This window comes from Carcharhinus amblyrhynchos, chromosome 9, assembly GCF_965287045.1.
Source record: "Carcharhinus amblyrhynchos chromosome 9, sCarAmb.v2.hapA, whole genome shotgun sequence".
NCBI classification, from domain to species: Eukaryota; Metazoa; Chordata; class Chondrichthyes; order Carcharhiniformes; family Carcharhinidae; genus Carcharhinus; species Carcharhinus amblyrhynchos.
This window is the reverse complement of record NC_137332.1, coordinates 52,604,979-52,677,067: the sequence shown is the minus strand read 5'-3', so window position 1 is coordinate 52,677,067 and position 72,089 is coordinate 52,604,979.

The window sequence follows — 72,089 nt, the reverse complement described above, 5'->3', positions numbered from 1 at the left end:
GACCAAAATCCCCAATCTCCTCCTCCCAGCTGAAGGAAGATGCAAGGGACCAATTAACCTAGCAGGAAAGAAAATCATACATCTTTTTAAAAAAATCAGGTGCATTTCTGGCTCAGTTGATCAATGCACCACGTAATCTAAGCACTGAGCCAAACAGAGAATGATATGGCCAGATTCAAACACCAATCAGTATTCAGTCTGGTGATTTTACCTAACCTGGTGGTAGAAGCATTAAAATGGAGTCAAAGCCCTAGACTTAAGGGAATGGGAATTTAGACAGGGTTCCTATTACTATCGCTGTAAAGTGCAAATATAAAAGTCAGGACTGGTGACTTCTCTTAACCTAATTAACTCTAAAATTATTAACAAGACAGACAAAAGAACAAATTTATTTAATGTAGTCCTGCCATATTCTGAACAATGTAACACAGTGCAAAATGCTCCAAACTATTTAATCACTTGGCATACATTTGTTCCTATAATTTTCAATCTCATTCTCTTCCAGATAACCATCCAACTTCTTTTTAAAGGAGCTCAGTGTATTAGTGCTGTTTAGTCTACAAGGGACTTGGGAGTTATGGGGTGGGGTGAGTGCGGTGGACAGGCAGAAAAGTGCAGTTAATGCCACAGTCAAAGCAGCCATTAATTTAGTGAATGGTGAAGAGGGCTCAGTAGGCTGAAGGTGTACATCTGCTCCCATTTCTTATGATCACTACCTCTGATGGAAGTCCATTCTGCATGTCACTCATTCTGAGAACACAATCTCGAGACTCTCTCGCCTTGCTATTGTTTAACTATGCTCAGTCGCTGCCCTTTACTTCTGAAACCACACTGGAAGTTGCAGAATGACTTAGATCTATATCAGCCACTCATGTTTTTTTAAGACTTCATTCATATCACCTCGCCATTCACAATTCTTGAATGAAAACAATTCCTTCAGTTTTAAATCCTCAGCTCATCCTTATTGTTTGTCAATATGTTGTGTTCCATATGATATGAAATTAAATACACAACTTTATTTTTTGCCTTTTTAGAAAACAACTTTTTATGGAGTCTAACAAAGATGGCTGCCACAAGTCACATGATCATAGGGTTGGACCATTGTTTTGGGAACCGAGTTGCAGGAACAGAATAATTATTTTTTGAACTGGTGGAATCTCATACCTCATTGTACCAATCCCATGTAATCATGACGTCAGGAGGGTCTCATATCAAAATGCAAAAGCCTGCAGAGCTGATAATAGACTCATCTCACACCTGGGAATGTCCAGGTATATTTCAAAAGGGAACCAAAGGAGCATAATTTGCATCTGATATGCTCACCTTGCTAGTGGTATCAGCAGACTTAGACAATGACTTTTCAACACCAGATCCTCAATATGGGAGTAATTATTTCAGAACTAATTATTGAGACATTATCAATTCTCAAATCAAAGTGTATTCTAGATATTGGATAAATATCTCTTTGGAAGTCATTGTGGAGAAATCCCTACATGCCTTTGAGAACTGAGAAATCTTCAGTCTGCTATTTTAGCAACAACCCGATAGGACTCCAGCCACCCCGTTGAATAAGCAATCTGAATCATCTCTCAGCTCCTCCAAGCCTGCCTCAGATGGAACATTTCCTATAAAACTGACTCCATTTCTGAGTGCCTACCTCCTCTGTGGTATCCATGCCAACTTCAATCACAAAGGGTCTCGGGCTCAAGGTGAGAGGAGCGAGGTATAACTGCAATATCAGAGGGACGTTTTTTACGTAGATGGTGATGGGGGCCTGGATTGCGCTGCCAGGTAGGGTGGTGGAGGCAGACATGCTGGCATCGTTTAAGAATTACCTGGATAGTCACATGAGCAGCCTGGGAATGGAGGGATACAAATGAATGGCCTAGCAGCACAGGCTTGGAGGGCCGAAGGGCTTGTTTCCTGTGCTGTACTGTTCTTTGTTCAAAGTGAACCCTACAACTCCTTGACTTGAACACTTACGTGAAATAATTCCTCATTGCACTCTGACTCTGAATATCGTATGTACTAATATTCATTTCTGTGATCCTTATACTATCATTGTAAAACACTTTTTTCTACCATCCCCCTCTTTTATGGTATGTGCCTGTACATGGGTATAGAATCATAGAATCCTTACAATGCAGAAGAAGGCCATTCGATCCTTCGAGTCTGCACCAACTCTCCAACAGAGTACCTTTACCAAGACCCTATCCTTGTAACTCCACATACTTACTCTGCACATCCCCCTAACCTATACATCTTGGGAAACTAAGGGGCAATTTATCATGACCAATTATAAATAGGAGCAGGAGCAGGCCATCTAGCTCTTTGAGCCTGCCCCGCCATTCAATAAGATCATGGCTGATCTGTAGCGGCTCAGTTCCACTTTCCCGCTTTCTCCCCATAACCCTTAATTCCCTTGTCTACCAAAAACCTATCTACCCATGTCTTAAATACATTTAGCAAGGTAGCCTCCACCACTTCAACGGGCAGAGAATTCCAGAGATTCACCACCCTTTGAGTGAAGAAGTTCCTCCTCAACTCTGTTCTAAACTGCTCCCCCCTTATCTTGAGGCTGTGCCCTCTAGTCCTGTTGTCCTTTCTGAGCGGGAAGAATCTCTCTACCTCTACCCTACCCATCCCCTTCATTATCTTATACATCTCTATAAGATCCCCCCTCATCCTCCTAAACTCCAATGAGTACTGACCCAGTCTATTCAGCCTCTCTTCATAGTCCAACCCCCTCATCTCCGGTATCAGCCTAGTGAACCTCCTCTGCACTCCCTCCAAGGCCAAAATATCCTTGCGCAAGTGCGGTGACCAAAACTGCACACAGTACTCCAACTGCGGCCTCACCAGTGCCCTGTACAGTCGCAGCAAGACCTCCCTGCTTTTATATTCTATCCCCCTCGCTATAAAGGCCAACATCCCATTCACCTTCTTGATCACCTGCTGCACCTGCAGACTGGGTTTTTGTGACTCATGCACAAGGACCCCCAGGTCCCTCTGCACCGTAGCATGCTGCAGCTTTTCGCCCTTTAAATAGTAATCCCTCCTACTATTATTCCTGCCAAAGTGGATAACCTCACACTTGCTAGCATTGTACTCCATCTGCCAGGTCCTCGCCCACTCATTCAGCCTATCTAGGTCCCTCTGCAGACTTTCCACACCCTCCGCACAATTTGTTTTTCCACTTATCTTTGTGAAGATAATCCACCTAACCTGCACACCTTTGGACTGTGGGAGGAAACTGGAGCACTCAGAAGGACCCCACACAGACATGGGGAGAATGAGCAAACTCCACACAGTCACCATAGGTTGGTATCGAATCTGGATCTGTGGCACTGTGAGGCAGCAGTGCTAACCATTGTGCTGCTGTAGTGGAGTGGGAAGTTCTTCTTCCCTGGGTTTTGAATGTGAATAAACTTTTAAGTTAATCATAAAGCAAGTTTGCTGTGCGTTATTAGCAACTTGGATCATACAAACAAAGGGTTTAGGAAAACACAACATCCCCTATCATAAAAATAACTCAAAACACGTTCTGCTTACAGATAGGTGGTGAAGAGAAAGCCTATCTCTCTCCTGTTTGTAACAAATGTAAGGGAGAAAATAATTGATCAGAATTATAGCTGGAAATGATCAATGATAGGAAGTGATGATTAGGCTCTTCCAGAAAAGGAAAGCTCATTAAGGTCAAGAAAATATATTCATTTTTGAAATGTTAGCATTATCTATCCATTCTTCAATCCTTCCTCCTGAATCACACTTCATTGTCTCTCAAAAACCGGCAATACAAACACAAAGGCTGGAATCTCAGCAGGTGTGGTAGCACCTGTGGAGTGAGAAACACATTTAATGTTTCACATCGCTGACCTTTCAACAGAATGACATTCCTTGATAACTTTGCCCTTTGTTTTGAAAAGTTTTGCCTGCTGAGGCGAATCCATTCTTAGCCCTCTGTCCCTAGTACATTGATGCATCACATTTCCCATGGTCTAACCTTACATTTGTGATTCTTGATTCTCACATCTGATTGAATGGATGTTATTATAACTGGGACACACCCTACAGATGTGAAACATCAGTGTCATGGTAAAGGAGCCTGTCATTTATCTGAGCTCTTTACAGATAGAAATATTGATGGAGAATGTGTACCTTTTTAGTCTTTATTTTTGGCTGGGGGACAACTTTACAACCACTAATTGCCTTCTGGTAGCTTGCTGAAGTGCTCACTGTTCAGTATGCATGCAGATTTTGGGGATGAAATTGGGCTCAGTCTGTGCTCAAAATGGACATTAACAAATTATCTGCCTGTTTTACATGATTCTCTTTCCCGTTGCCTTCAAGGGATTTGTACCCAGGTAAGTTTTGGGTGACTATAGGCCAGAGTATCATTGCAGCACAACCACTCCCATTTATTTGATTCAATCCTATTCTAAGTAGTCCATTCACTAAAATAATCATTCAAAGAATGTAAATCTTCCAATTCTATATCTGCAATAAGAAAGGAAAACCTCAAATGTCTTTCCAGTGTGAGCAAAGTCGTCGGAATTTTGTTAAAGCATTCTTGATGTGATTCTATACATTCAGAAATAAGGTGCGAGATAAATCTCCCGCCATTTCTTTACAGCATGTCATAAATGTCAGTACAACAGCACTTTAAACTTTCCAAACGCACTGATGTTTCTGATTTTGTTTCAGTACAATGTGGCTGAATTGCAGACACAAGGTTACTCGACCCTCCCATACAACTAGTAATATTTTCTTCTCACAGCGGGATTCCCATGGGTCTGGTGAAAAGATTGCATTGGGAGTGCTTGTTTACACCCTCAAAGTCCAACAGTTCGGCAGCCACATTACAGAATACAGAAATGCCTTCTCGAGATCAAAAGTCTAAAAGGCTTCTAAAAAAATGCCTTTAGGTTTTTAATCTCACTGTTGAGTTGTACAGGGAGGCGTGCCACGATCACTTAAAGATTAATGTGCTCTTGAGGTGCACTGAAATGTACAAGAATTCTCTTTTACTTTGTTTGGCTATGAGATTGAACCTTTGATAGATTCGCTGGTTTGCATACGATTGGAGTGAAATTAAAGTGCAAGACCATGTCCGTTTTTTCAAACAGAGTTAACCATTATCTTGACAATCAGAATTGGACAATGAGAATATATTGCCTTTACTGCTGACTTAAGTATCGGCACTAGAACATTTTTTAAAAATGTTGCAATGTTAAGTTTAGCATATGCAGGTTTAAGCTTCCTTTTTGAAACTTGTAGGATATGGTCGAAAATTACTTTAACTATTCAACGAACTAGGTTAAAATATAATTGAAATGAGGTTAAGCACCATGGTTGGTTAGATTAAGAAAAGATAGCATCGGCCAATCCAGGAGCCTGCTAGACCGCAAGAACTGGCCATCTTTCTCTGTGTGTGTCAGTGAAAATAGACTGATGGATCACTTTGCTGTGTCAAAAGCTGCGACTGGTGACAATCAGGGAAATGATTGTGTCTGCCTCTACACATATTTGTAATTGATTGCCCAAACCCTAAGACTCTCTTTTGCTGTTGATATGATGGAACATTGTAGCACAATCACTCCAGATGAGGAGGAGCTGAGGCCATTTGTTATTTACTTGTGTGAGTTGCTCCTCTCTCACTCTTTTCGAATTGTGCCGCAAGAACGCGTTATGGTAATAGGAGGAAATGTGTGTACAGGAATCAATCAAAGAATGAGCCTTCGCAAGAGTTATGACGTTGCAAAGTCTGTTTGTAACTTTTGATTTATGGAAGGGTCTCAATTTTATAAATTGAGCAAGATGCATGGTGGGAAAACTTTAACCCCTTGTGGCTCTCAGCGCTAACTCAGTCCATTACCGCAAATGTTTTATTTTGGTGTTACTTTTAAACATTTTCGGTGCGAACTGCTTAAACCGCTAATTACACTCTAAGTTTGCATTGGAACTGTGGTGCAATGTTGTTAAACAACAACAATCATAGCTTGTTATCATTCATGAATAATTAATATTAAACAAAACCTCTCGGAAAAAAATAACAATTGCTCAATGCAAAGTTGCATCAACAGCGGTAGGGTTGATCAGGGGTGCAAATAAATGTGGATGTGGTGTGATTAACGAGGGGGAACTGGGGATGGAAATGGACGTTCCCCTTCCCCCCCTCCCGAGGATACATTTTAACCAGGATTTCTTTCCGTAAGCATTCCCGCTCAGTTTGGGGGACTGAGGATGTTAACCTGTATCGATAATCTGCAGTTGTTTTAATAAAAAGGTTGTTTTAATTAAAAAAGGTTTGGATTCCATTGGACTGGAATGGAACCAGTTTCCTCCTCCTCCCAACGTGCACATAGAGTGATATATTACATGTGGCAAGAACAACTTTTAAGATATAGTTGTAAAATGCAAGCTACATCTTTTATTCAGAAAGGTTGTCAATGATTTCTGACAGCATTGAAACAACTCAGATTCCGGCTGGAATCCCCTGCCAGTTTATATATCAGGACTGAGGCTGCTTTTAGTTGGAATTAGTATCTACCGAGACCGAGACACTGTGGTCAACAATCTTTTTGTTAAATTGAATGAATGGTTCCGTTCATCCGCATTGAAAAATTCAAAAGAGTAATTGTACATCCCAAAATGCCCAATATTTTTTAAAAACAATTACAGAAAGGGTAGAATCAAAAGTCTGATCTAAATAAAGCAAAATCATCTGAGTTACATTTCAGAAATAGCACACAGATTATAGCTACAGAGTAAACGCTAATGTTTCGTCAAAATAAAATTTTCCAATTGCAGAATGTTCAAAATTCACTAAATACGCAGACAAGAAGCAGATAATGTGAAGGGAAGGATTGTTCTTTTTATTGGCTATTTAGGATTTTTCATTTCAATTCAAATTAGAAAGTGAGTCAATTCAGTGGGTAAATGTGTCACCTGGTGCAATACTGAGCCATACTGGTCAGGAAGGTTCTATGTTCAATGTATTAACTATTAAATTAGATAACATTGGTGTGATAGCACCCACGAGGTCATTGGGGAATTACTGATTGATCCCCCAGTGGAGCTTACTGAGTATGAGTTAAGAATATAAGAAATAGGAGCAGGAGTAGGCCATCTAGCCCTTCGAGCCTGCCCCGCCATTCAATAAGATCATGGCTGATCTGTCGTGGCTCAGTTCCACATTCCCGCCCTCTCCCCATAACCCTTAATCCCCTTGCTTATCAAAAACCCATCAACCCGCGTCTTAAAAATATTTAGCGAGATAGCCTCCACCACTTCAACGGGCAGAGAATTCCAGAGATTCACCACCATTTGAGTGAAGAAGTTCCTCCTCAACTCCGTTCTAAACCGCCCCCCCTTTATCTTGAGGCTGTGCCCCCTAGTCCTACTATCCTTTCTGAGTGGGAAGAGTCTCTCCACCTCTATCCTATCCATCCCATTCATCATCTTATATGTCTCAATGAGATCTCCCCTCATTCTTCTAAACTCTAACGAGTACAAGCCTAATTTATTCAGCCTCTCCCCATAGCTCAACCCCCTCAACTCCGGTATCAGCCTAGTAAACCTCCTCTGCACTCCCTCCAAGGCCAAAATATCCTTGCGTAAGTACGGCGCCCAAAACTGCACACAGTACTCCAGCTGCGGCCTCACCAATGCCCTATACAGCCGCAGCAAGACCTCCCTACTTTTATATTCAATCCCCCTCGCGATGAAGGCCAGCATCCCATTCGCCTTCCTGACCACCTGCTGCACCTGCAAGCTGGGTTTTTGCGACTCATGCACAAGGACCCCGAGGTCCCTCTGCACCGTCGCCTGCTGCAGTTTTTCGCCACGTAAGTAATAATCCTTCCTACCATTATTCCTACCAAAGTGGACCACCTCACACTTGCCAACATTAAATTCCATTTGCCATTTCCTGGCCCATTAGCCCAGCCTACCTAGATCCTTCTGCAGACTCTCCACACCCTCCGCACAATTTGCCGTTCCACCAATCTTGGTGTCATCAGCAAATTTCGACACCCTGCACTCGGTTCCCTCCTCCAGATCATCTATATAAATGGTAAATAGCTGAGGCCCCAGCACCGACCCCTGGGGCACTCCACTAGTCACCATCCGCCAATCCGAATAGCACCCATTGACCCCCACTCTCTGCCTCCTATTTGACAACCAATCCTCTATCCACGCTAACACCCTACCCCCAACTCCATGTCCCCTGACCTTCTGCAATAACCTCTTGTGAGGTACCTTGTCAAACGCCTTCTGAAAATCCAGAAAGACCACATCCACCGGCTCTCCTCTATCCACCGCCCTAGACACATCCTCATAGAACTCCAGTAAATTTGTCAGACACAACTTCCCCTTAACGAAACCGTGCTGCGTCTGCTCTATCAAGCAATTCCCCTCAAGATGCCTCGCTATTTCCTCCTTGATGACGGATTCTAACATATTACCTACAACAGACGTTAAACTAACCGGCCTATAATTCCCTGCCTTTTGCCTGGCACGCTGGTAACAGGCAGTAGCATGCCCAGCTGGAGCTAATTACTTAAGCCTTTAATAAGGGAGGCCCAGGACTGGAATTGCTGAACTATAGCCCCAGAGACTAATCTGTGTGTACACCATGTAGTGGTTTTACTTTACATTTGGTAATAAACTATATTCCTTTCCAGTCAGGCTTCCTGAGTTACTACCTTAGGCAAGTCAACATGCAGAGAGAGGAGGCCTTAGAAGTGACACTGTTCCTCGGCCATGGAAGACAGACATTTCTTGCTACTGATTGATGTCCTTTGAGTGTTGTTGTAAAGTGTGATTGCATGGTTATCGAATGAGGGCAGCATTGGGTTCAGCCATGCCGTACCCACAATTAAACCATTTGCCCACATTAAATTGTGAACAATGGTTGGTTGGTCAAGGCAGTCTATGGTGGACAGTGCCCATAGTAGAATGTTTCAGCACCTTCAATGGAAAAGGATGGGAAAAGTTAGCATCTTACATGCCACTATTTGTTTATTGTATGAGAACTTAGAGAGATGAATCTTCAGAAATATTTTGAGTTCTGGGGACTTTATTCATCATTTTCTGTTTTATTATTATGAAATGCAAATGGTTGGCATGTATGAGACAGCCAGAGAAGCTTATATAAAAGTATTGTCTTGATGAACCTTATGGGTTTTCCTGTCTCAAACATTGCTACTAGCTAAATGCAACATTTGCATACTTAGGATAACACTGTCATTTGCTCAGGATAATACCAGCTATATGAAACTGTCGTGATAAAAATAACTTTTATTTTACTGAAAAACTTAGTGAAAGGTCCAGCAGGCAGGGACCTGCCCAAAATGAAAAGGATAGGAGTGGGGACAACACAGATGAAACGAAGTAGCAATTAATGATGCTAAACTTGATTTTAAAATGCTAAAATTCTGTAGAATGTAAGAAGGAAGAAGTTTCAATTTTGGAAGTCTTAGAAAATAATCAGTTAGATTCAGGGGCAAAATGATGAGTATTAATTTTAATACATCAATATATAGGTAGAAGGGGGAGCTCGTAGGGCAGTTTACATAGAGAATAATTTAGAAGTTCAGGAGAGGAAACTTCAGAATGGCAATGTGCATAATTATATAGAAAAATGGAGAAAGAGAAGAGAATTGCACTGACGAATATAAAGAGAGTTTGGATGTTAGAGCCAAAAGAAAAATCACAATCAGACACAGGCTTCTTCCTGAATACAGCAAATCAGATGGATGAAACCAAACCTTTACCCCAGAGAGGAAAGTAGATTGGACTGCATTCCTAAAGTGTGGTGTCAGCAGCCTTGGGAACTTCGGAAGATATTAGGTCTGTAAATCCATGGTGCAAATTGTTTGTGGGATCTTCATTAAGCTCCTTATAATATTGTCATTTGCAATCAGCTCAGTAGGAAAACAGAGCACTGAAAGGGGAGGAAAATCGTTTGATCCACTGAACCACCTTGGGTCTGAATATGCAGATAAGGTCAGCGGTCAGGTTACGGGTGAAACTTTGGGTCAGAACACAGGACCAGAGAGACAGAACCTTTTTTATATCCCTACAAATGACCTGATGAAACAAAGCTCTCAAGAGGAACATTTTTTTTATATATAAAGTCAGCTGCTTTCTTTTCAGAATGCTACCTTGGCCTGTAGATCCTGCTGACAGCACTAGTAACCGTGCCTCCAGGTCAGAGACTGGGCACTTGGCTTGATGACAATTGATATATTAGAGGAAACATTTTGAGCAAACATCTATTGCTGGACTTCTGCAGCCAATGTCCAACTAACTAAATATATATATAGAAAATATTTTTTACTTCTTGACATGTTACAAAGAGAAACATCCAACAGCACAAATACAAGGTTTGACAGACAATTAGATGTATTTCTAAAGAGAAAAAGGATTGAGGGATGTGGTAGGAAGATGTCGATGGTGTCAATTTATCAAGACTTAAAGGCACTTCCCTGTTATTGACAATTCTTTGCGTTCTTTTGAAGCCCAGTCCAAGCTCCAAACAAATTGTAGACAAATGTTCCAATTTAATTCTAACTATCCCAATTATTATTTATTTTGTGTAACCCAATTAATGGAGAAAAGATTTTAAAAAGGTGCTTGGTGTTTTCTTCCAATCCCTGGCAGAAAAGGAGGATTCAATCTGAAATTAGGAAACAAGCTGAAGTTTCCTCCCCCAGTGAAAATTCTCATTCATGATACACTAGTCTGCGGTGACTACATTTGCTTAAATGGACCAGCTTAGTGCAGTTATTTGATCTCATTCATGGTCACCAAGCAGATGATGGCATAAAAATGTGACAGGATTTACTTGATGGAATGAGTGGATATTCTGTGGGAGTGAATAGGTTGAGATAATGCCAGGCAGTAAGGTTATAAGTGAAGAAGACTTGGTGAAGGACATAATGTAGATGGTAGAGTTCTGGATGAGGGAGTGAGGCTGTGTAACTACACACCATTTCTGTTCCCTGCACAAGGGACACGAGACAAATCTTTGCAACACAGTGAATTCTGTCATTGTAACTGAGGGTTTAGCAAATATTTTTGTTTGTTTGACAGTTGATTTTAAATTGTTCTCTGAGAAATGCAGAATTAGGTTGCACTAAAATATAATATACAAACTATAAATCTAGTTATCTTGATGCAATTTCTTAAAATCATCTCATTGTATAAAATGTTTCTCCTTACCATACCATTTTGAAAAATCATTTTGTCTGATATTCAGAATTTGTACTAACAATGGATCACTAACAATTTATACAAACCCTGGTATGGCATACAGGGCTGCATTACACAGGGGCACATTTTAGTTTTTTTATTATTTATTAGTGTCTTAAGTAGTTTTACATTAGCAGTGTAATGAAGTTACTGTGAAAATCCCCTAGTTGCCACACTCCGGCGCCTGCCTGGGTACACTGAGGGAGAATTTAGCATGGCCAATGCATCTAAACAGCACATCTTTCAGACTGTGGGAGAAAACTGGAGAACTTGGAAGACACGGGGAGGACTTGCAGACTCCACACAGACAGCGACCCAAGCCGGAATGCTAACCATCGTGCAGCCCCATGGAGTGTGTGCATATAAAGAGTAAAATGACTTTGTTAAGACAGCTGTGTAAAAATGATTTTTTAAAAAATAGAAAGTAATTATTGGAAGAAACTTGTGCTACTCAAGAAACATCAAGAATTGTATGTGCTGGGGAATGGGATGTATTCCCAATTTTGCAACCACCTACATGTCAGGATAGTGCAGATTAGACAGACGATAAAGCTCCTTCTACATGGCCCATCTAGCACTCTTCCTGTCACAGCTTTGATGCAGAGTAAATCTCTGTCCCAGCAATATCACTTAATTACAATCTCAGAAAAAACATCAGATGAACACCTCCTGCTTGGGTTGCCTACCTTTCCCCCATACAGAATCATATTGCTGGAATATTAAAGTATTTTGTTGGGACAGAGTTGTGAATGATTAGTCAAGAGCAAACAAAAAAATAGGGAGTTGAGAAGAAGAAAGGATGGAGTGAGCAAAGAAATTGAAAGCAGAAAATAAGAGTTTTATTTTTATTTTAAATAGTTATTTTAAAGTCTTATTCTAGTTACCAGAGCTTAATGGTAAAACAAAAAAAACTGCAGCCATCTGTGTAGCTTTATTTTGTAATCAATGCCGCATTGAGAATTCTTCCAGCATCAGGGATCGAGAAAAATATTCCCTGCCCTGCACAATTCCTCCCACTCATTAAAGCACAATTGTATAATAAAATGCCCAAGGATTAAACATCTGACCTTGCGAAGAGCTGCAAAAACTTCTACAAGTTCTTCCATCAAGTCATCTCAGCCACCCTGCTCTGAAGTTTCAGCGGCATCTTTTTCCCTCAGTCGGTAGATTTGTTTGACCTGTATATGACATCACATGGGGGCAGGTGTGATCTTTTGGGTAAATAATGCTCCCCATCACTCCAATACTCAAGCCTGTGAGCATTGTAATTATTGCAACTGGCAAGCAATGCTGTTCAATTTTATGGTGAGCTGTGCTTACAATGTCTCTGTCAGAACATTTGACCAGGATTCATAGGCTTGGTCTCCATCTGTCCCTGTATAATGCAGCCCTGTATGCCATATCAAAATTTGTTTAAATGATTGGGAAACAGGAACATGGACAGCAGAGAGAAATTGGAATTCCCTTTCCCATTCACAGTTGACAAAAGTCTTGCAGAGATGAATGATGGTAGTAATATGAGAAAGTGGTGTTATTGCAAATATCAAAATGTAATTACAATTCAGAAAATGGGTCTAACAGGTAATTACATTAAATGTTACTTTGCTTAACATACTGAAGATGCACTAAATTCCAGTTATGCCTGTATTTCAGACACCATCTGGCTTGCTGGAAATCTCAGAACTCAAAAGTTGAAATAATGGCAATGTCATGACTTGCATCATAGTATGACTGCCCTAATTCTCTAGTGCATTAAGTCCCAAAATTAGCATTTGTATCTTCACCAAGGCCTAAGAGTTTCCTTGGAGTTGCTCCCACTGTAACTTTGCTGGGTGTGTGGTAGGGACACGGTTTACATGACTAGACAGGAGTTCCAACACACACCTGATGGTGTTACGGCAGTAGAACAGGGGCAGGTCAGAGGAAATTCTTAGCTGATGTCTCTGCCTCTTTGTTTCCTGCTGCTAATGTCATTAACATTCAGGTTTTCATTTTGAACTTTATTTACTGATGTGATTTAAAAATAACATATTCAACAGAAGGTAACAATGCTGCAATACAGATAGGTATAAGTAGCATTCAAGAACTTAAATGCATTGAAGGGTTTTTCCCATTTTCAAATTTCTCCTTCATCTGAAAGTGCTCACTGGTGCAAAGGTATTACTCCAAGTGATAACTGATACCTCTTCATCAGCCCCATGAAAGGCTGATGAAGACTGGCTTCAGATGTGGATTTTCCAAAGTCAAAACAGAAAATGTTGGAAATACACAGCGTTAAAAAAAAGAAGTAAGATTACGTTTTGGGTGTGGCCTTCCTTAGAACTCAGTTTAAATGGCTGATCATCACTTAGATTGCTGTTCAGCACAACAGTATTTGACTGAACAAAGCAGAAAAAAGTGAATCTATTTATCGATTGGTCACTGACTTTTTCAAATGCTCCTGATCAATGAAACAAAAAAAGGGGAAATCGCCTTTGCTTACATGTAATGTTTTTCTCTGATGACACAGGGAGCTATAAAAATGATTTCTCAGAGGAAATCCAGCCATATGAACAACAACTTTGTAATTTCTTTTTTTCTATTATAGCACCTTCATCTTTAATATCTTAGGCTTCTGAGAGTGAACACTACATGTTTCAATCTTATATTTTAATCACCTTTGGTAATCCTTCATCACCTGTACCACATCATAAGAACATAAGAACATAAGAAATAGGAGCAGGAGTAGGCCATCTAGCCCTTCGAGCCTGCCCCGCCATTCAATAAGATCATGGCTGATCTGTCGTGGCTCAGTTCCACTTTCCCGCCCTCTCCCCATAACCCTTAATCCCCTCTCTTATCAAGAACCCATCAACCTGCTTCTTAAAAATATTTAGCGAGGCAGCCTCCACCACTTCAACGGGCAGAGAATTCCAGAGATTCACCACCCTTTGAGTGAAGAAGTTCCTCCTCAACTCCGTTCTAAACCGCCTCCCCTTTATCTTGAGGCTGTGCCCCCTAGTCCTACTGTCTTTTTTGAGCGGGAAGAGTCTCTCCACCTCTATCCTATCCATCCCATTCATCATCTTATACGTCTCAATGAGATCTCCCCTCATTCTTCTAAACTCTAACGAGTACAAGCCTAGTTTATTCAGCCTCTCCTCATAGCTCAATCCCCTCAACTCCGGTATCAGCCTAGTAAACCTCCTCTGCACTCCCTCCAGGGCCAAAATATCCTTGCGCAGGTGCGGCGCCCAAAACTGCACACAGTACTCCAGCTGCGGCCTCACCAATGCCCTATACAGCTGCAGCAAGACCTCCCTACTTTTATATTCAATCCCCCTCGCTATGAAGGCCAGCATCCCATTCGCCTTCCTGACCACCTGCTGCACCTGCAAGCTGGGTTTTTGCGACTCATGCACAAGGACCCCGAGGTCCCTCTGCACCGTTGCCTGCTGCAGTTTTTCGCCACGTAAGTAATAGTCCTTCCTACCATTCTTCCTACCAAAGTGGACCACCTCACACTTGCCAACATTAAATTCCATTTGCCATTTCCTGGCCCATTCGCCCAGCCTATCTAGATCCTTCTGCAGACTCTCCACACCCTCCGCACAATATGCCTTTCCCCCAATCTTGGTGTCATCAGCAAATTTCGACACCCTGCACTCGGTTCCCTCCTCCAGATCATCTATATAAATGGTAAATAGCTGAGGCCCCAGCACCGACCCCTGGGGCACCCCACTAGTCACCAACCGCCAATCCGAATAGCACCCATTGACCCCCACTCTCTGCCTCCTATTTGACAACCAATCCTCTATCCACGCTAACACCCTACCCCCAACTCCATGTCCCCTGACCTTCTGCAATAACCCCTTGTGAGGTACCTTGTCAAACGCCTTCTGAAAATCCAGAAAGACCACATCCACCGGCTCTCCTCTATCCACTGCCCTAGACACATCCTCATAGAACTCCAGTAAATTTGTCAGACACGACTTCCCTTTAATGAAACCTACAATTGGAGAATTAAACATCAGCTTAGTGCACTTTATGTGAAATGCAGATAATGCTGGGAGACACACAGACAACACACATGAACTTACTTTTGCTGAGAAATGACATTGATCAGATGCCATCTGGAATTACCATGTGCAGTCCTGATCACCGAACCATAGGAAGGATATTATTGCTCTTGTGAGTGCTTGGGGTGAGCAACCTATATGATTGCAGCAACTGAACCTTTGAGAAAGGGTAAGAGAATTCGAGTTCATTCCATTTTGGAAAAGAGGGGACTTCAACATTAAATGAATGAAATTTTCAAAATTTTAAAGGATACCTGATCAAATTATTGAAGGTCTCCCATATCAAGGGACTGAAAAAAAGTGGGCAGTTGGGGATAAGATGCTAACTTAGAGAGAATGTTTTCTTTTACAAGTGCAGTAAGTTACCAGATAAATCATGAAGGGGGCATTACAAGTGGATTTGAAGTGAACTACATGAGTTTTGGGGGGAGTAAAGGATTGAGGGGCATAGAGAAAAGATGAGTAGGTGGACTCCCATTAAGGTTGAAAGGGCTTGCTGTTGTAGTGGCTTTTTCCAAATCCTCCAAACAATCTCTTTTAACAGATGTCCTCTCAGGATGACATATGCTCATGCCCGTTGCCCTGAAATACCTTCATCCAGTTTGACACTAGTGCCGAAAAGTACCCAGACTCGACTGTCCTTGCACCAAATAGGTACCACAGTCTACAGTTAGGCCCAAGCTCCTGGATGACACTGACCATGGGCATCTGATGTACCCTTATTGAAAGCCCAGTGGCCTTCTATCTCCCAAACTGAAGCCAATTCGGGAGCATCTTGTGGGAGCATTGGACTAATTAGAAAAGCATTTAGGACAATGGCAAATGGTAAAATAGATTATTTTTCAAAATTCTTGTTGCTCTGAACTTGTTGCTTTCTTCTCAGAAAGTCTATGCTTGTGTTTGTGGCTGTCCTAAGGCGGATAAAATAACTGGGGCTGATGTTGGGAGACAGCTGGGTGCAGAGTATTAAACTTTCAGCTGACACATTCCTCAAAGAAATGTGGATGAAGACTTTTTGTGTGCCTTACTCTTCCCGATCACTCTCAGTGTTTGTCTACCACTCATGCTCCTATAATGGAGTATGACAAATGAGCTTGAACATGATGGAACAGATCAATTCTCTACTTCAGATGGAGAGCACTCATCATAAAGCATTCCCCCTCTTTCAGATACCATGCCCTAAGAGGGTGTTGGTGACCGTGGGCTTCCATTGGATTAGGCCATGATTATGTTTGGCAAAGTGCTGCACTGATTTGCTGTTTCCTTCTGCAGTATGGCTGACCATTGAACTCTCCACTCTTAGTGGAGAGTTCAATATGCCTGCCAGCGTATTGATTAGATTTACAGGTTGGTAATCATCTTTACAAAGTCATAAAGATGAGGGGAAAAGAGACCAAAAATTGGAAGGAGGGGATGAAAAATTGTGCCTTGTCTTGGAAGCTAATACAGAATCCTCAGACTGAAATTATACTCACCCAACATTCCACTCTCATTTCCTATTGAAGTGAGTTTTATCAGTCTGAACTGACCACTGACAGAGAGAAAGGCAAATAAAAGCAACACACACACTGGTGTGATTCTTAGATAAATTTTCCCGATTGTATCGCATCCTGCCCCTCTAACTCAGGGAAACTAAAGGAACTGAAAGAGAGATAAAGGGGAAAAATACTCACAAATAATACTTATATCATTTTGAGACTAATTTCAGGAATTCAATTCCAGAACATTATATCTTCCTACAAAGGGACATCACAATCATTAGAAGAAAGTATTAGACAAACCTTTGTTTGGGATATTGTGACAGAACAAAATAAATTAAGACCTACAATATTCTTTGCGCAAATTGAAAATGATGCACCAAAAAATAGGTGTGCCAAGACATATTTTACATAGCTGTGCCTGTTTAAAATATTTAAAGTCAGGTCATCACTTTAATTTGTTTTCAATAATCACCTGCAGTGTAAACCACTAGAAACAGCTATCTCTGTTGCCACAGCCTGTTTCTCAGGAGCTGCTATGTATGGATGTGTCACTGCTTGACATATATCAGATATGTCCAAGTTATTCCATATTCCACCAATATGAGAAAAAAGGGCAAAGGAGATGGAGGGTACAGATCCTTTTAGATATACCCTCTGACACTATCAGTATCAATTGTCTTTTGCTCGCACTAGTCATCACCTCAATTATCTGGTGTCCAGCCTACCTGATAGGTTTTTACCAAACATATCTCAGCTGTTGATGGGCATTGAATAATGACAACTAGAGAAAGATGGGCAGCATACAAAAGAGTTGGAGAAATAATGACACAAAACAAGATGAGAAGGACTGAAAGATGAAAGAAACCGCCTTGAAAAATTGAATCTTTTAAAGCTGCTCTTGTATCCTGAAAGGTTTGATCTTTGTTTTTTTTCACTGCAAATAGTTTAAATATAAATATACATTCAGCGATTTGCTTTCCTCTCCAATTTTCAGATTCTATAGCCTAGAGATTCGTTTGTGCGCATCCACTTTTCAGGTGCAAAACAAAGTATCCAATATGGTGGACAGGTCACAGGCTTGTGACATGTGTCAGAAGCCCACCACCCACTAAACTGGCAAAGGCAAAAATTGAGACCTCAAGGGCCCTCACCAAAATTGACATGGAAATCAAAATTCAATTCTATAGCACTCTTTTTTGACAATATAAATGTTATTTTTCCTCCAAAATAGCGTCCGCAGAAGCAGAATCTTTGAATATTCTTAAGGCACAGCTAGATAGATTCTTGATTAACAAGGGGGCAGGATGGAAGCTTATCAGGGGTAGGCAGGAATGTATGGTTGAGGTTACAATCAATTCAATCATGTTGATCATCAGTCTTATTGAATGGCAGAGCAGGCCTGAGGGGTTGAGTGGCCTATTCCTGCTCCTAATTCATATGTTCGTATGTATGCACACTGCTGGTGCCAGGCTGGCAGGGCACCATATTGCTGATGGCATTAGTGTGTGCGCGCAGTGAATTTCTGTCAGAGTGGACAGATCATGATCACTGAATCATAGAATTGTTACAGTGCAGAATGAGGCCACTGGCCCATCCAAACAAGCATCATGACTTAGTGCCACTCTCCTGCCTTTTCCCCTTGCACATTATTTCTATTCAAGTAATCATCTAATGCCCTCATGAATGTCTCAATTGAACCTGTCTTCATCACATTTCCAGCCAGTGCATTCCAGACCTGAATCAGTCATGCGAAAATGTTTTTCTCACATCACATTTGCTTCTTTTGAAAATCACTATATATCTGCGCCCTCTTGTTCTCTATCCTTTTCCGGGAAACAGCAGGTCAGGAGGGTGAATGGGATGCTGGCCTTCATCGCGAGGGGGATTGAATATAAAAGTAGGGAGGTCTTGCTGCGGTTGTATAGGGCATTGGTGAGGCCGCAGCTGGAGTACTGTGTGCAGTTTTGGGCGCCGTACTTACGCAAGGATATTTTGGCCTTGGAGGGAGTGCGGAGGAGGTTTACTAGGCTGATGCCGGAGTTGAGGGGGTTGAGCTATGAGGAGAGGCTGAATAAATTAGGCTTGTACTCGTTAGAGTTTACAAGAATGGGGGAGATCTCATTGAGACATATAAGATGATGAATGGGATGGATAGGATAGAGGTGGAGAGACTCTTCCCACTCAGAAAGGATAGTAGGACTAGGGGGCACAGCCTCAAGATAAAGGGGGGGCGGTTTAGAACGGAGTTGAGGAGGAACTTCTTCACACAAATGGTGGTGAATCTCTGGAATTCTCTGCCCGTTGAGGTGGTGGAGGCTGCCTCGCTAAATATTTTTAAGACGTGGGTTGATGGGTTTTTGATAAGAGAGGGGATTAGGGTTATGGGGAGAGGGCGGGAATGTGGAACTGAGCCACAACAGATCAGCCATGATCTTATTGAATGGCGGGGCAGGCTCGAAGGGCTAGTTGGCCTACTCTTGCTCCTATTTCTTATGTTCTTAAGTTCTTATGTTCTCCCTAACTACTCTGCCCAGTCTCCTCATGATTCCAACCATCTTTATCAAATCTCCTCTTAGGCTTCTTCTGTCCGAGGAGAACAGTCCCAACCTCGCCAATCTATCCTCATAACTGAAGTTTCTCATCCCTGGAACCTTTCTTGTAAACCTGTTCTGTACTTTCCCCCAATGCACTCACATCCTTCCTATAGTGTGGCGCCAAGAACACAATATTCCAGCTGAGGTCTAACTAGTGTCTTGCACAAAATTCGATATAACCTCCTTGCTCATATACGCTATGCTCTTATTAATTTGTTTGGTAAGATCACCCTCTGGGTGTTTAAGAGACAGTTTTGGATGCAATGTGAGCTTCAAAATGGCAGTCCAAAGATGTACGATTTAGGTTGATTGGCCATGCTAAATTGAGTCTTAGTGTCAGGGGGATTAGCAGGTAAAATGTGTGGGGTTATGGGAATAGAGCCTGGATGGGATTGTGGTGGGTGCAGACTTGATGGGCCAAATGGCCTCCTTCTGCACTGTAGGGATCCTATGATGAATCTGATAAAGCCCAGAATATTACATGCTTTATTAACTGCTCCCAGTCGCAATCGTACAACACTTAGGAAAAAAGGAGCCAGCATGTAATCCTTGCCAGTAGGTTCACTGCAACCCCTCCCCCCATCCCCTGATCGCCACACTGGCCAATGCCAATCCCCACCCCCCACCAATGCATAGTACTCCCCCTCCCTCCCCTCTCATTATGGAGCACCCCCTTGCTTTCCCCCTGTCATGACCCTACCTCCATCAGGCCCTCCCCCCTTCAGGCCCACCCCCTTGGCACTGCCTGGGTGCCTGATGGGGCAGTGTCAGGGTGCCAGGCTCACAGTGTCAGACTGGCACTGCCCCATGGCCACTGCCTGGCATTGTCTCCAACCACCCTGGGGCTTTAATGGCTTCCAATCTCCCCAGTGAGGCCATCACATCAGGTCCTTTTGGTGGGGGTCATAGTGATCCTCGCCAGTGAGGACCTCCACTGGTGAGGACAAGTAAACCTGGATGAAAGCATCTGGGACTCATTAATTATATTTAAATTAGGTTATGACTATTAAAATAGGTTTTGCACTTTTTCTGGCCATTTAGCCAATTTCGCCAGCAAAACAGGACCGGTAACACTGTGAGAGGTGTAAAACCAGACACAAACCTGAATGTTCGCCTCTCACCAGATCTTAGCGGTTTGCCATGCCAATTACTGAGATGAGTCAATAAGGTCGCCTCCCCAAAGTTTAGCATGCATTCAGCAGCAGGAAGGTCAGCCTACTTAGGGAATATTCATGTTCCTTTCATGTTATTTGCTGATTGAGTTCTGCTGGCACTTGCTGCAAGTGTAGAAGTGTTTGGAGGATGCCAAGTTTGTTTAAAGGTGCAGCAATCTTCAGGGTGTTGTTTCTAGGACTGAAAGATTCTGTCCTGAATTCAAGGAAACTGCACAAAAACTTGCTCACAAACACAGATGATGTGATACGCATCCATCTTAGATTACAGTATAACAGAATGAGCAGAGCCAACAAAGAACACGATAAACTGGAGCAGAAAAAGGGGGAGAAGAGCTCTCAGTTGACAGCCATATCCACCAGAGTCTTCAGGGAGCCGTTCACTTTGTTCATAGGATGTGGTAGTGTTGACAAAAAGTTCCTAATTGTTAAAATGGTGGTGTAGGTGGTCCTTACTACAGTAGAGAATTAGATAAGGAATGAGACTGGATGCCACCAGGCATTGACTGAGGCATCAGAAATGACAACAGCAAACGTGTCAACATTGCAAAGTCCTCCTTACTAACATCTGGGGTCTTGTGCCAAAACTAGGAGGGATGTCCGACAAACTCATGGAACCATACCTTCCAGTTAATTGCCGGAATTTTACCACCTCCCCCGCCCGAGGCTTGTAAGATCCCGCCTAAGGCCAACAGAGAATGATGTTCTCTGAGCCTTGCCTGCCTCAATTCCTGAGCAGGAATGCCATTAAAATTCCAGCAAATGTCCTTGACATCCTAACCCAGTAGCAGTAGAACTGGCAGCACAGAAGTATACACCTGGTACGGGGTTGTGCTGCGAGTCGCCAACATTGATTCTGGACCCCATGAAGTATCATGCCATCAATTCGCACATGGGCAAGAAAATCTATTGATAACAATGTTGACTCCCCCCCACCCCCAATTCTGCAAAGGCTATGGCTCCTGACAATAGTCTGACAATAGTACTGAAGACTTGTGATCCAGAATTTGCCATGCCTCCAGCCAGGCTGTTCCAATAATAAGCTGTATCCATCTTAGATTACAGTAGAACAGAATGAGCAGAGCAAACACAGACAGGATAAACCTCTGTAAAAAGAAGGAGAAAAAGTAGGAAAAGGGCTCTTAGTTGGAGGTCATATCCACCATAGTGTTCAGGGAGCCATTCACTTTTCTCCTTTGTTCATAGGCTGTTGTTGTGCTGGCAAAGAGCCTAATTATTAAGGAAGTGGTGATGAAAATTGTCCAGGTATGTCCTGTACACAAAAGGCGAGACAAATTCAACCTGGTTAATTATCGACACCTCAGTTGGTTGTCAAGAACAGTGACTCTCACCTCAACCCTTTGACAACAAAGTAGCAATTCAATGAGTGCAGCATCACAGAATTCACAGTGCAGAAGAGGTCCTTCAGCCCATCGACACACGAGGGAATGAAAAATCTTCCAGTGAAGTATTTTTCCTTGTTTGGCCAAGGAAGGAATGAGGTTTGGAGTGTGTGCTCTGGCTTGAGACTTCATGGGATCAGAGTCAATTTTGAGAACACCCAGGTCACTTTCTCCTCACTCTATACCACTGTACCTGTGGGACAGATCTGACCCTGGAGGAGAGAGACAGTAAAGAAACATTTTTTGTTTGTCTTCATAGTAGAAGACATAAATGGCACACCAGAAATAGAGGAGGACCCTGGAGCTAACAAGAGTGTGGAACACAAGATACTTAATATTAGCCGAGAAAAAGTATTGGAAAACGTAAGGAACAAAAAGCTGACAAATTCCCAGGACCTTGATGGCTACTTCTTAGGGTTCTGAAAGAGGTCTCTGTAAAGATAATGAATACAGTGGTTATAAATTTCCAAAGTTCTCTAGGTTCCAGTATAATCCCAGTAGATGGAAATTAGAAATTATAACACCTCTATTCAAGAAAGACGGGAGACAGAAAACAGAGAACTACAGACAAATTAGTCTAACATAATCATCAGTAAAATGCTGGATTCTACTATTAAGGAAGTTACTTGAAAATCATAGTAAAATCAGACAAAGTCAACATGACTTTACCTAAGGGGAATCACGTTTGACAGATTTATGAGAGTCCATTGAAGATGCAAGTCCTAGGATAGATAAAGGGGAACCAGCAGATGTAATATACTCAGATTTCCAAGGGGCACATGACTAAGTGCCACACAACAGATTAATATGCAGAATAAGTGCTCCCTTTTATGGGTGGCCTGTGGCACAGTGGTTAGCACTGCTGCCTCACAGCACCAGGGACCGAGGTTCGATTCCCAGCTTAGGTCACTGTCTGTGTGGAGTTTGCACATTCTCCCCATGAGTTGTTTCCTTCAGGTTTCCTCCCACAGTCCGAAGCTTTGCAGGTTTGGTGAATTGGCCATATTAAAATTGCCCCTTAGTATCAGGGGGACTAGCCAGAATAAATGCATGGGGTTATGGGGATAGGGCCAGAGTAGGATTATGATGGATACAGACTTGATGGGCCGAATGGCTTCCCTCTGCATTGTAAGAGTCTATGACCCTCTATGACTCTAAGTGCTTTTTGAGTTGGAAGCAACACATAAGCACAATTGAGAATTAATTAATGGACAGGGAGCAAAGAGTAGGGATGACTGGGGCATTTTAAGCTGCAAGACTGTAGAGTCTTGTTACTAATGGAGTTACTGCATGAATCAGTGTTGGAAGCTCTTTACAAACCATATTTCCATATTTATAACTTAGATGATGAGATCAGGGAATGTGGTATTGTCATTACAGGGACCCAGAGTATTGCTTTGTGAACCCAGATCCAGATCCCACCAGGGTAAATGATGGTGTTTGAATTTAATACAATATTTGGAATTAAAAGTCCAATGATGGAACCGTTGTCAATTGTTGTAAAGATCCATCTCATTCATTAATGTCCCATAGCTAAGGAAACCTGTCATTCTTATCTGGTCTGGTAAGGTGGTGAGGCAAGCATGCATGACCTTATCCTAACCAACTTGCCTGTGGCAGTATTGCTGGAGTGAATACCATATGGACCTTTTGGAGACAAAGTCTTGTCTTCACATTGAGAATAGATTTTGAACAGATCTAGCAACTCACGACTGGGCAACAATGAGGCACCATCAGCAACAGCAGAATTGTACTCAACTATAATCTGTCATATCCCCCGCTCTATTGTATCCCCCCACTAAGCCTGATCCAATAAAGAGGAGGGTGCCCCAGGAAAAACTTCAGGCATACCTAAATATGAGATATCAATTGCGTTAAACTACAACACAGAACTACCTGCCTGCCAGACAGCATTAGCAGCAAGTGATAGACAGAACAAAATGATTCCACAGACAACAGGTCATAAGAACATAAGAAATAGGAGCAGGAGTAGGCCATCTAGCCCTTTGAGCCTGCCCCGCCATTCAGTAAGATCATGGCTGATCTGTCGTGGCTCAGTTCCACATTCCCGCCTTCTCCCCATAACCCTTAATCCCCTCGCTTATCAAAAACCCATCAACCCGTGTCTTAAAAATATTTAGCGAGGCAGCCTCCACCACCTCTATGGGCAGAGAATTCCAGAGATTCACCACCATTTGAGTGAAGAAGTTCCTCTTCAACTCTGTTCTAAACCGCCCCCCCTTTATCTTGAGGCTGTGCCCCCTAGTCCTACTGTCCTTTCTGAGCGGGAAGAGTCTCTCCACCTCTATCCTATCCATCCCATTCATCATCTTATACGTCTCAATGAGATCTCCCCTCATTCTTCTAAACTCTAACGAGATCAGATCTAAACTTTGCAGTCCTGCCACACCCAGTCGTGAATGGTGGTGGACAATTATTTAATTGAAGGAGGAGGGCCCACAAATATCCTGAATGATGGGGCAACCCAGTAAATCAGTGCAAAAGATAAGGTTGAAACATTTGCAATTCAGCAAGAAGTGCCGAATGGACAATCCATCTGGAATTCCTCTGGAGGTCCCCAGCATCACATATACAAGTCTTCTGCCAATTTGGTTCACTCCACGTGATATCAAGAAATGGCTGAAAGCACTGGATACTGAAAACATTATGGGCCCTGACAAATATGACAGCAACAGTACTCCACCTTTGCTCCAGAAATTGCTGTGCCTTTCGTCAAGCTTTTCAGTACAATTGCAATATTGGCCTCTACCTGGAAATGTGGGAAATTGCCCATGTGTGACCCATACATAAAAAGCAGGACAAGGAAAACCTGGCCAATTCCTGCCCCATCAGTCTATTCTTGATCATCTGTAAAGTGATGGAATGGGTCATCAACAGCACTTAGCAATAAGCTGCTCACTGACGCCCTGTTTGGGTTTCATCAGGGTCATTCGGCTCCTGACCTCATTACAGTCTTCTTCAAATATGGACAAAAAAGCTGAACTTCAGAAGTGAGATGAGAATGACTGCCCTTGATGTGAAGATAGTATTTGACCAAGTATGGCATGAAGGAGCCCTGGCAAAACTGGAATCAGTGGGAATCAGGGAGAAAACTCTGATAGTTGGAGACATACCAGGCACAAAAGAAATTGATTGCTGTTATAAGAGGTCAATTATCTCAATCATTGCCTCCTGACACTCAATGCATTACCTTCACTGAATCCCTCATAACAACATCCTGGGGTTACCATTGCTAAGAAACTGAATAAGGCTAGTCCTATAATTACTGTGGCTACAAGGGCAAGTTAAAGGCTCGGAGTAACTGATCTCCTGACTCCCCAAAGCCTGATCTACAAGGCAGTAGTCAGGAGTGTGATGGAATACTGTCCACTTGCCTGGATGAGTGCAGCTGCAACTACACTCAAGAAGCTTGACACCATCCAGGACAAAGCAGCCAGCTTGATTGGTAGGTCATCCTCAAACATTGATTGGCACAAACATTCCCTCCCTCCACCACTGACACTCAGTACCAGCAGTGTGTAACATCTACAAAATGCACTGCAAGAACTCATAGGGCTCCTTAGACAGCACCTTCCAAACTCCCTACCATCTAGAAGGACAAGGGCAGCGGACACACGGGAACACCACCACTTGTGAGTTTCCCTCCAAAACACTCACCATCCTGACTTAGAAATATATCACCATTTCTTCATTGTCACTGGGTCACCTAGGACGATGCAGGATGTCCAGAACCCAGAGGAAAAAACCTCAAGAAGAAGTTTGTACTGCAACTCAACCACCATGTCCTTGCGGCCTTGATTCCATGAGCCTTTGTGCAGAGGCATGTCTTTACAAGGAAACCTCTAGGAAATATTCCAACCTCACTACTCCAACCTAGGAAGCTGTTACCCAGGAAGTCAGTGAGACTGGAAACTGCGCCAGAAGCATTACAGGAAGTGGATGAATGATCTCATCCGCTCTGCCAGGGTAAGTCCTGTATTAACTCCCTCCACTATCAAGCTCTCATCATGGCATCATGTACTTAAGCAGTACTCATGTACTTAGTTCTCATGTATCCATTTGCAGGGGACACATACTCTCTCATGGATATTTTCACATCACCACCAACCCGTCTCTCATGTTGCTCACGTTCCATTTTCTGATTCTTCTGGTATAAGAAAGGTTCACGAGATTGGTTCCTGGGATGAGAAGGTTAGTCCTTGATCAAAAGGCTGACTAATTTGGACCAATACCATTTAGAGTTTAGAAGAATGAGATGTGATACCATTGAAGCAGACAAGATTCTCAAGGGGCTTGACAGAAAGGTAGTTTTCCCTGATAGAAGAATCTAGAACATGGGAGCACAGTCTCAGGATAAGGAGCTAACCATTCAGATTGAAAAATGTTTTTATTCAAAGGGTTGTGAATCTTGAGAATGTTTGACCAGAGCTTTATAGATTATCTATCATTAAGTATATTCAAGGCTGAGATAGGCAGATTTTTGATCTTTCAAGGAATCAATGAAAATCGATTTGAGGCTGAAGATCAGCGATGATCATATAGAATCGCAAAATGGCTTGAAAGCTATGTCCTCCTGCTTTTATTTCCTCTTATTATTAACCCAGAATCATCAGCACTATGCTTCTGATCTCTATGCCTGAACCTCAGCAAGGAACAATGTTTCTGAGGAGGAAGAAGAGGAGAAGGAAGAAGAAACATCCAACAGGGCCCTTTCTGGACCAGCATTTTACATATACCCCTGCAACACCAGTGTCTGCAACCCCAATTCTCCACTTACAGACTGCCTTTTCTTCCCTCTGTTGCCAGCCATCACAGTGCATAAATAACATAAATATTCCAAACCAAATTTATAAATCAAACCATGGCATATTGTATACAAATGTCAACTAATCACGCTTGTTAATTCTCTTAGTGCCTGCATTTTGTGTACCTTTGCGTGTCCTGATGTTTTCATCCAGTGCTACCCCTGTGGCTTCAGCATGGCTGATGGAAGGCTCGCATTGAGGGAGATTACAGGATTCCCTTCTGCATCTCTGAGCCTAGAGGGCCCAGGTTCAGACTTCAGCAACCTTAGTCAGCTGTTGGAGGATAGCTGGCTAGACTGCTGTGATGCCCTACAAGCCCTTTCAAACACTGTAATCTGTCAGGACCTGTTGTATACACCAGTGATGTGACGTCATGCCAGTGTGGAGGGTGCGGAACAGGAGAAATCCTCACATTGGGGGGATAATACAGCAGGCAGGCCGGCTAATGACATCCAAATGTATGGTAATGAGGTTCCCACCTTTTATGGTGGAAATACAAACTTCATTGGTGGTGGCGGAGTGGCAGGATTATCTCAACAGTTTAACATCTCATCAAAATGCAGCAAACTCAACAGTTCACTGCATTTATTGCAATGCACTGGAGTGTTAGCCTAGATGTTTATGTCTTTGAGTGGAACTTGAAAAGGTGTATTTGAACTCATCTCCTAACTCTGCTGCTGTACACTGAACCATTGTCAGCCTCCATTCTCCCTCCCTCCTGGTTTCCAAGCTCCTGAATGCTTCCTGGCTTTTGCAGGACCCACCCAAGATCTCTGCCAGCAATGCACTGCCTGGAAAGTGAAATTCTCTTTACCCAAGGGTGCAGATCATGAACATACATTCCATTGGTCTTAGCCAAATGAGGTTCAATAATATGCATGCCTCAGGCTTTGATTTGCACAAACCAGTCTCTAGGTCTGTGCCTTCCAACTACAACACTTCAGACATTTTGGGGCTAGGAATTTGCTTTGGGCAGTAACAAGAAATGGACATTATCATTGCCATGGACAGAGTTTAGGTATTGCTTTTTATTGCCTGTGATCAAGATATAAACCCTATGTTTTCTTACTCTCAGGGAGCGTCCTAATTTAAATAATCCCTGCAGGAAGTTTTTTGAGTGTTTTTTAAAATAATGTTGGTTATTTAGTATCACACACTTGCCCTGAGGTTTTAAAATGGCCACTCGCTCAACTCACAGACATTATCACACACACAAATGTCTCGATATAGAGAAGGTAAAACAATACAATTATGATTTAAGATTGTCTCTGTCTCTTTCTTGGTAGGACTATAGTTTCTTAGATGCACTGATGCTTTAGCTGGAGTGAAAGTCATGTGAAGCAGAGATTCTCAGTAAGTTGTGAAGCTTCTTGTAGTTGAATATCCAGGAGGTTGGTTCTCAGGTGAACTCGAAGTTGGAACAGATTCAGTGGAGTCCTTTTCCCATGACAAGGCATTGCTGTTCGTTACTTTGGCTGCTTAGAAGACTCATGGCTGGTTCCATGCTTTTCTGATGGAACTCTGTCTCTGCAGAACATCTTTCTGGATGTTCAAAAAGAGCAGAAAGTGTGGCTGTCTCATCATGTGATCTTTTTCAAGTCCAAAGTCCTTTTCCAATTTATGTGCTCCACTCCACAAAATAGCTGGAACATGAATGTATAATTTTATGAATAAACACTGAAAAGTATTTTCTAATGATAAACCCTTTCACATTGATCATGATATAATATTAAAATGCTTTACTAGCAGGTTCAGTTTGTTCCACTATGTTTCTGGATATGACTCCATGGATGCTGACCATCCTCGATAACTTGTTCAATGGCTGTTCCTGTGTGTGAACCTGGATATTGAAGATTGGTGGACTGCTTGACTGTGAGTTTAGGGGACTTGCAAAACAATCCTTTCGTCAACTGATCCAATGCCTTCAAATACAAATTTTCCAACAGGGATCACTTGATGATGATCGAAAGCTGGAGTCTCGACCGAAATTCACATTCGTAATCACTTGTTGAATGCTCATGCTGTCATCAGGTCTAATGACCATTAAAGTTGTACTTGAAGCACTGCTATGTCAGCAAAGTGCTGGAGGGAAGTTCCTGTCTGTGGAAACACAGAATTGGCTAAAGTTAGAAGAGTGAGAGTGGAGCTTGTTGAAGTCAATGGAGATACAAATTGAGAGAGAGACGTAGAATGGGCAGCTTATGTTATGTTGCATGTTTTACACTACAACCCAAAGTTACCAATACCTCATGCTGTGCAGTTGGATTAAGTGGTTTTAGATCCAGCAAAAATTGGTTGTCTTGTTCAGCCAAGTAACCTCTTCCCATATCTACAATGTTTGTGTTCCAATTTCAAAAATTATAACATGTGCATGATTATCTGCATTATTGCACTAATGTGATAATATTCCTGGTGGGTGAGCATCACATACATTGCTTTATAACATGAAAACCCAGTGAATGATTGAGGTCAATGGTGTAAGACAGGAAAAAGTAACAGGGACAACAAAGTACTTGCAGATAGCAGGAGGATGTGAAGAGTGAAAGTTGTGAGGCTTTTCACAGTTTTGAAGATTCTAATAAGTGTGTCAAAATTCGCACTTGACACTAAGGTGGGTGGAAGAGCAAAGTGTGCAGAGGACATTGAAAGTCTGCAAAGGAATATAGATAATCTAAGTGAGTGGGCAAGGGTCTGGCAGATGGAGTACAATGCTGGTAAATGTGAGGTCATCCATTTTGGTAGGAATAACAGCAAAGTGATATACTGGCACTGGAGGGGGTGCTGAGGAGATTCACTAGGTTGATTCTGGAGTTGAGAGGGTTGGCTTATGAGGAGAGACTGAGTAGACTGGGGCTATACTCATTGGAATTCAGAAGAATGAGGGGAGATCTTATAGAAACATATAAGATTTGAAGGGACTAGGTAAGAAAGAAGCAGGGAAGTTGTTTCCACTGGTGGGTGAAACTAGAACAAGGAGACATAGCCTCAAAATAAGGCGAAGCAGATTTACAACCAAGCTGAGGAGGAACTTCTTCACACAAAGGGTTGTGAATCTGTGGAATTCCCTGCCCAGTGAAGCAGTTGAGGCTACCTCATTGAATGTTTTTAAGGCAAGGATAGATAAATTTTTGAACAGTAAAGGAATTAAGGGTTATGGTGAGTAGGCGGGTTAGTGGAGTTGAGTCCACAAAAAGATCAGCCATGATCTTATTGAATGGTGGAGCAGGCTGGAGGAGCCAGATGGCCTACTGCTGCTCCTAATTCTTATGTTCTTATTAAATGACAGTTTGAAATAGTACTCTGCATCTTAATTTTAACAAATGATTTCAAAAAGTGCCTAGAAGCCTTCTTAGAGATAGAAGTGATGTGGCAATGCTGGTGTTGGACTGGGGTGGGCACAGTAAGAAGTCTCACAACACCAGGTTAAAGTTCAGTAGGTTTATTTGGAATCAGGAGCTTTTGGAGAGCTGCTGCACTCACCTGATGAAGGAGCAGCACTCCGAAAACTGATGATTCCAATAAACCTGTTGGACTTTAAGCTGGTGTTGTGAGACATCTCACTGGAGACAGGAAGGAATGAGTGAGAACCCAGAAAATATCCTCGAGTCAGCTCTAACATGAAGAGTTTGACTTAATTGTAATGGTCTTTTTATATTTTGACGTACTATTATGTTCTTTGTTCATCTGTAATTGTTCAGTAAGTCTCTCTGTTAATGAGGCCTGTTTATGGAAGATCATCCTGAACCCACAGTTTCTCACTGATGTTAAACGTACCCAACCAATTCTAGTAAATTAATTCAATCTGTGCATTTTTCTGAAAATCACCAAGAATAGCTGCAAATTAATAAATCCTCGGCTCCTCTGCAGAGAACATTCAGCCAGTCTTTAAATGCAGGTTTGAATTTAATCCAATTATTCTAATAAAGTGGAGTCAATTGTTGAAGTGGATTTTGAAGGTCTAGTCCATCATGGTGATTAGGATCTCTGTATTCGGTGGAACATAAAAACATAAAAGAAAAAAGCAACTTAAGTCACTTGGCTCTTTTTCTGTTCCACTCTTTCACTAATCTAAACTTCCTGAAGTTACTCTGACTTTAAGGACGGGTAATTTGGGAGCTGTCTGAGTGTTAATCTGCAGGAGGCCGTCTGTAGGGATTAAGCTCCTTCGCGTTTGCCAGGGCTTTGCTCAAGAGATTCCAGTCTTAATCCAATTTACTCAGCTGTATCAGTATCAGTGCTGCAGCCTGTCACAAAATTAAAACCTTTGCTTCATAAAAACACTTCAGATTTAGAACTTATCAGCCAAGCAGGGAGCCTTGAAACTTCATTTACTCTCAGTAACTTCTCAATTATCTTCTCAGCGCTGGAGATGTGTAAAACTGCAGAAATCAATAGGATTCTATTCTTCTTATATTGGAAAGGGAGAAATTAATGAGATAGGACATTCTCTTAATCAGAAATAAATGTTTTAATTCAGATAATGACATAGTTTTCTCTTGCAGAAGGATGACAAATAAGATGCTGCACCCCCAGAAGAGGCAGTTTCAATTTTATTGTAAATATAAAAGGTATTGATTTGTGAGATGTACAAACCCTATTGCTTACAAAAGCCATTCAGAGAGACTGGGAAAACTATTAACCATCGGGTCAGAAATCAATAAACAACACTGAAATGTATCAGAGGTCGCCCTTTACAGCACTTTGGAAAGCAAAATGGCAGAGCTTGTGACAGAACTGTCTCTTGTGAGGCAATGTTAGGGATGAGGAGGTCAGACATTTAATCTCATCTGCGGTTTGACAGGTCCTTTGACAGTCCGAATGTAGTTCCAGCGAATCTCCAATTATTAAAGACACTGATTCTCCGTGTTAGACTCAGTTATGGTTTCTCTCCTGATGAGGCACACAAGACTAGGCTATTACTTATTGGTGATTGCTTTGTGATATTACATTACAGAACAATTATGTTCATTAAATACACAGTTAGCACTGAAATCACAATAAGTGTCCTTTATAGCCATGACCATTGTAATGCAAAGTGTGCTTCGGTTATTGAATATTTTATTTTAAAATGTTTCTTTTTTAATATAAATAATTGTAAATATTATGTTAATCCAGGTGAGGAATGGAACACTTTATGTTTTGGATCATTAGTGTCAGCATCTAGTTCTTTCAGCTCAGGGTATAGCATTGGGCAAGGTGCAGAGTAAAGTTCTCTCCAATCCAAAATTTTAGCTATAACAGGTTGTTTTGTAACTTTTTAACTATTTTCTTTTCCATACAACTTGGTTCAATGGCAATACTATCAACTACATAACTAGAATTGACTTAGAATTCTAAAAATCGATCAGATGTAGGGGTAAAAGTGATTTACAACTCTAATTGCTTGGCTGCTATCATTTAATTCTTTCTAATGTACATTTTCTAAAATATTATTTATGTATTGGAAATTAACATGTTGAATGAATTTTATTGTTCCAAAAATAGCAGTTTAGATTGTGATTAACTTAAACGTACAAAATGTTCCCTTCACTTAAATTTACTGAACAAAGTTTGCTGTATTTTTCAGTCCAAATCCATTTTAACCCTTTATGTTATGCAGGCAATTCACAGGACGTTCAGAACGAATACACTGTGGAGAATTTTTCAAATTGTAATACTGCAGTCATTTCATGCCTTCCTATATTCTGTAAAAGGATTTCAGGGTTCCTTTGTTTTTCCAAATTATTTAAAATAAATTGCGGTGTGAATTCAGGATCTTACAAAGTAGAGGAATTTAATATGCAGTTAATACGGTGGCAGCACAATTAGATAACGCTATAAGTAGGCAGACAAGAATTCTTGGCTTTGCATCTAGAAGCATAGAATTCAAAAGTAGGTGAGCAAGACTGAACATTTGGTTCACAAGAGTTTATGGAATCACAGAAACCCTACAGTGCAGAAAGAGGCCATTCAGCCCATCGAGTCTGCATCAACCACAATCCCACCCAGGCCCTATCCCACATGTTTACCCTGCTAATCTCCTGACACTAGGATAAATTTAACATAGCCAATCGACCTAACCCACACATTTTTGGACTGTGGGAGGAAACTGGAGCACCCAAAGGAAACCCACATAGACACAGGGAGAATGTGCAAACGCCACACAGTGACATGAGGCTGGAATTGGGCCTGAGTCCCTAGTGCTGTGAGGCAGCAGTGCTACCACTGTGCCACCGTACCGCCTGAATATGGGGCAATTATGTGGGCAACATTATTGCATTCAGATTTTGGTATTCCATTAATAGAATGATATGCAGGAACTGGGGAAAATGCAGAATGGTTTCACTATGATGTCACTGGGGGGTGGGGGGGGGAGGTGGGGTGGGGGGGAGAGAGAGTTATATTCATGAAGAGACAAAATCAAGGACATTTTCACTAGATTTTCAAACAAATGAAGATACATTGTTCCCACTGATTTGCAAGGTTGAAAAGTTACTTTATTCAGACCAGTGGTGGGTATTCTGTGGCCCCGGAGGCCACATGTGGCTTATCAGGCAACTGGATGTGGCCACAAGACATTTGGTTGACACGCAAAGTTGCCACATTCTGTTGGTTTCATCCACGTAACTTTCGCTCTACCAGTATGACTGAAGATATACTAGACAAAGCAAGACACATGAAGTGCATTCTGATTACACACAACATTGACTGTGAAAGCTATACATCTATTCAAGCTTAAATATTTCTTTTGTTTTTACCATATGGTTAGTGAACAAGGACGATTTCAATCTTGTGGCTGACTGAGATTAAGGAGGATCATTTATATGGCCAATCACTAGCCTAGGTTGCTTATCACTGCTTTAGACAGTAATGGGATGTGGGTATTGCTGGCTGGGCTACCCATCCTTAACTCATATTTCAGAGGACAGTTAAGGGTTAACCACAGCCATATGTAGGCCAGATCAGGGAAGGACAGCAGATTTCTTTCCCTATGTGACATAACTGAACTAGATGGGGTTTTACAACAATTGATGATAGTTGTTGTGGTCATCGTTGCAGAGTCTAGCTTTATGTTCCAGATTTATTAGTGAAATTTAAATTCATGAGCTGCCATAGTGGAATTTGAACCTGTTTCCAGAGCATTCACTTTGGCCTTTGTTAAAGTTAAAGCTTATTTACTGGTCACAAGTAAGGCTTATCTTAACACTGCAATGAAGTTACTGTGAAATTCCCTTAGTCGCCACACTCCAGCACCTTTTCGGGTAAACCAGCATGTCTTTCAGATTGTGGGAGGAAACCAGAGCACCTGGAGGAAACCCACGCAGACACGTGCAAACTTCATACAGACAGTGACCCAAGCCAGGAATTGAACCCAGGTCCCTGGCTGTGTGAGGTAACAGTGCTAACCATTGGATTACTCATTCAGTACAATACCACACACCATCATCTCCCCCTACTTTAGAACAGATTTAAGAGTAACCACAAAACAAAAAAGGGGAGATTTTAAAGAATTATTTAATTGTTTTTCGCTACAAACCTCCATTGAGGCAAAAATTTTAAATTATCTTAAAAATGAATTCAATAATTACTTGAAAATGAGGAATCAAAAGACATAGTGAACAAGCAGAGGAGACTAGGGTAGATGGCTCATATGAAGAAAAACATCAGTGCAGACCTGAAGGGCAAATTATCTAATTTTGTTTTGTGACATTTGTACAATTAGCCTTCCTATAGTGTATGTATCAATTTTAATTGGGATTATAAATCCATGTTCCAGCAAATGCCCTTTTTTGTACTTAAATTGATACATAGCAAGGTGAATACCAAGGAGATAGGAACAGCAGAAATCCACTGCTACTATTGTGCTTTCATTGATGCAAAAGAATTTGGACAATGTAACACAAGGGGCCATACGAAGAACAAGAAGTTCACAGAGGTTATACCTTTTTAAATGGAACTAAATTTAATTTTAAAATATATTTAAATAACTTGTTAGCCAGGCTCATTGGAATAGTATTGAATGTGCATTTTTATGTTTCATAGACAGTTAATTTCAAATAAAATTGTTAATATTAGTTAACAAATGTTTTACTTAAGTAAATATTTTGCATTTTCTAGTTTTGTTTTATTCAGATGATTGACTTCCTGTTGATTACTTTTAATTAAGAATGGTGGAATCAATGATGGATCTTATAGAGTAGCAACCTGACATGGTTATTCTCACAAAACCATACCCTACAATGTCCCAGACACTTCCAACGGCATTCCTGGATATGTACTATCCCATTAGCAGAATAAATGCACTAGAGGTGCTGGCACAGTGTAATACAGTTGGGAGGGAGTTGCCCTAAGAATGCTTAACTTTGACTCCAGAATACATGATATCTCATAGAATTAAGTCAGAGCTGGGCAAGGAAGCTTTCTATCACCTACTGCTATCCCTCAGCTGATGATTTAATATTCCTCTATGTTGAACACCAATTGGAAGAAGCACTGATGGTGAAAAGAGCACAGAGTGTACCTTGCATGGGGGGCTTCAATGTCCTTCAGTAAGTGGCTTGGTAGCACCACTATGGACAAAGCTGGGTGAGTCCTAAAGGGCTCAGCTGCTAAAATGGTCTGTGGCAGAGAAAAACCTACTTAACCTCACCAATAGCTGCCTGTCACAGATGCATCTGTCCATTACAATATTGGTAAGAGTGCCCATCACACAGTCCTTGTGGAGATGAAGTCCCAGCTTCATGTCAAAGATACCCTCCATTGCATTGTGTGGCACTATCATCGTACTAAATTTGGAATAGATCTAGCAACTCAAAACTGGGCATTCATGAAGCACTGTGGACCATCAGCAGCAGTAGAATTGTACACAATCACAGTCTGTAACCCCATGGCCCAGCGTATCCCCCACTCTACCATTACCACCAAGTGAGCAGATCAACCCTGTTTCTAAGATCTAAGCTCAGCAGTTCTGCCACATTCATTTGTGAGTATTGGTGGACAATTAAACACCATCCTTTCTGATGGGACAGCCTAGCACATCTGTCTGAAAGGCAAGGCTGAAGCATTTGCAGCCACCATCAGCCAGAAATGCCAAATAGATGATGGATCTCAGCCTGATCCTGAGATCCCAGCATCGCAAGTGCCATAGGGTCATACAGCCCTGACAAAGGGTCATCCTGACGTGAAACATTGACTCTATTCTCTCTCCACAGATGCTGTCAAAGCTGCTTAATTTCTCCAACATTTTCTGTTTTGTTCTACCACCACCCTTTTGTGTCCTATTACTAAGCCAGTTCCTGATCCATCTCACCAAGTCTCCCTGAATTCATAAGAACATAAGAACATAAGAAATAGGAGCAGGAGTAGGCCATCTAGCCCTTCGAGCCTGCCCCGCCATTCAATAAGATCATGATTGATCTGTCGTGGCTCAGTTCCACATTCCCGCCCTCTCCTCATAACCCTTAATCCCCTCGCTTATCAAAAACCCATCAACCCGCGTCTTAAAAATATTTAGCGAGGCAGCCTCCACCACCTCAACGGGCAGAGAATTCCAGAGATTCACCACCCTTTGAGTGAAGAAGTTCTTCCTCAACTCCGTTCTAAACCGCCCCCCCTTTATCTTGAGGCTGTGCCCTCTAGTCCTACTGTCCTTTCTGAGCAGGAAGAGTCTCTCCACCTCTATCCTATCCATCCCATTCATCATCTTATACGTCTCAATGAGATCTCCCCTCATTGTTTTAAACTCTAATGAGTACAAGCCTAGTTTATTCAGCCTAGTTAAGCCTAGTTAATTCCATGTGCTTTAATCTTCTCAGTCGGTCTCCCATGTGGGACCTTGTCAAAACAAAGCTTCTCTCATCCACACACTTGATCACATTTTTGAAAAATTCTAACAAATTTGTTAGGCATGACCTCCCTTTGAAAAAGCCACGCTGTCTATCTCTAATTAACCCATGCCTTTCCAAGTGGAGATTAATTCTCTCCTTCAGAATTTTCTCCAATAATTTCCCTATCACTGACGTGAGACTCACTGGTCTGCAATTTCCTGGTTCATCTCTACTACCCTTCTTGAAAAGTGGGACCACATTAGCTGTCCTCCAGCCCTTTGGCACGTTCCCTGTAGCCACAGAAAAATTAAAAATTTGTGTCAGAAACCTTGCAATTTCCTGCCTTGCCTCCCACATCAGCCTGGGATGCAATTCATCCGGGCCTGAGGATGTGTATATTTTTAAGAGTCTGAAGCCTCCAACACCTCCTCATTTTCTATGTCAAACTGTTCAAGGTCCTCACAGTCCTTTTTCCTGAATGTCAGTCATTAGCCAATTCGATTCAGTCCATGTGATATCAAGAAATGGCTGAAGGCACTGGACCCTGACAATATTCTGGCAATAGTACTGAAGACCTGTGCTCTAAATCTTGCTGTGGCCTTAGCCAAGCTATTGCAATTCAGCTACAACACTGGCATCTGCCTAGCAATGAGGAAAATTGCCCACCTATGTGCTGTCCACATAAAGCAGGACAAATCCAACCCAGCCATTTATCATCCTATCAGTCTACTCATAATTATCAGTAAAGTGATGGACAATGCTATCAAGTGGCACCTACAAGTGAATAACCTATTTGCTGACACTCACATTTGCTTCTGCCAAGGCCACTCAGCTCTGACCTCATTCCAGCCTTGGTGCAAACATGGACAAAACAGCAGAATGCCAGAGATGAGGTGAGAATGACAGCCCTTCAGATCAAAGCAGTGTTTGATCAAGTATGGCATGAAGAAGCCCTAGCAAAACTGGAGTCAATGGGAATCAAGAGAAAATTCTGCACTGATTGGAGACATAACTAGCTCAAAGAAAAATGGTTGTAGTTGCTGGAGCTCAATCTTCTTAGTTCTAAGACATCACTGCAGGAGTTCCTCAGGATAGTGTCGTAGGTCCAGCTATTTTCACTTGCTTTATCAATGACCTTCCCTCCAGAAAGCTGGAAGTGGGGATGTTCGCTGATAATTGCATATTGTTCAGTACCATTTTGCAACTCTGTGATATTGCCTGATAGCAAATGCAACATATCCTCTTCATTTCTCCTGTACTTCTCTTCCCTCCCTACCCAGAGTTTGAAGATGAAAATGAGATCCCCCCCTCCCTATCTCATTTCTCACGTAGCACTGTAGTTAACATTGCTGCCTCACAGCACCAGAGACCCAGGTTCGATTCCCACTTTGGGTGACTGAGTTTGCACATTCTCCCCATGTCTGCGTGGGTTTCCTCTGGGTGCTCCGGTTTCCTCCTACACTCCAAAGATGTACAGTCTACATTGATTGGCCATGATAAATTGCCCCTTAGTGTCAGGGGTCCTGCAGGGTAAATACATGAGTTGCAGGAATAGGATATGGGTGGGATTGTTGTCGGTGAAGGCTTGATGGGTTGAATGGCCTTGTTCTGCACTGTAGAGATTGAATGATTCTTTGAAGCAATCCTTGTTCATTTGTAGCAAATCCTGGACAGGATTCAGACTTGGGCTGATAAGTCAGAAGTAGCAGTTATTACACAGAACCAGGCAATGACTATCTCTAATGAGAGAAAATCTGCCTATCACTCATAAAATTCACTGGCATTACCATTTCTGAATGCTCCACTATCAACATCTCAGGGATTACTATTGATCAGACACTTATCTGGATCAGACTGCAGCTACATGGGTGAGTCTAGCTAAGCAGGTTTTTTGATTTTTGCAAAATTAGGAGTTACAGGTTGAACATTGATATGAATAAATTAAACTGGATGTTAAAAGAAATGTTTATTCCTCACAAAACAGCATCAGTATAGGGCAAAAAAAAATTAAGCCCTGAGAAATCCATTTTGGTCGTTACAAGGATTTGAATAGATTGTCAGATACTCAGTGGGAGGAAGAAATAAAAACAGGAGGCAATGGAGTAGGAGGAGGAAGGAAACTTTTCCAGAGGATAACAAACTGGGGCTAAAGAGTGGAGATGTGAAGATGGAAGAATATTTTCAGTATTCCTTGATTATCTTTCAGGATCAAGGAGTGTGTGTGAATAATCTTCCCACAAGGTTGGGTAATGTCCACATAAAGGAAGATTTTACATTGGCTGAGGAAGGAGCGGATCAGTGTTCTAACAGCATCTTGACTGAAATGAATGTCAGGTAGTCCTAGCGGATTTTGTTTGGGTTCAATACGTGACAACACCGACAGAACTTTAATCTCCTGAGGATGAGCAAAATGGGTGGTCGGTGGTTCAGCTGCCATTCTTGAATGCTGTCCAGGTTTACTTTTATTGATTTCAATGAAAGCACAAACCAGACAAGTTACATTACAGGTGGCAAATTCATGGCTGCCAGTTTTATGCAGCCAGTGGAGCTGAAAGTTCAGAGTTGAGTTCATGATGCACTCCCCATACAGTCTTACAGAACAGGGAGGTGAACCAGAGGTCAAGGTGAGATTAGATCACCTCCTACCACTTGAGTCACTCCGACAAACTTATTACTGCCCAGTAACAGAACATCTTTGGCAAAAATCTAGAAGCAGGTCTGAGAGCAGTTTGCACTAGTCACACTACTTCACAGTATGGTATCACCCTAAATGTGATGAAGAAATTTAAGACAGAAAAGGAAAATTAAGGGAGTAAGTGATGCAGTTGTTAATTCTTTCATCTCTTGGATCTAAGTTCAAACTTAATTCCAACTGAGGGGATTTGACACACTCCACTGACTGCAAAGCAAAATGAGTTTCAACCCAGTATCTAGTTAGGCATGGGCCTCTGCACAAAGTTGATTTGACAGTCTCACTCAGATACAAGCTGACTTGTGTGAGAAATGGGGCAAGATCAGCCTGATACTTCCAGATGCCCCTTTAGAGGTCTTGGTTAACTCACATTTTTGGGATGGCTATGCTCTGCACCAAATTGCGTTGGCAGTCTTTGATGTTGTCATAGGACACCTGAAACAGAAACAGAAAATGTACCATTCCCCAGTCACAAAATCCCTCTTTTTGATAAGCGCAAACTATTATGCAAAGAAAAGAACACATCTTTTGAAATACAAGTTAACACTTGCACCAAATAATAGAAGAAATAACATATTTTCTGGATAATATCCGTATTCAGAGAATGAAATGTAACCGTTGCAAATCGTTTTTAAAAAAAGCACTTTGGCAACTATGTCACAGTAAAATTTTAATAGTATCAGCAGCAGAATAAAAGTACTAGAATATTCTATTCTTTCATTGGAATTGCAGCCAGCAATGAAAGCACAGGCACGATAAGCCTCGTCAGGGGTCAGGCTAGCTATCAGCAGGTGAAATGTTCAGCAGCAATGGATTTTAGTCCCATCTCACCTCAAGTGAAGATGGGGGATTGTGTCAGTTTCATGTCATTTCCATCACCAAGTGAATGATTTCAGGGGGCTTTCTGTGTCCCCTGTTATTGCGGTCACTTGACCTCAGATGTAATTCCCATTTAATGCCATCATTTTAACAAAGCCTGGATTTTAGGCCACACATAGCGACCACTTGACCTCCCACTCTACACAATGCAGTTGGCTGCAGCTCAATTTCCTTCTTCCCTGATCATTTCAAACAAATAGATTTAAAAACCCAGCAGACGTATTAGGTTAACATTTAAAACATATAACATCTATTATCTATTACCATTTTGAAAAACATGTGGGTAAACTAGCTGCTTCTCACTGGAAACAAGAAATAAAATATTGCTTATTGCTTGAACTATAATTGAATTTACTTGAATTGAGAGATTCTTCCTATTATAGACTTTCTATGTAGTGTATTTGCAACAACTGTGCTAAATGTTGTGTCAGAATTATATATTTTTTAATATTAAACTGTTTTTCTAAGCCATCTTGGTTGATTATCAATGCAGACTATTAAGGATTCCACTGGAAATGTTAACACTATCTATTCCTCTTGGATGCTGACTTATCTGAGCATGCTCAGCATCTTATATATTGGTTTCAAATGTTCTAATTGTCAGTTTTTCTTTGTACTTTTACTGTTAGCAGTTTTGACCTTGTATTTTTCTCCTTTTATCATTGTTGCCCTCGGGGTGGCACGATGGCACATTGGTTAGCACTGCTGCCACACAGTGCCAATACGTTCAATTCTGGTCTCAGGACACTGTCTGCATAGCACCTGCACGTTCTCCCCATGTCTGTGTGGGTTTCCTCTGGGTGCTCCAGTTTCCTACAATGCACCAAAGATGTGTGGGTTAGGTTGATTAGCTATGTTAAATTGTCCTTTAGTGACAGGGGGATTAAAGTTTCAACTTTATTTATTAGTGTCACAAGTAGTCGTACATTAAAACTGCAATGAAGTTACCATGAAAATCTCCTAGTCACCACATTCTGGCGCCTGTTTGGGTATACTGAGGGAGAACTTAGCATCGTTAATGCACCTAAACAGCACGTCTTTCGAACGTGCCACAGGGCCGCCCCATGACTAAATACATGGAGATATGGGATTAGGATCTGGGTGGGATTTTTGTCGGTGCAGGCTCAATGGGCCAGATGGCTTCTTTCTGCACTGTAGGGATTCTATGACTCTGTAAGTGGTAACTTCTTCCTTAGATATAGTTGCCTGTGCACTTTCTTGTATTTTACCACTTGGCTGTTCGTCATCCATGAGCCATGATGTGGGTATTGTAAATATGTTTGGCACTGGGGACAGTCTTACCCTATCCTTACCTGATGTCCACATACATGTATAGTCATTAGGAATCATCATTTGGGCTGGGATTGACTAATATAACATTTTCTATTTTTATTGACTAATCTGACACAGGCTATGAATTGAATTTCAGAATTTTGTGGTCTGTATGGCTCTGCTACTGCTGACTGAGACACCAAGAGAGTCCATTTACATTCTTTTTTATGATTTTTCATTTTCAAATTGTTCTCTTTGATAATTTAGAATTACGAAGAAAGGCTCTGAATTCTGCTCAATTGCACTACAGAGGAGAAGACTCAATTCGAAGTTTCGTTCCTGTATATGCTCTGTAGCTAAACAGACAGTTGGCACTTACAGTCTAGATTCACGAACAAGAATACCTATTTGTTCAAGATACCAGACAGCAGCCATGTAGTTTTGGGCAGGTAAAAGAAGAAGTTAAAGGAAGAACTTGTATTTATATAGCACCTTTCATGACTTCAGGATGTCCCAAAGTGCCTTAAACATGAAGTACTTTCCAAATGTGGTCATTGTTGTAACATAGGAAGTAAGTACGCAGCCAATTTGTACATAGCAAGATCCAAAAAAAGTGCAATTAAATACATGACCAGATCATCTGTTTCATGTGTTGGTTTGGGATAAATATTGGCCAGGACACTGGGAATAACACTCCTGCTCAACTTTAAAACAAAATCATGGGATATTTTATGCCCACCTGAAAGAGTTGATGCATTCTCAGTTTAAAGTCTAATCTGAAAGAACAATTTAAGGATAGAAAGATAATTGGATTTTTTTTAACATGCATTTACTTCTTTATACTTTCTTTATACATTATTACTTTAATATTTGTTGTTATGGTGTTTTTATTTCTCTCTCAGCTGTGTGATACAGCTACAATTAACCATCAGCTAAAAGTCCTGAGAGTAAAATGATATGTTTCTTCATTCCTACTTATCCATTTTTCCCAAATATTTATTTGACATGTTCTAAATGTTTCTTTTAAATGCCTAAATGTCACTGTGTGCACCCTTTGCAGATTTCAAAATCCAGAGATGGCCATAGGCTCTTTTTTTCCCCTCATGATAGTGGTAACTACAACTACACTATGAGCATTTAAAAAAAGGAGAAAGATTGCAAACTTTTACCCAGGGTGTAGGGTTGTCTTCTGTTTTATGGCAGAATAAACTCCCATTTTTCATAATGCCTGATGTATACTATGCTTCTGACTAGTCCATAATTCAGTGTAAAGAATACAGGCACTTTCTGAGCATTGTTGCCTTATGAAGGACTGCCCTGGGAGCTTCTGCACTCGAGCACGAAGGGAAGACAATTTATGATTCAGTGACACAAGCAGAGGGTGTGATTTATAGTTTAATTTGCTGTCGTAATGGACACAGCATAATAACATGTAAAATATTAATCAATGTGTAGCTACAGCAGACACCATTTGCTAAGCTTGTTATCTGCTGGTCTACCCCTGACAGTGAACAATTAAACTGACATCGTATTGCTTCAAACGAGAAACTGAGAATGCATGGGCGCCTGTCAGAAAAAAGCAGGCAGAAACCTCCCAAGGCCATGGGAAATTGGGAAAATAAGATACCCGATATATTTCATAAATTGTTTCATTCTTACTTAAAAATGCAGAGATCTTTAACCAGGTAATTATTTTTGTGTGTTATAAAGGCAGCCAGCAGTATGTTGCTGCAGTTGTTTCTTCCATCTCCCACCTCCCCTCCAGTGCATGGAATCAATTTCTAAACCGTCTGCTTGTTTTTTTATAAATTCCATCAGCAATCTCTCTGCCAAGGGCTATGAAGGCAACAAGAAAGTATGGCACTAGATCTATGTAAGGTCAGCGCGGGAGATGAGCAATGCAATGAGAGTTTAACAAGAACCCTTCAAAAATTCAATTACAGCCAAAGAAATTAATAAATCTTTTCTGTTGGTATGGAACAAAAATTTGTCAACCTGTCCATTTTTTCAGCATCTCCCTCTGACCCCGGTCAATTACATTGCTTGTAAATAGTTTTTATACATGTTCAAATAATTGCTCATCCTAATGTGCAGTGATCTGTATTCGTCACGCTCCGCGGCCCTATCCCATCACTACGCTGCCACCAGGACCCATTACTTGCAGTTAAGTGAAATCGAAATTGAAGTTATAATTGATATCAGGGCCCATCACCATAATGGGTTCATCATAGCTCCCATCTAAAATATTAATTTTCTAATTATGGATAAATGATCGGACAAGCTGAGCCAGTGCTTGCAATGGAGCCCCTGGGAATTTAGACTTGCACGATGGGAGGACAGGGCCTTGTAATGCCTACAGATCTTTTATTATTCTCTTCCAAAGGCTGGTGAGATTCAATTCTATCCAATAATGGGCAAATAATAGTTAAGGATCAGTCTGTTAAGCTCAATTCTCCTTCTCTCTCTTTCTCTCTCTTGTTTTGTCTCTCTTTCGACTTTACAGCAATATTGTTGTGGTTGTACCTCATGTGGCTGTCAAACCAGCCTAGTTAATCATTTAACTTTTAATTATATTGAAAAAAAGACAGTACGTTATTAAGTCAGGGGCCATTTGTTCAGGCACAAATAATATTTGTTTATTTTTGGCCCTGGTTTTTAAGAAAAAATAATATGTATTTTGCTTAATTGTTTTTCTATAATTGGGGATTTTGACTTTTACAATTGTTCCATTGCTCACTCACTTTGATGGCAGAGATATGTATGACTCTCCTTCTCATAGCGGAATGTCACAGCATCCACCTCCCTCTTCCCGGGTTAGACCTGGAACCATCAACTACCATGGCAAATTGCCACACCACCAGCTGAGCTGCTACAAGTTTACAAATTAGTTAGACTGGGATAAATTTAACACAGAAAAAAAATGCAAAAATGGAAAGGGAAGTTGAAACCCAACTGTAGACAAACTAAAGGGTAATTTATGTCAGGAATTTACGTGGGTTATTTCTGCAGAGCTGCTTAGCTGCTAATGTGTTGGAAGCTGGCAGGCTTCATCAGCCTGAGGGGGGCCTAATGCAGTCTGATCAGGTGCATGGATTTCTGCTCATTTCATGACTCAGTGGGGCTTCCAGACACAGAGTCGCTGTCACTGTGCTCACCAGAGAGTGGTCAAACCAATGGATGAGCTGCTAGATATGCTTAAACAAGGAATAGCAAATTGTCTACAATAGCCACTTGCTTTATTATGTTCCCTGCATTGCACATGAAAGAATACAGCTTTCAATATATTCAGGAAAATTACTTCACCCACCTTGAGTTTTGAAATAAATTTGTCAATACGTTAATGGAGATTCCATTATCTAATTTGCTTTTAATTTTTAAAAAATAATTCTCAGGAGGCAGGCAAGGCCATGAGACCCAACACAGCCCTTTCCCAAATAGCTATTCTGCTATGTGTGTGATACAAGAGCAGCAAGCAACAGGCTACTCAACTGTGAAGCTCAGTTCCATCTTGGCTAACACCTAGAACTTGAGTATCATCCAATCATGATCATATCTTAGGAAATAGGGGCTACCACACCAAATCCATAAGTATTGAGGCAGAACACCAAGCCCACCTCTGAATCAGATCAGCTAACGATACAAACTGAAATTTCTACCTGGCATATTCCTGGTCTTTGTGGCACAGTGCTGCATCGCAAAATACATTTACTGACCAAACCTCAGAAAAGCCACAACCTTCTTAACTGAAGGATCATAATAACTGAAAGAGGTTTTTTAAATGGAGTTAATAATTGACATTTAAAAAAACCCAACATCAGTTGACAAAAGGAATTATTACCTCAGCGATGAAATGGTGTTTCCTATATAATTACATTGAAGTCTTAAACTGGCATTGCTGCCTAATAGAATAGAATCCCTCGAGTACATTCAGCCTATCGAGTCTGCATCGACATCAATCCCACCCTATCCTCATAACCCCAAATATTTACCCTGTTAATCCCCCCAAAACTAGGGTCAGTTTAACATGACCAATCAACCTAACCAGCACTAGTTTGATCTGTTCCAATTAATCTGACATACAGCACTTGTGAATGGCACATTTCTTAGAATTGTTTTCTTAAACCTGTAATGGAAACTTGTTCAGTAAGAGCTTAACTGTTCTGTGGCTATGGTGTCCTGCTACAAAATAAATACTTCGCCAGGTTGGCTAATAGCTTGGGGAGTCCCAGTGTAGTATTGAGTTGTACAAATTGTGTAAACTTCTGGTCTGAATTTGTACTGATTATTTGATCCCACTCATTACAACAATCCCTGATATGATTGTTATGAAATGGTCATTGTGGAAATTGGCTGTGGATAGACGTTAGATGAGTACAGAATCAGGACCAGATGTGATACCCCCATGGTCAAATAACATATAAATGATGTCCAAGTTCACATCTAAAGAGTGACCAATTAGGTGTGATTTTAGAGTGGGCCTGCAACTTGTGGAACCGTGCCCACACAAAGATCAGTGTCTTCAGGTTAGAAAAGAAAAACGAACCCAGGGATGCTTTTAACCTTGCCCTCCAACTGGGCTGTTAAAACTTCCCTTTGGATGAACTCTTCCAGTTTGTTCCAATTTTAACCTGCATTTTGGATATGTGGATAAGAACAGCAAGGACACCAGTCAGAAATCAATGGGAATCTTTATGAACATGGAGATTGGGTCCCGATTAAATCAGTTAGCCTGCTGAAAATAAATAGTTCAACACACAGAAACACAACATCAGTTCATGAAACATTTGTACACGAACTTTGCCACTCACAGTTCTTACCCTTGTGGTTTCATGTTTAAGTGTTTGGTGCGTCACACTAAAGCAACACATAGACATGTCAGCCAAGATAAACATTATTTGCAAAGGAAAGAATCTGTTGGATTTGATGATCATCAGTAGACTTCCAGGAATGAAATAAAATGATAATATGAATGAGAGAGAAAGAATATGTGATTGCACCACATGGCGTAGTTATAAACTATACAAATTAAGAGGTTCAGTGCATTTTGATCTTCTTGATCTTATCTGAGATGGAGCACTACAACTCTCCTCTCTATGCCCAAATTAGTATGATGAAAATGCAGACAGGTTCTCCTTACTGATTGCAATCCGCATTAGAAGAAACTCTATATTCTAACTTGAGTATAAACCCTATAAGTTGTGAAGGAGGAGGAGGGAACAGGTAAGAAATCTGTTAATTTAGTTCACTGTTGTAAAACTTAGTGACTTCTTGTTAAATTGCTCCCTGCTCCTATATTGGTTAATATGTAAAAATGAAACCTGGCACAAACAACCAATGCTGATTATTCTTTAAGAGACTCTCCCTTTAATGCAGTTTAGAAGCTGTTAGAACACAGCTCTTTGTAGTCACGGAGACTGTTGCTATAACCATGTGAAATGTGTTTAATTGGCATGAAAGAATACTAACAGTGGGTTTCAGAAGACATGAGCTGAGTTCCTTAGGCATCTTATTTAATTCATCAAAGACATAGAACCTGGAGTGACAAGCTCTCCATACTTTTGCATTTCAAATAATAAAGATAATTGATCATGCATTGTGTACCTTACATAATCATTTAACAAATATTGCCCTTCCTACTACTAATAGATCACAGAGAACATGTGCAAATTAAAGATTTATTTTAACAGTTTGTGGAACAAGGGATTATATTGACTGAATAATCCACAAATCAAGGATTCTAATACATTCTATGTTATTTGGTTAAAAGCTAAGGGGAAAAATTCTCCCAAAAACATGACTAACTGCAATAACAGTGAGAAAACTGGAACAATTCACGCCGGTCTCTTAGGCATGCTCCACACTCAGGCACTTTTTTGGTGGGATGCATCCTGGTACTTTTGGATGGTGGGGGGTTGGGGGGTGGGGAGTGGATGAGTGGCTAAACATGCTAGTGAGCCCATCTCAGAGCCTTTGGGAGCCTTTTTGCAACGGTGCACAATTGCAGTGCACTGGGAGACTCCTACTTCCCATTGTAGATATCAGAAGTCCCCTCCCCTCATTGGCAGTATGTTCCCTCACCTCCTCCCTGGCACTGTCTGCCAACATTGGGTCCCCCATCAGTAACCCCAACATGCCCCTCCATCATGACCCCTGACATGATCCAGCCCTGCATAGCCATCTTGCACGCTCCTCCCCATTGGCCCCCCCACATAGCATCCCCATCATAGCCCCACCCAGTCCCCATCCTCTTGGCACTGTCTTGGCACACTGGTTATGCCCAATTGACACTTCCAGGGGACCCAACTGGCACTGTTGGGTGCCTGGTGGGCACTGCTGGTGTGCAGGTTGGACACTTTCCAATGAGCATTGCCCAATAGGCATGTCTTGGCAATGGCCCCAGTCACTCTGGATTTCCATGGCCTCAGTCCCCTGGAGTGGCCACAACTCCAGAAGTGATTTGTGCTGGTGTGACCTCCCACCAGGCAGGTGGGAACATTCCGGGAGGGGAGCAGTAATTGCTATTCTCTGGGATTGGAGCGATATGCGCCATGCACAGCAAGACCAGAGAATTGCCCCAAAAGTGTTAAATTGTAAGCCCGGATAGTACTATTGTGCCATTTTTGCTACTTATTACAACATTGTAAAGTTTTATCCAACTGATCATGCAAGTAACACAATGCTTTTGAGCAGATTAATGGCAAGCTTTGTATCATAGAATTCTCCTTACAATCTCAAAACAGGACTGCATCACAGCTACAAAATGCAATACACTCTCTCATTGTTCTGCTAATTCCTTCCAGGATTGTTTCCAACAATTCACCTCAGTGCTTGCCTGCATTTAACTACTGCACCAATGACCATTTCTTAACATGTTTGAGCTTCCCCTAGCCCAGTGTCTATTGTTTTTAATTCATTCACGGGGGATGGGCGTCACTGACAATTCCAATAGTTACTTCCCAACCCTGGTTGCCCTTAAGAAAGCTGCCTCTGTTTCTATCCATGTGGTGAAGGTTCTCTTGATGTGGGTATGCTGGCGTTGGACTGGCGTAAACACGGTAGAAAGTCTGACAACACCAGGTTTTAGTCCAACCGATTTATTTGATAATAGACTCACAAGCTTTCGGGGTTAGTCCCTTCACCTGACGAAGGGACTAACCCCGAAAGGTTCTCTTACAGGGCTGTTCAGTTGGAAGTTTCAGGATTTTGACCCATCAACAATGAAGGAACAATGATATGTTTCTAATTCAGAATGGTGGGTAACTTCGAGGAGAACTTGCAAGATGATGGTGTTCCCATATACCGGCTGCATTTGTTCTTCTAGATGGCAGAGCTTACAGTTTTGGAGGGTGTTGTTGAAAGAGCTTTAGTGAGTTGTTGCACACCAATATAGACTGCTGCAACCATGCACAGGGAGTGGAAGGAACAAATGTTGAATGGCCAACAGGCAAGTTGTTTTGACCTTCTTGTGTGGTTCAAGTGATATTTTTACATTTTAAATCTCCCTTAAAAATATTGCTATGCTTTAACTTTCAAGAGCATACCCTTTAAAAATATCACATGCAAGTTACTGAAATTCTGCTGTCAATATTTCTCGATACGTAAACATGGCTTTGGCAGGCAAATCTAGTTCTTGTTAATGTAGCCACAGAGACATGGGCACATTTAGTATTGGGTTCTTGAAATCACTGAAGAAGACATTCATCAAAGTTCCTGAAATAATATCAGTCATAGCACCCCTTGGAATTAGATGTTTCTCATTCCTGGTTTGAATCTGTTAAAAATGAAAATTGCAGCTGTAACATGGGATCAGCTGACTCAACATATGTCAAGCATTAAACCTGGAACCTTCTTAACTGTACAGTGATTCAACTGATAGTTGGATTTCATTTTATAATTCAATAACCCTCTCCCCCCCCCCATCTCCTGCCACCGACCTGTCCTCATGATAAGGTACAATTGTGCATTAAGTGTATTTTTCAAATGGCCACTGTCCCTTCTGTGATTATCTTGTACGTCAGTCACAGGGCTGGCTATAAACACCTCATGACTTCTTTATTGTCTCCTTCACTCTCAGTCATACCACTTCCTACTCATTGTCATTGTCAGATTTTTCTGCATACTATGCCAATATTTGTCCAGTTGCAACCAAGTTGACAAAAGGATTAATCTTCAGATATGTCACACATTCCATGCCAACATAATCTTCTCACTTGCTGTTGAACAAGGCTACTCCTCATTACTGAAATAAAAGCAAATTACTGTGGATGCCAGAATCTGAAATCAAAAGAAAAAACCCTGGAAAATCTCAGCAGGTTTGGCCTGACAACCTCATTACTGCAACATTGATGGCTCTATCCTCTCAGGTCACAGGTAACATCTTTCCTGTGCAAAACATTTCAAGGGGACTCTGCTTCTGTACCTTCATCCGTTTTCAGAGGCATGCCTATTGAAGTACAGCAGATAAATGGACATTACATTTGCATGGGAGGGATAGCTGTGAGCAAAACGACAAGAATAAACCCTAAACCAGGAGGGCTGCACGTTCAATCCCAACTGGGGTTGAGTCTCTACAAATTGTCCCCCTATCCCTTGGGCTAGGGCAGAGGAAGATGAGCCAGAATTCCCAATCCTGATCACTGTCCTGCAAACAACCTAGAATGCCTATGAACTCATTACCCCTAGCACAAAAGTGACAGCTTCAGGAGATGAAGAAGGAAACTGGAAAGAAGAATCCTTTTGTCTAAGAACAGATTGCAAGCATTACTATCTTCTAACCTTTCCCCTTACCTTTCTGCTTGAAATAACGCAGTGTAGATCTCTCAGCTCTCAAAGCCAGGCAGAGACCATTTCAACTGTATTTTTCCTTATGCCAGTAGCTGTAAGAACTCCAGTGATATTGAGCCATTTCCACTTGCTTTCAGTGACTTTTAACCAGTTTCTAAAATGAAACAGCAATATATCAAAGCTGTATGACCCTTTGCGCCATTTATGAATTATCTGTTTTAGAACGTTGTGATCCGACCATCTTTTATCTGTGGTATAATAGATACTTTGAAAATACGGATCAATATGGAGTAAGTTCACTGGGTGTAGTTAATGGCTGTCATTGGGGCACTCTGACATTGACCTGTGACCTTTTGAAGAAAAAGAAATCTATATACACAAAGGTTGTGACACCGATGTTCATATTTTACAGATTTAGGCTCAAAATGCATATAAATGTTATATTTTTTAACTAGTTTATTTCTTGAAGAATATGAATTAGGGGGACGAATAATATGTATTCCATTGATTTTGTGGCAGGATTATTGAAATAGGTTCATCTCAAAGTTCTGATGTAAAAGTGGCTCCCTAATTAATTACTTTAATAAATGTTATAAGTGGTTTACAGTAAAGAGGAACTGCGAAAGATTGCTATCATCATGACTAACACACATTTTACCCTTATAGCCTCAAACGGACTGTAACCTTCGTTTTGTTTTATATTAATTCCTGGGGATATCAGGAGTGGGAAAAGTTTATGCTTTGGTGTTACTGTGCTTTAACATCAGGAACGCTCCTGCTGTTAAGTGTCATGGAAAACACATTTGTCCAGCCTGTTCTTTTCACTTTACCCCATCCTGTGGTGCAAGACTGATCACAGCTTGATCCAGAATGATTCTTCTGTTAGGGACAGTTCACGGTGAGTTACTCTCAAAGTCCCCTGCTGCTAAACATTCTTCATTAGTTTAATACGACAAAGACAAACATTATAACTAAACCTAGTCTGTGCCATGAGGATGATCATTTTCAGAAATATGTTACTTTATATCAAGAATGCGGTTGCTTCAGCAACATTCTGTGTGAATGACAACATTGGAGCTTTGGATACTACTTTTCCTTCCTATTAATCTATCTCTTACGTATACAAAATTACTCCTGCTCCATTCTTCCAAACTTACAAATACGCAGTTTTAAGTACTCAGTCTGTTCACTCCCTCTTAGAATCCCTACACTGCAAAAAGAGACCGTTCGGCCCATTGAGTCTGCATCAACTTTCTGACAGAGTATCTTACCCAGCCTCACCCCCTGCCCTATCCCTGTAATCCCATGGATTTACCCTGCTAACCACCCTAATCTACATATTTTAGGACACTCGGGGCAATTTACCAAGGCCAATCCACTTAACCTGCACATCTTGGGGTTGCTCAATGTAGAGCTATCAAAACTCATTTTTAATATAATTCGCTATCATACAAAACAACGTTATGTTGTTATACAACTCCGGGACCTCACAACGGTGGCACATCTTACCTTCTTCATTCTACCATTTCCTGCTGCAATCTAATGTTCAATTTTGCTATCATTGAGCCATTATTTTTGTATTTTCCTTAAGTTCTTTCCTATACTTTACAATCTTGGTGGTGCCATGCCCTAGGTGCATGCCCTTCACTTAGCTTTCTTAATAAATAAATTGTGCACACAATCACAGATGTTAAATTAACTATCGCTGTTGAAGCATGGATTAGATTATTGAAGATCTGAAACTTGTGCGCTGATACCCAATACAATTTCTCCAAGTCTTTTATGCTTGCAGCAGACACCAGGGTCAGATCCCTGAGATATCTACCCTCATACCAGCAATCTCCAGTTGTACTAGGCATAGGGTCAGCATGTGGGCACAAAGTTGTCCTTAATTCTAAGATTTTATATTAACAATCTCACTCAGCTTACAGTCGCAGGTAATAGTTGAGATGAATCATAGAATCAAATCATAGAAGGAGACCCTATCCCTGTAACCCCACTGATTTACCCTGCTAATCCCCCTGATATTAAATGGCAATTTAGCATGGCCAATCCACCTAACTTGCGTATCTTTGGAGTCTGGGAAGAAACCGGAGCACCTGGAGGAAACCCACACAGACAGAACGTGCAAATTCTACACGGCCCCCCGAGGCCGGAGTTGAATCCGTGGCATTGTGAAGCAGCAGTGCTAACCACTGTGCCACCGTGCTGCCCCAAAATAGTATTGATGCATTTGAAGGAAGCTAGGTCAGCACATGAGGGAGAAGGGAATCAAGAGTTATGCTGATAGAGTTAGGTGAGGAAGGACATGAAGAAGCTTGAGTGGAACATAAAGATTAGCATAGACTTCTTTGACCGAATGACCTATTTGAATGTTGTATATTCTTTGTACTTCTATGCAAATACCACAAGATGGCAGTATGGGAAATAGGAGTCACACTAATGCAGCTGAGAATCCTCTTCTGAAGTTGAGTTGAGGCACGTTGTTGGTGGACTAGAGTAAGGCAGAATCTTGCTCAGTATATAACTTGCTATATCTGATCTAGTTGTATTTAATACTGAAATGGAGAAATGTTCTAGTCCTCTGCAGTAACACACTTTGCCTGTTTAAGCACAAAATTAGCTCCAAAATATGTTTAAAAGAAGACACACACCTGTAGTAATGTTCCGTATTGCCAACAATCCAGAATTGTCTTGGAATCTCCTGGAATTCTAGGTTAGCCTTTTGGCCACTGCCTGGGAGAAAATTATAGGGGAATTAAAACACTGAATGTTTTTTAAATGTTGTTTCAGTATTCTTGTTTACTAATTATAAGAATATTGCAGAGGCGGTTTGATAAATTGGTGGGGGAATTCTTATTGATAAATCACGAAGTGTGACCAAGAAGTTTGTTTCTGCAGTGTCTATGATTGAGTTAAAAAGATATCTAGGATTTAAGCTCCATTGACATGGAGAGATCATGATAAATCGTATTGATAAACTTATAGAAAGAGTTGCTGCTTCTCCAATCCCATTTTAAATATTTGGAGGGCTCCCAGGTTTCATCCCAACTTAGATAGTGATAGCATTCCAGAATTGGAATTCCTGGACAAGAAAGAAACTCAACTAGAATCTAGCTTTGGATTGCTATTCACTGGCCCTGGCTGGATAGTTTAATATTTGGATGGGGGAAAAGGATAAGATTGTTATGCAATGCCTCCATAGTTGAATGACCTATTGATGCTTATTATCCAAGGTCATTAAGGAAGGGTGATTACTCAAGTATGGTACCAAAGAAAGATAACTGACAGTGAAGCCATACCCATGTGTGAGTTAGCATCCTTGGGAGAGAAGAGAAGGAGGTTTCATAAGAAAAGATCTGGTGTAAACTAATCAATGATTATAGTCACAGCATCGGCCTATTCTCCTGAAGATGCAGGCTTGTTAGATTAAATAATCTTTCTTTTCCTCCAGGCCTCTGGGAAGTACCAAGCCTGTACTTAGCGTTTCTGATGGTACAGCTGAGATCCAGAGTCTACCTTTGATGTGCTACTCACTGACACGGTTCATTGGAACATCAATAAAGTCCATCAGCACATCATCAGCACAGAAATTAATTTAATTATACAAGTGGATTTCTAATAATAATAATACAGATTGGAGCAGCTGCAATAGCTTTGCACTGTCTCAAATGTAATTTTGAATTGAGATTACGAAGGTAAGTGATCTTGGACATCAGCAACCCAGAATATGAGGGACGGTTAAGGCTGATGGGATGCAAGTGAGAAGACATCAAAATGATGTTTTTGGATATCATAGAGGGGAATTACAAAGTTAACTTAGGCAAATTGTTTAACATGATAAAGAATTCTGACAACAAGGGACATTAACTTAGCAAGTTATGAGAAAGGAGGGAATTCAAACAAAATGTTGTGATACAAAGGATTATTGTGTTGTGATCTACATTCACAAGGAAGACCAATGATGGTCGTGGGGTCAATTTTAATCCAGATGACATTAGAATGGGATATCTGAGATGGCCAATTATATAATGTAAACTTGTTTGACTTTTTTAAAATAATACTGACAGGTAATTTGTATAAAATGTTCTTCTTCCCTGCTCTTTAAATAAAAGTACGTTATAACACTCTGTCATTTGAAATAAATGATTATGAATGGGGTAAACTGGATTTTGTGTTAGATTAAAAACAGTCCTCCAGAATTGTGACTTATTTAGTAGCTGAGGTAATTTATGCATGCTGAAAGATAATGATTTAGCCAGTAATATCCATTAAAAACAGATGTGTACAATAATTTGCAATCAATACCTCATAGATAAAACATTCTTGTAGTGATCTGGGTTAATGAGGAGGTAAAGTACTGGTGCTGGCACTTAGAATGAAGAGCTCATTTGCTAAGAAATGTGATGTTAACCAGGTCGGCACATCCATTGACAGAGTATCCCTCTGTAAGCTGGCGTTCCCTTTAAAATTTATTTTATAGCCTCCCCAAAGGGCTGCTGGGTACAAATGCTCCTCAATATACTGTTAACTCACACAATCTAGGATATCCCAGCTTTGATTCCTTGTGTGTACCAGGACAATGATTGGAGCACTATAATTTTCCTTGGGAGGGTTGGGATGTGGCTGGATATGGAGGAAATCAGCCAGCGCTCTTAATCCTGACTCAGTCGAGTGACCCCTGCTGGAAAATGCTAGGTGAAGCTAAAATCATGCATGCCCATGATGCCCTCCATGATGAAACAGCTTGCCAATGCACGCCAGCGTGGATTTTCTGACTGTCTGCAGTGTGTCATTAATGTTCTGCTGACTTACCATTCAGCTGACCCATTCTCATTTTGTAGGACCAGCCTCAGTTATATAACATTGGGATTGGCATTGGAAGTTTGCCAGTAAGTGAGACAGGAAAGCACTTGTAAGCAGCCCAGCCTGTAGAGGAATATACATTCTAGCATTCACAGTGGCTGTCTGGATAACATAATAAAACTCAATTAGTGGCGCAATAAAGGTGGAGTCTGGAAATCAAGTGGGTTCTGAGCCCACATTTGCCAGCAGTGGTACTGGCTCGGTGATGTTACCACAGACAGCCCTCCTGATTTGCTGTAGGTAGGAGAGGTGGTCAGTATTGAGGCAGATAGATGACCTTGATCTTCTCACGGGTAAATAAAAGAAAAAAAGGAGACCAAGTGTCAAAGAAGAAACCCATGTGAAAAGATTGTTATGACCGTGGTGGCTGCCTTTCTTGCCTGCATCTTCCCCCTGCCTCCCCCAGCCCCTGACTATTTTGGACCCTGGAGCCTTCTGCTCTGATGGCTGTCCAGGCTAACACAGGTAGGTTGCTTCTTTTAAGCTGATGGCCTCCCTATGTGGCAGGCAATGGTGCTGCCGGCTCCATAAAATGGTTTGCAATGGGACCCGAAAGCATGCAAATTGGCTTCCTACCTCCTTGGAATGGACAGCCAATACACTTCACAGCCAGCCACTGGGAAAATGCCCCAGCAATGGGAACTGTGTCAGAGATCCTGATGCAGCTGCCCACCTCGTCCTCCTACCCATCTCCCAGCCAGCCACACACAGTTGGTAAAGTTAGACCCCAATTAAGTATTTGGTTAAAATTTGGGCTCAAGCAACACTCAATATGAAAAGGAAATGAAAAGAGCAGCACAGTAGCACAGTGGTTAGCACTGCTGCTTCACAGCTCCAGGGACCTGGGTTCAATTCCCGGCTTGGGTCACTGTCTGTGTGGAGTTTGCACATTCTCCTCGTGTCTGTGTGGGTTTCCTCCGGGTACTCTGGTTTCCTCCCACAGTCCAAAGATGTGCAGGTTAGGTTGATTGGCCGTGCTAAAAATTGCCCCTTAGAGTCCTGAGATACACGGGTTAGAGGGATTAGCGGGTAAGTATGTAGGGTTATAGGGGTAGTGCCTGGGTGGGATTGTGATTGGTGTGGACTCGATGGGCTGAATTGCCTCCTTCTGCACTGTAGGGTTTCTAAAAAAAAGAAAGGTTTATTTAGGAAGCAATAGTGTGAACATGGACACTGCTGAGTAGCCTTTCTATATGTAGGGGCAGTGGGTGAAATGCACATGTCCCCTGGAAGAAATCTCAGTCTTGAGCTGACTGACATTAAACAATGCTGCCCCACAGCCATAACATGTCCTCGGTGGCTGTAAGAGTGGGACTTGCATCCCTCAGTAAGAAGTAGTCCTGTCTCTTAGAGCTGCAGGCCAATCAACCCAACAGACCCAGAAGTCAGTCATGGGTAAAAGCAAAATACTGCGAATGCTGGAATCTGAAACCAAAACAGAAAATGTTGGAAAATCTCAGCAGGTCTGACAGCATCAGTAGGGAAAGAATAGAGCCAGCGTTTCAAGCCTGGATGACTCTTCGTCGGAGCACTTTTTTCCAATAGTGGGTGTTGCTAGTACTGCAGCCAGATCCCAGGATGAAGACAACACGGGTCCTGTAGAGAGGTAAATCAGGATTTTAGGACAGGGAGGAATGAGGGCAAGAGCAAGGGAGGTGGGAGTGAGTTTTGATGGTCAGGCAGAAAGTGATAAAGGAGAATAACACTTTGGGTGTGGGGAAAACCTTCAACATGTAGTGAACACGTCCTTAAGGGTATAACCCCCACCCCTCCCCACCCCATTTCCCACTTTTTAGGCAATCTGATTTAAAAAATCTCCCACTCCCCAGCCTGCCCATCCAACTGTATGTATTATGGGAATGGGTGGGGGTGAGGAGGGGAGGGTAGCTGGTGAGCAGGAAGGCAATGCACTAGCCACTTGCCTCATTTTACATGCCCCTCTCTGCAGGAAACACGCCTGGCAGGAGGGGGGCTGTAGTAGTCTGCCCAGTGCTTCAAAAGCACTTCATTGGCTTTGAAATGCTCTGGGATGTCCAGAGGATATGAAAGTGGCCAAATGCTGGTAAGTGATTTTCTTTCAGTTTTCACATCTCAATGAAGGGTACTATACAAATGCAACATTTGATCTTTGCAGGGGACACAGCTGGTCATTACTGGCATCAGTAATGCCGGACCTATGGTGCATGTTTGTTGCTGGTGTGCCAGCTGCAGATGGCACTGTACTGTCACTGCCTCACTGATAATTTCAAGCGTCTGCAAGCAGAGCTGTCTGACAAATCCAGGCAGTTGTATCTGTGCTGGTAGCAGTGAGAATTCAATGGATTGGAATGCTGAGCTGCCTTGCATCCCTTTGTTGTTCCATCTCTTTTTCCAAAAAAAAGTAAATAGGAATTCCCATGAAGCAATCCATCGTGCCAAAATTGTGACATTCCACAGCAATGGGACCCACTTGACACAAAGCCTCCTACACAACCGAGCACTGACAAATTAAAAATAAACGAAAATCTCAGAAAGCCGGTCTCAAAATACAGTCATACGTTTTCTTAATGGCTACTTTAAATACATTTCTGGACACAATGCAGCCTCTATCAACCCTGGATGCCCCCTTTCTATGTGTGGGTGGATATGTCAATGCTAATTCAGGGCAGATGCCAAGAAATTGCATGATATCTGACATCACTGAGACTTCATTGAAGTATTGTAATCCCTGTATTTCTGATAGATTGTGCCCAATTTACACCCATTTATCAGTCACAGCTCTTTGGAAAATCTAGCCTACTGAATGCGAACATATGAAGATTGAGAATCTGTATGCCATTGCAGACCTTTAGATCAGGAGCGAAGAAAATTGGGCAAACAAATAAAACCGAAACTTACATTCAAGAAGGCCCGCTTGATTCCATTTATATCCCTCACCTGTATTTTAACCTCTATTTGTGAACAAAGTCGACTTTAAATACTTAAACACGATTTCCTTTATTCTGTAGCTACAATAGTAAATGCTTGCAATGTATAAAATTCGGACAGCACGGCGGCACAGTAGTTGGTGCTGCTGCCTCACAGCATCAGGGACCCTAGTTCAATACCCGGCTTGGGTCACTGTCTGTGTGGAGTCTGCGCGTTCTCCCTGTGAAAGTGTGGGTTTCCTCCAGGTGCTCGGGCTTCTTCCCACTGTCCAAAGATATGTGGATTAGGTGGATTGACTATGCTAAATTTCTCCTTAAAGTCAAGGGGACTCACTAGAGTTATGGGCATAGGGCCTGAGTGGGATTGTGCTCGGTACAGTGTTCCTTATATGGGCATTGGAATGTAATATATGCACTTGAGGCCTAAACATGATGGGGTCTGGAGTGACTAGTATCCCTGTCCTGGCTTTATTTGATTGGCCAAATCCAACAATGCAATTGGGTTTCTGATCAATCGAGGGTGGCAAGGTGGCACAGTGGTTGGCACTACTGCCTCACAGCGCCAGGGGCCCAGGTTCAATTCCCAGCTTGGGTTACAGGCTTGATGGCCGTCTTCTTCACTGTTGGGATTCTATGATTGAAGATCAAAGGGCGGCAGAGCGCCAAAGAACTGGGTTCAATTCCCAGCTTGTGTTGCTGTCTGTCAGGAGTTTGAACGTTCTTCCTGTGTCTGTGTAGGTTTTCTCCAGATGCTTTGGTTTCCTCCCACTGTCCAAAGATGTGTGGGTTAGGTGGATTGGCCATGCTAAAATTGACCCTAGTGTCAGGGGGATTAGCAGGGCAAATCTGTGGGGTTACAGGAATAGGGCCTGAGGGGGATTGTGGTCAGTACAGACTCGATGGATCGAATGGCTGCCTTTTGTATTGTAGAGATTCTATGATTCAATAACAATCATTTTTGCGATTTCTCATTGACCCTTACATGAAGCTAGAGAATGCACATCCACATACAATCCAAGGTTTGGCCATGTACCCTCATTGCCTCCAGCTTCTTCATAGGAACTGTTTAAGGCACTAATGTGAAAGTTTCACAAAAACTGTTCTAAGTAATGTAAGTATGTTTCCAATCTAATTATTTATTATCTGGTCTCTTCCAATGGTTGATTCAAAGGAAAGAAGGAAAGACATTTGGATTGTGCCTTTCACAATCTCCCAAAGCTATTTTCGACAAATAAAGTACTTCTGGAACGTATTCACTGCTGTAATGTAGGAAACATGGCAGCCGATTTATACCCAGCTGGCTCTCAGGAACAGCAATGTGGTAATGATTAGATAATCTCTTTTCATCTTGTTGATTGAAGAATATGGTTGGATTTTTCTGGCCGTTCATGCCAATGGGATCTTCTGGTCTTGCCAACAGCACATCCCGCTGCAGGTTTCCGGATGGTGAGGGATACACTCCATGGGAAACCCTGTTGTCAACGTTGAGACCAGAAGATCCCACCGCCAGCCAACGGTGGGCTGCCTCCACTGCCACAAAGCATGTGGCGGGCTTTGTGGAAAATCCCGCCCAATATCTTAGTCAGGATAACTCCTGAGGGTGAAATCGGATTTGGGAATGTGCGTAAGGTAGCAAGTTGGCCTCATCTTAGATAGTTTCAGTCCTGCTGCTTGCAACGGTCTCACACACTGGTAACTTAGGGAACTGTCTCCTCCAGCAACCACACAAGACGGAGCCGTGCTTGTCTCCTTGCTTTTGTGCTTTCAGATGGTCAGCCACTGTAATCTCAGGATGAAAGGTGCGAACAAAAGCAGACACTTGAAGAAGAAGCAGCATCATGTGACCATACACTGACAGTCACAGCTGGGATACTGGCACTCCTTTGAGGCTAGTACAGAGTTTGGATCTTCATGTAGTGAGTGAACAGGACTGGACTGTTATGGGAAATCTCTGCAGTTAAATTTACACACCAGCTCTGATGCAGGAGATTCAGATGAGGACCTTGTTATGGCGCATTCCCAAATCTGATTTTGTCCTCATACCACAATCTATATGAAGGATAAGCTGCAGATATTGTAAGCACCACTTTCTATCTTCCATGGCTCAGTTATATAACTCTTGCTATGGAGTTGGAAGACTGTAGGTTCAAATGAGGCACAGAGATGCTTTCCTTCACTAGCTAGGAACAATCTGGCTCAACTGTGACCTAGAGCATGAAGCACATCCCTCCCATCCCTCCCAATGTGGAGCCAGACTGACTCATGACGGAGTATCTGCTGGTCACAATCTCAGCTTTCACTAGAGCGCAGGAAGAGAGTCCACAGTATCTCAGTGCTGCAAGCTCAGCTGGAGTTTGTAAGATTCCTGGCTATTGATGTGCGGACTCAGATTGGCAACACTGTGGATGTGGACCTCAGTGCTCGACACAACATTCAGGCTGTCAGAATAATCTGTGCACCACCAGGATGACTGAAGTACAGAGAACATAGAACATTACAGTGCAGTATAGGCCCTTCTGCCCTCGATGTTGTGCCGACAAGTAGAACGAATCTGATGACTCTCTAACCTAAACTATTCCAATGTTATCCATATGCCTATCCAATGACCATTTGAACGCCCTGAAAGTTGGCAAGTCCACAACTGCTGCAGGCAGGGCATTCCACGCCCTGACTACCCTCTGAGTAAAGAACCTATCTCTGACATCCGTCCTATAACTACCACCCCTTACTTTAAAGCTATGTCCCCTTGTGTTAGCCATCACCATCTGAGGAAAGGGGCTCTCACTATCCACCCTATCTAACCCTCTGATCATCTTGTATGCCTCAATTAGGTCGCCTCTCAACCTTCTTCTTTCTAACGAAAACAACCTCAAGTCCCTCAGCCTTTCCTCATAAGATCTTCCCACCATACCAGGCAACATCCTGGTAAACCTCCTCTGCACCCTTTCCAATGCTTCCACATCTTTCTTATAATGCGGTGACCAAAACTGTACGCAATACTCCAAGTGCAGCCGCACCAGAGTTTTGTACAGTTGCAATGTGGCCTCACGGCTCTGAAATTCAATCCCTCTACCAATAAAAGCTAACACACCGTACGCCTTCTTAACAACCTTGTCAACCTGGGTGCCAACTTTCAGGGATACTGATTCAGGTACTGCCCCTATGGGAATGATAGTGGCACTGGAGAGCATGATTCTGTTTTCCCCTCTCAACTTGACAGCATTGATGCTTCTGTGACTGCCATGCTGCCAGTTCTTGCATTGTTGTCTGTCAGCCTGCCAGCCCAGACTGCTGCCATCCATGTTAAAGCCCCGAAGTCCAAAGTCAGGCCTTCAATACCCAGTGCTGGTTGAGGCACTATGCAATTGAATTTTAAACCTTTTAGGATACAAGGAAAGGCCATAAGGCACAACAGCTAGGAAGCACTGTCTGAGTGGGCAGTGGAAACAGATTCAATAATAACATGCAAAAAGTAATTAGATAAACACTTGAAGGGGGAAAACTTGCAGGGGGGAATGAGCAAAGGAGTATTGCTGATTGGATGGTCCTTTAAAGGGGCCAGCACTGGCAGGTTGACTGAAAGACCTTCTCCTGTGTTGTAGTGTTCTGTGATTATGGCTCCATAACAAGGCTGTATTGTTCCCACAGTCTGTTGCACCATGTGTACCATCTACAAGATGCTCTGCAAAAACTCACCAAGTCTCCTTCAACAGCACCTGCAAACCCATGGCCTTGACCACCTAAAAGGCCAAGGGCAGCAGACACATGGGAACATCATCGGCACAAGAACCCCTCCGAGCCAGACACCATCCTGACTTGGAACTTTTTGGCTGTTACTCCCCTGTTGCTGGATTAGACCCCAATACCCTTCAATCAAGGAAGACATCTTGTTGCCTCTTCAATCTATTTGTACTGTCTACTTCAATAACTTTCCTTGTTGGTAAATTATTCCACATGTTTATTATTCCCTATGTTAAAATATTCTGCTTTGTTTCCTCCATTACGTGTAGTAAAAGCAGATGTATCCTAGTCACACAGCTCATAAAGTCTCCAGTTTGACACCTACTCTGTGCAAAATTAATTAATCTCACTGAAATTGCAGAAGAGGCTTTACAATTGACTTTTAATATTCCTCAACCAGGGAAAGGAAAACCAGTCAGGATTCCCACTCTCAGTTGTTATCACTGAACTCCTTGAAAGTAGATATTGAATGATGAGGACAAGATGGGAGTTTATTATGATTTCTGGGGATTTAATAATCAAATCTTTCAAGCTCATATATGAAAACAAAACACTTGAATGAGATACTGAAGCCAACCTGTTCAGAAGAGGTAAGAAAAATGATGACAAAATATAAATTAAATTAAGAATAAACTCTTTTCTCTTTGCCTTCTTTCTCTGAATTTATAATTTATGATCTGAGATAATTGAATGCATTATGCTAATAAACAATTCCATGGGATCAACTTTGTCATTTCCCTTTATAATCTTGATCATATTGATTAGCTCATATTGTAGCTAATCCCTTCTGCCTGCCCTAATCCGCAGGAATCAGTACTGGGACCTTTGCTGATTGTGATATATATAATTGACTTGGGTGAAAATGTAGATGGGTGGATTAGTAAATTTGCAAATGACACAAAAGTCGATGGAGTTGTAAGTAGTGTAGAAGGTTGTCAAATGATTCAGTGGGATATGGATCAGTTGCAGATATGGGCAAAGAAATAGCAGATGGCATTTAATCCGGGCAAGTGTGAGGTACAGCACTTTGGGAGAATAAATGTTAAGGTTAAATATATAGTTAATGGCAGGACCTTGAACAGCATTGATTACAGAAGGATCTTAGGGTTCAAGTCCATAGTTCATTGGAAGTGGCCATACAAGTAGATAGGGTGGTAAAGAAGGCATATGGCACGCTTGCCTTTATTGTTTGCAGCATTGAGTACAATGTCAAGATGTCATATTTTAGCTTTATAAAACTTTGGTAGACTGCACTTAGAGTATTACGTTCAATTCTAGTTGCCACATTACAGGAAGGATGTGGAGACTTTGGAGAAGGTGCAGAAGGGGTTTACCAGGATGCTACCTGGATTGAAGGGTACAAGCTATAAGAAGTTGGAAGTTGGTTGTTTTCTCTTGAGTGGCAGAGGTTGAGGGGAGACCTGACAGAAGTCTATAAAATTATGAGAGGCATAGATAGAGTTGGCAGTCAGAATCTTTTTCCCAGAGTTGAAATGTCTAAAACTAGAAGGCATGCACTTACATTGAGATTGGAAGAGTTCAAGGGAGATGTTAGGGGCAAGTTTTTTACACAGAGAGGTAGGTGTCTGGAATGCGCTGCCAGGGGTGGTGTTGCAGGCGGTTATGATAAGGGAATTTAAGGGGTTTTGGATAAGCACATGAATATACAAGGAATAGAGGGATATACAAGGAATAGAGGGCAGGCATAAAGAATAAGCTAATTTGGCATCATGTTCAGCACAACCTCATGGGCCAAAGAATCTGTTTCTATGTTGAACTGTTTTATGTTCTATGTAATTCCAAAGCAAGGAAACCTAGTCTCATGCCTGGAGCAACTGAATTCATTTGGCATTCTTCATACAACTTAAACAGAATGGAGGCATGGAAGATTTGTACAAGGAGGGAGCTGGGGGTTGATTGTCAACCAATGAACCACACTGTCTAGATTATGGCAGGCAGCGGCATACTTGGATCAGGCAGCTTTGGTGACCAAGACTGAGTTCGGAGACTGTCCAAAGATTCTCGCTTCTAGCATCACTATTAACTCTTATTTTTATCAACTATTTCCTATGTAAAGGAAATTTTTAATAGTGATGCATCGCGTTCATCACAGTACCATGCTCTTGTGTATTTTTTGTTTACAGCCTCTGAAACCAGAATTGTTTTGGAATTAATAATCATTTCATCACTACTTTATTGTTAAAACACTTGAATTGAGCCTAGATTCTGAAGGAGTTACTTCAATTTTCCATAAATAAAAAATAAGAATATTAAAAAAAATCCAGGCAACAGCCTTCTCTTAAAACTTGAATCCCTAACCATGCCCCTAATCGGCATGGTTGCTGGCACTGTAGATTTTCTGAAGTGGCATTGTTGTTCTAACTAGATACGTAAGAAAACACAATTCTTTCAGAAGCAGATGCCTAACAATAAGTAGAAACAGTGTGGACTTGATGGCACAATTGGTTAGAATATTGCCAATTCAGTGAAAGTGGAACCTGGGTTCAATCCAGCCCAGACAGATGGAATAAAATGTCTCCTCTAACTCATTGTCTGTGATGGTTGTTAAAGGTCCTAGGGAAATTAATTTAGACAGTTTCAATTTAATTTCCAGTGGAGAGAAATCCAGAGAACAGAATTGCATAAAATTTAGTATTCATTGGGGCTGATTGGCCAGTCTTGCTAAGGGAATGGACCTCAGTCACTTTAATAAAGAACTGGGATACTGCGAAACTCCAGGCTGCATCTAATCCAAACTAAAATTACATTTTTGACAAGGGAGTAAATAGTTCTGAGTTTAAAATTCAGTCTTTATTTTCTGCTGCTTTGAAAAATCATCCTGTTGGCAATTTTCCTTTGGTCGAACCTACAATTTGAATTGTACATCCAGCATCAAGAAATAGATCAATTTTTGTGAGAACGATAAATTAAAACATGAAATTTCTCTATGTGCTTTGGTCTTGTTTTATTCTCCTCCTATTTTGTTGCTCTTCTAATCCACTAAACCCAATCACTGACTCAATATTGTTTGTGCTGTAATGAATTACAATATGGGTGCAAATTGCAACCTTACTTAAAATACAAAAAAAAGCTGCCAGAGTATTTTCCCTCCCAACCCCATCATCTCCATCCCTCTCCACTTGAAGGCACTCAAGACATTGCTCTACAACTAAATGCCCACAACTTCCTTTTTTACCCACTTCTTTATAGCTCCCAGTCATTTTTTTTTAGTTTAGAATTGCTTCAGGTATTCTAAGTGTGTGTAATTAGCAGTTGAGATCATTGTTGGTAATGTTAACAAAACAGAAAGAGACCTCTTGAATGTGAATTAACAGGAATAAGTGTATAGGAAGGTCTATAAAAGAAAATGGCAATAATGGGAAATTTCAATCTCTACCTAGATTAGGAAATAAATAACCACACAGGTAGGAAAGAGAGTAGACTCATTGTTTGCATTCTAGATGGGTTCTGAAGAAGCAAGTCTTTAACTCAATAGTTATGCGTTTTGAAGCAGAGCGGATAACATTCTGGTAGTAATGGAGAATTTTGAGAATTACACCCATATTGATTGAAATTAAATTTCAGATTTATAAGGTTAACATTGAAGGGATATGAGAGGCACCAGTTGGAATAGGATCAGAGAAAATATTAGTAAATCTATGGAGCAAAAGTGGGATTTTACAACTTTGCTTGTTCTGAAACCATTGAATCCTACCTGAGGTCAACGGACCTTTCCATTGTCCATTCCTTGCCCGCTATGATTCCCATGGCAGGCGTGGTGGTAAAATGCCGGCGGTGGAGTCTGTCTAAGAAGATAATTGGTGCTCTACAGAGCAAGTAAATGCTGCAGGGATATTTATGGGGTGAGTAGGACTGATATTAAACAAAAGAAGGAGGTTTCCATAAAGTTGAGAAATTCTGACAAAGTTGAGAAATGGAGCATTGTAGATACAAACAAATTAAGAAATAATGAGGGCAAAAGGAGAGTATGAAAAAGTATCCAAGTTAATATGTTTTATGAAAAAGGCTAAAAACAAACCATGGCAAAGTAATAGATTTGTCCATTAAAACAGAATTATGTAACAACGGGAGATGAAAAGACATGAAAGAGCAGGTAAAAAAAATGTTGCTTATGTTCGCTCAATAGAGAAGGAGGATACAATACTCATTAAAAAAAAGACAAGAGATTACTGAAGTGAAAATTCTGCCAATAATCTTGTATGTAGCCCCTTATAGAATACCTTCTGGAAATTCAAATATACAACATCTATTGGTTCCCCTTTATCCACCTTGTTTATCACACCCTCAAAAAACTCTAAAAAAATTGTCAAACATGATTTATCTTTCAAACACTACATTGTATCTGCCTGATTCTATTATGATTTTCTAAATGTCCTGTTTGTACCTCTTTAATGATGAACTCTAGCACATGGATTTGATTGAGGGTGAGGTATCTAAATGGATACAAAATTGGCTTTTTGACAGAAGCCAGAGAGTGGTTGTAGAGAGTTGTTTTTCAAACTGGAGGCCTATGACCAGCAGTGTGTCTCAGGGATCAGTGCTGGGCTCATTGTTATTTGTCATTCATATTAATGATTTGGATGAGAATATAGGGGGCATGGTTAGTAAGTTTGCAGATGACATCAAGATTGGTGGCATAGTGGACAGTGAAGAAAGTTATCTCCAATTGCAACGGGGTCTTGATCAATTAGGCCAGTGGGCTGACGAATGGCAGACGGAGATTAATTTAGACAAATGCAAGGTAATGCATTTTGGTAGATTGAATCAGGGCAGGACTTACTCAGTTAATGGTAGGGCACTGGAGAGAGTTACAGAACAAAGAGACCTAGGAGTACATGTTCATAGCTCCTTACAAGTGGAGTTACAGGTGGACAGAGTGGTGAAGAAGGCATTCAGCCTGCTTGGTTTCATTGGTCAGAACATTGAATACAGGAATTGGGAAGTCTTGTTGAAGCTGTACAAGACATTGGTAAGGCCACACTTGGAATACTGTGTGCAATTCTGGTCACCCTATTACAGAAAGGATATTATTAAACTAGAAAGAGTGCAGAAAAGATTTACTAGGATGCTACTAGGACTTGATGGATTGAGTTTAAGGAGGCTTGATAGACTGGGACTTTTTTGTCTGGAGCATAGGAGGCTGAGGGGTGACCTTATAGAGGTCTATAAAATAATGAGGGGGATAGACAAGGTAGATAGTCAATATCTTTTCCCGAAGGTAGGGGAGTCTAAAACTAGAGGGCATAGATTTAAGGTGGGGGGAGAGATACAGAAGTGTCCAGAGAGGCAATTTTGTCACACAGAGGATGGTGAGTGTCAGGAACAAGCTGCCAGAAGTAGTAGTAGAGGCGGGTACAATTTTATCTTTTAAAAAACATTTCGATAATTACATAGATATGATGGGTACAGAGGGATATGGGCCAAATGCAGGCAATTGGGATTAGTTTAGTGGTTTTAAAAAAAGAAGGGCGACATGGACAAGTTCCCTGCTGTAAACTTCTATTACTCTATGATTCTCTATGTGGACATAAGTAGAAAGAATAATGCAGCTCTATGTAATTAAACAAGTTGTAGTATAGTTTGGATACAAGAATGGTAAATAAGATAATAATCTGAATGGGGAAATGCTTTGGTGAGGACTAATGGCAGAAATTGATAAGTTGTTGTATCTGAAATGGTTGGAAAGTTATTGTTTGCATCCACTAGAATTTAGAAACATAAAAGGTGACTTGGTTGAAACCTTCAAGATCTTGAGGGGTATTGACTGGCTGGATGTGGAATGGATGTTGCCTCTTGTTGGAGAATCTTGAACTAGGGGTCACTGTTTAAAAATAAGGAGTCACCCTTTAAAGATGAAGATGAGGAGAAATTTTCTCTCACGTGGCCCATACATCTCTGAAATTCTCTTCCTCAAAAAGCAGTGGAAGCAGAATCTTTGAATATTTTTAAGGCAGAGTTAGATAGATTCTTGATTAACAAGGGGGTGAAAGATTATTGGGGTAGCAAGAAAGTGGAGTTGAGGTTATGATTAAATCAGCCATGACCTTATTGAATGGTGAAGCAGGCTGGAAGGGCCAAGTGGCCTACTCCTGCTCCTAATTCACATGTTAGTATGCATATTCCTATGTTCATATGAACAATGAGGGTCCAGTACATAAGTATGAAAAATTTTGTTCAAAAGTGCAAAAATCGAAAAAGGCTGCTAGAATATTGAGCTTCATCACGCAAAGTTTAAAACATAAAAGTAAGGAAGTATTTCTATAATTGTATGGAGGTTTGGTGAGACCTTATTTCATCATGTATTATATTCTGCATTAGGAGTCTCAATTTAAAGGAGAACAGAGTGGCCTTAGATAGTTCCAGTGACAATTCAGGAAGATGATCCTTGGGATAAGCAGGGCAAGGGTAATCTGACTGCAATGTTCAGAGTAATTGATGGAGCCGAGACAGACTTGTTCCTTCCTTGTACATTTGACTGAATAAAGATTTTTTTTGACAGTGGATTAGAGGTGTTGTATCCACCAGAAAAAATAATTGTTAATTACATGGATTTTCAGAAGACGTCTGATAAGGTTTCACTTATTAGTGGAAAACAAAACAAGAGGATAAGGCCACAATTTTCCCCAGGCCATTTATGGCTGGTTCAAGTGGACAAGGTTGAAAAAAAATATGGAAATTGATGTTGGTTTGGGACCCTAATGGGATTCCACCCTCTTCCCATTTTCCCTCCAAGTTCCATTGTGTGCGAATGGCCTTGGCCGGGATCTTGGGTTCATGTCACACCACTTGTAAATCCACCAAACTGCCTGAGTTTGCAAATGCCTGCTGGCTGTCCTGGCTTGAGACAATGACATCTGATGAAGGCTTGTGATGCCAAATAAACCTGTTGAACTTTAATCTGGTGTTGTAAGACTTCTCCCTGTGCCCATTTTCCCTCGGATAAGATTGAATGACAGACACCCCCCCCCCCCCCCCCCCCCCCCCCCACCCCCGGATTTATCCAGTAAATAATTAAATAGTTGTTGTAGTTAGTTGAACTATGAGATATTTTCCTCCTGAACCCTGGAATTCCTAGCCATGGAATTGGTTTCTTGATCTGTCAGCAACTTTCCAGGGTCACTGAGGCATGTGCACATTGGAAAGAGTTTCTTCAGTGAAAGTGAAAAGTTAGGAAGGCTGTGAACAGTGAAACTGAAGAGTTCCAGCCATTGAAAGACTATTGCTCAAAGCCCTCCTTCTCCTTTTGCTCCTTGACAGGTGATTATCAAATACTTTGAGGCACTTCACATGTCTAGCACTTCACTCACCTTCAGTTGCACTTCTCCACTGCCAATGTCACCATGGCATTAAAAAGCCTATGCAGCTCCTTTCTCTGCCTATTCTGCAGGGCACAAGAAGAGCCCACACCATTGCCCACGGCAGCTGCAGCAGCAATAGCAACATCAGCTTTCTCCTCAGCCTTATGGTCCTTAACAAGGCAGACAGACAATATGGTGCACAGTGGCTAGCATTGCTGCCTCACAGAGCAGGGACCTGCATTCAATTCCCAGCTTGGGGCGCTGTCTACATGGAGTTTGCATGTTCTCCATGTATCTGCGTGGGTTTCCTCTGGGTGCTCAGGTTTCTCCCACAGTCCAAAGTATGTGGGTTAGATGGATTGGCCATGCTAAATTGTCCCTTAGTATCAGGGAGACTAGCTAGGGTAAATGCATGGGGGTTATGGGGGTAGGACCTGGGTGGGATTGTGGTCAGTGCAGACTTAATGGGCTGAATGGCTTCCTTTTGCACTGTAGGATTCTATGGAAAGGGCATTGAGATCCAGCTGGGAGGTTTCTGACAAGGTGCCTATCAATGTAGAGACTCCCTGAGTCCTCTGCTTGTTCTTGAGGTCATGTGCTCTCTTCTTGCAAGGAGAGAAAGCAGAAAGGTATGTGTGCTTTTAATAGTTTGTGTGAGGTCTGGATTTTTTTTTGAGGAAGGGATATTAAACATTAAGAGAACCAAGGCAAGGGCATTTGGAATTAAGTTCCAGATCTGACATGATTTACAGGAATGGTGGAAGAAACTCCAGAGGAAGAATAATCTACTCCAGTTCATATGTTCCTAGGTTGTGAGGAGCATTAGACTTTTTGTCTGTGGAGGGCAGAGCACTGAGTTTGATCCTGCACTCACTTTATGTCTGCACCATTTGTTGACCTCGAGAGACTACAGGTGCTAATTGGCTGCAATGTCCCACAAGTAGAACAGTAAACTCAGACAAAGGGTTTCTGCTGCGAAGCATCCAGAAAAAATGCATGCAGACATCAGGTGAAGACAGTGTCATCTTGACTGTGATGCCTGCTGTGGACAAATAGCTTGCCAATGCTCTCAGTCTATTACTATAACCCTGACTGAATATAAAGGATAGCTACTTGAGTGCAGTACCGGAGTGCTGCCAGTGCCCATGGAAACATGTGCCAACAAAAATCAATACCTTCAGGAATGGTTAGAGAAAATTACAGGGGAAAAATTGCTATTAAAACATTGTTTCAATGTGAATGTTGCTTGTGCATTGACCAGACACATATTAAATGGTGAGAGGTATCCATATTAAGCTGGAAACCTTTGCAATAACTCACTTCAGTTTACTGCCTAATAGTGCTTGACTCTTTTTAAGTCAGAGGTACAGAGCAAGCAAAGGGTTTTGACAACTAGTAGCCAATGATGAAGAATGCCACATGAATGTGACCTTTAACACTCAGTGTGTTTCGAGTAAGGTAATATTAGTACAATGTAGTCACAGCTGCTCCCCCGACCTGGAAGGAGTTCAGACAAACTAAGTGTAGAATCCACACATTCATCTAAGAAACATAAAGAGAAAGAGAGACAGGGCTACAGGAATAGAAAACAAGCTAGCGGATGAAAACCGGACTGTGTGCACATCTGTCTCTCTTGATCTTGGAGCTTTAACACCTTCACATTACATGCAAGGCAACAAGAAATATATGTGCTTCAAAGTGGAGATAATTTCTGTGGAACAATTGGCAAAATACCGTCTTTAATTACATTTTCTTCTTTTATTCAAATTACCATTTTTTCTTACCTTGCAGGTCTTAACATTTAAATAATGAAACCATAAAAAAAATCACAAGCAAATGAAATTATATCAAAATGGGGAAATAAGCTTTTTATAAAATCATTGTGAGTTTTCCCAAAGTCAAACTGATTTATAATGTTGTCCAGCTTCCAGCATTAGTAGTTTATAGTTTCTCAAGGCCAGACTTCTGCCTCTGGTGTTTTGCTGCGTCCTTTTTCTATTTTCTTTACACCAGTGTCCTACTTGCCCTATCATTTTTATGATTTGTGTACAGCCAGCTGTATCTCCGAAGTTCAACGTGTGGGCAAGTCTCAACACTAGACAGTGATGAAAGCCATCTCTACCTTGGGCCCTCTGAGCAACCCAATGGCTGACAAATAGTTTCCCTCCCCGTTCTCTCATCATCCAACTAGATCTCCACTGTGAATTTCTTCAGCAAACAGGTCAATTTGATGGGCAAATGTTTGTCCATGATCCAAGGTGCATTTGGTCTGGAAATTTTGCGGGATTAATCTTTGATCAGTTGTTTCACCTCTAAATAAACCTGAAGCTGCTTCGCATTTTTCTTTATGGCCAGGATTCCAATCTTTGAAAAATCCATTATTTATATTAAAAGGACAGAGTTTAATACGACTCAAAGGTGGCTAATTCCAGTCCTGCAGCATTTTTACAAAGCCATTCATGTTGAGGGGGAAGATAATTTCCATGTACTTTGAAAACTAAACAAAAATTCAGCTGCAAGATTATCTAATATGCCTTCAACGTACAGGGTACAAAGACCAAAGAAACAAATCCACCGTGTGTAAAGCTAAAATTTATAAACGATTTCTTTTTTAAAAAGTGAGCAATGAAAATGTCAAAAGCCAATGGCTGTTTTGGAAATGGAGCTGATTTAATCAACGTGTGACATTTACACATTTAATTGCAAATCCGTTCAATTAAACTGTGTTTTTACATCAGCTCACTAAAAGAATTAAAGCAACTTCTTAAGGGATACTTAAAAAATAACATTTTTTAATAAAAACCTGATATTCAATTACAACAGGAGAAAAAGATTGAATTCATGTTCATTTCCTTTCTAGGTATTTGCTATAGGTGTCTTCTAATAACAGATCATTTCTTTTTTAACTTTAATCTGGTCCTGCTTGACAAGCTCCATTCTTTTCATTGAAGGGTATGACCACTTAAAGAAAGGCCAATAAGCACTTGCACAACCCAGCTGACTGGGGTGATTTGTCACCCTGTGCTCTGGTGGT